This window comes from Apaloderma vittatum, unplaced genomic scaffold (genome assembly GCF_000703405.1).
Source record: "Apaloderma vittatum isolate BGI_N311 unplaced genomic scaffold, ASM70340v1 scaffold11703, whole genome shotgun sequence".
NCBI classification, from domain to species: domain Eukaryota; kingdom Metazoa; phylum Chordata; class Aves; order Trogoniformes; family Trogonidae; genus Apaloderma; species Apaloderma vittatum.
The window spans coordinates 20344-85564 of NW_009707529.1; the positions used below are offsets into that span (position 1 = coordinate 20344).

Genomic DNA, 65221 nt, shown 5'->3' on the forward strand with positions numbered 1-65221 from the left:
TGTTGCAGCCCTCCGAGCGTGAAGCAGCAGAGCAGACTCACCAGGATCCGCATGGCTACCTGCGCATGGGAAGGACACCTGGGCACTAGGCAACGTGGAGGGTTTCGCCTATTGTTTTATCCATTGACTGGTCACATCTTGTTAACTCCCTTTTGTTTTCAGCCGGACTGTGATCTTCCAGCCCTCGCTGAGTCCATCAGATAAAAAAGGATAGGCAGGGATTAAGGATGGGGACTTGAGTTATTTTCATGAAGGTGCTTATTGCTTCCTGGAACCGTACTGCCAGCATTTCTTCCCTCATGGAGCCCCATCAAAATAGCTTCCTCGGGCAATCTGTGGCTCTTGTGCAAGGAAGAAATAAACGTACTTTTGGCGGACCTACATTACAGGCAAGATAACTGTTATCTGACCAGGAATTAGCAATAATTTACTTCCTCATAGGGAACTGGTAAACTTAAAAACAGTTTCTTGTGCTAATGTCTTGTAAGCCTCCTAGACAAGAATACTAAAAATATATAGCGGTACTATTAAAAGGTTTTATTTTCTTTTTAAAGCTCCTAGTTTAAGCAATTATTGAAATGTTGGCAGTATTAATAAACTGGTATTAATAAACAATGAATAACCTAGTAAATACGCATGTATTTCAGTTTATATCAGGGCTAGTCCATGCCTGCAGGACTGAGCACTGTGCTCTGACTTGCTCATACAGCAAAGCCCAGTTGAGGGGCTGTTTTTGGGAGTGCCATCTGACGCAGAGCCATGGGACAGCTCCCAGAATTCTAACAAAACCTCAGCTCTGTTTTAAGGACAGCCCAGGACTGAGTGTCAAATTATTTTTGCCCACTCCCCTCAAAGACAGTTGTTTTCCATCTATTAGCAAAGGCAGTCATAGCTGCAAAGCTAATGGAGACTACTCATGTTTTCAGCAGTCATCTGACTCCAAAGAATATGAAACAAAAGTAGAGCTCAAATATGCACAAATATAAAGCTTAAGTAGCTGCTACTTGAGATGGAAATGGAATTCTATTCATACTAGCAAGAGTTTGTGGAGTCTCCTTCTCTGGAGACATTCAAAATCTGCCTGGACACATTCCTATGTGACCTACTCTAGGTGACCTTGCTTTGGCAGGGGGGTTGGACTAGATAATCTATCAAGGTTCCTTCCAACCTCTAACATTCTCTGATTCTGTGATCTCATGTTTATAAAGACTGCTATTTTTTGTTGAGCGTGAAAGTCTATAAATCATACCACAAATGTACAACACTGTATGGAAAGTAAAAAGCTTTGGAGAAACTGATAGATGATTACTTTTAACCTGATCAGATTGCTACTCCCTCACTCCTCAGCCACACAACGTTATAGCTTTGGTAGAAAAACTGATCTTTGCATCAGACACACAACAGAAAACACAAGTTAAAAGTTAACAGGAATGAGGAATAACTGGAGCTGAACATCTAATGACAAAGCACTAACCAAACACTACTCCTTCACAGAGGCTTTAGGAAAATATTCATTTTCCAGTTACGGAGCTCAGGAAAGCCTCAGTGCCCAGCAGTGACAGAGGAGAGTTCCAGATGCCTCACTCCAGCACAAAAATCTGAGCACCTCTACTAAAATCCTGGACCCTCTTAACTCAATAGGGACTCGGCCATCTGCTTCACCCAAAGAAGTGGGAGTGTGGGATTAGATGTGGCTGATGGAGGCAGAAACCACCCAGCATCCCATTTGTCCTTCAGCACCAGTCGCTTCCTAGCTTCTGGTTTTTTTACCTAAGCTCAGAGAAGAAGGGGAGAATAACCACAATCACAAAGTTTTCTCTAAAATTTAGTTTTTCTTGGATCTTAACTATAGTCATTTTCAGAAAATGTGCCCATCACAGTCTCTTCTGTGTTTAAATATGCTATTGCTCTTCTGTCCACCTCTTGTAGATAACTGTCAAAATTCAGATTTCCCTAGGAGAGAACTACTGCTCTGCACCTTTTTAAAAGTCTGGTTGTATCCACAGCTGCCCTTCTGCAGATGCATAGAAGAAACAAATCATATGAACCACCATAAAGCTAGGGAAGAAATATGAACAATCTAGTCCAAAACACATTTTTGAGGTTAGAAGAAAAGGGGTTTTTTAAAAAAAGAAAAGCACCACAGACCATTCAATGTGAAAAGCTTCCACTTGAGAGTGCTATGAAAGACACAAGTTTTGAAGAGCTGCTGTAGATGTTACTCCTCAAAACTCAGCCATCTCAGATCCCTAACAAAAGACACTCCAAGGTACCTGTCAAGCTGAACAGGATGTTCCAAAAGAAGCAGATCATGGGCAACTTGAATTGCCTGTTGCTGAAGATGCTTTCTTATCGTGTTGGCAACAGAGGGAATTAAGGGATCCCAGTTCCCCAGCTAAACTGGATGCATCCAGTGTAACTACCTTCATGTCTCCACAGCTTCCCTGCTTCCCCTGCTCCTCTGCCTGTGCGAGGAGGATCCCTACAGCACAAATGGGCTCCAGAGTTCACTCCCACTTCTACTTTCTAGCACTCCTCCCTGCTGTAGACTTGTTGATTTTCCTTTTCCTTTCAAATACGTAATCAAAAGTTATCAGTCGGAAGTGCAGCAATAGCATACCTATTCCTACATACAAACTGCCTGAAGGTTAATGAATATGTTAGAGCAACAGAATAAAGCATTGTTCCCAGCAAAGATTGCTTACCAGGATTTTTGGTGTATAGCTGTTTTCTTGCAGAATTCACCCTGTGTTCTTCAACTGAATGAAATTACACTGCAATTTTTCAATGATTCTCAGTAATGAACTCTCAGAGTTTCAGGGTAATCTAGATGTGGTTTGGGGCTAACTATTAAACAGACATTTTATGGTGCCATAGTTTCACATGAGCTTGTTTCACAAGTAACTTCAATAATTAATTAAGGCTTGTAGAAATCACTTACTGAGAGGATGGCCCAAAGGATTATTTTCCCCTATGCTATTTTCACATTCTACATTTATTGTATTTCAAAGAGAAATTCAAGTATCTCATTATTTATTTCTGAAGAGATGAGAACATGATGCAATGCTATTCATTAAATATCCATAGTTGTTCTTTCATCAACTTACATTAGGTCCCATTTCTAGATTTAATGATTTCTCAGTTCCCTTAATGATCTCCAAGCTAAGACCAAGCTCATCGGGGTTTTTAGCATACTCATTGGTCAACCTGTCTCGCTGCCCAGAGTCTGCCTCAGCTCAATACTTGCAACATTGACTCAAACATCTCTATCCCCACTGAAGTCAAATTCTACTTGAAAAGCAATTCAACATAATTAACCTCTTGTCTCTGTTTTTTTCAATGTATCTTATAAAGTGGTTTCCCACCATTGGAGCACTGGAATAATAAACTTGTAGAAAGTAGCCAGTAACTGTAACATAAGATTTGCTCTCATGAACCTCAATTTTGCCTAACAAATGAAACATCTAAGTTACAACTAAATGCTGAGAGCAGTAGAAGTAAACTTAATTTATAAAAACCAACAGCAATCAATAAAACATGCCTCAGCAGCTGCTAATGCTACGCACTTTGTCAAGAAAGTTGCTCTTTCATTTACGTGACAAATTCACTTCTGAATAAGAAAGAGAAAGACCTGGTGTTAGGCTAAGAGATTAATAAAACAAAATAAGCAAAAGTAGTAACATTAACATGTTTCTCACCTTGGAGTTTATCCACAAGTGTGTCAGAGACACACAGAAAAGAGAGGGAAAAAAGACCAGTCAGCTAATAATGCAGCTCTGTTTTATGAGTACTTAAAAGACTATATTCTTTTATAACCCTTCATTGGTACATCACCGCCAAGTGATGCAAATGATGAGTTGAGCATCAAGCCACAGATACACCCATGTTAGGCTTGATCTGAATGGTCAAGAGAGTGGAGCGGCCTCACCACGAGGCAAGTCAAAAACAACTTCATCAGGAGGTGAGGAAACCAGCTCTGGTGGGCTTTGGACATAAGGAGCTGGAGGAAGAGGAAAAGGAGGAAGGCCTTCATGCATAGGAAGCAGATATGTTCCCCTGGGTGCACAGGCTTCATGGATATAACAGATAGGAGCTGGCAGAAAAGAGCATCGGTAAAAAAAAGGCAATGAAATGAGATGCCTAACAACATGAGGGTAGATGCCAGTACTTGCACTTTAGAGACTACACGACAGGAACTGCAAGCCCATGAGAGGCAGCATCAGTGAGTGGGGCTGCAAGCAGATGCTGCTTCTGGTTACATTCATGCTTCCTCCCTAATTCAGGGAGGTCAATGAAATAAAACTGGAGGTGAAATCTGGCTACTGTGGTTCAACAGACCATGTATTCACTTTTACACATAGTTCTGGTTTGTCCTGAAGCACTTGTTTGCTTGTATTTTTAAGGCTTAAGCGTATTACCTCCCCCAGCTACTGAACAGTTATTCACACATTATGCTACTTAATTTAAAATGAACATTCATTAGCTAATTTCCTTGTAGGTGATATTTATATGAGACACTTTTTTAATCTGTGTCACTTTTTGCAAGTGCCAAACATACCAGTGCAAAGTAAAAACATTTTTTTCATGACAGTCAATTCCATTCCATAATGAAAATTGCCCTTCACTTCCACGGGCAAAATTCTGCACTCTAAATCATAAAAATAGCGCTCCTTGCTGCTTACTTAGGAAGTAAATAGTTTCTTCTCTGCACCAAGCTAAAAATATCAGCTGGAGAAAAAAACATATAAAGAAGCATCCAGCAAGTGTCATTCAGCAGAAGCATAAGAAATTGTTTTGCATTCTCTGAGAGTAGTCAGAACCCTTGTTTATTTTGTTTGGTTAAACAAGTACAAAGCAAATGATGTCAAAATCTACTGTCAGTGAAGCTGAGAACATTGCAATCTTTCCTAAGTGGGGTATAGTTTAGAGAAACTTTTTGGTTTGTTTTTAATAAGATTAAGTTAATTACTTGACATATAGTTTCCATTTTTTTCATGTATAGACTTTTAATCCAGAAATGTCTTGTCAGCATATTCTACTCAGGAGCTCAAGAGCAAAACTTGCGTGACAAACTCAGCATGCTCCACTAAGTCATTCATTTTTAATATGGCCACTGGAAAGAATTTACTTTTACTTCTTTTCCCCATACACATAGAGAAATATGGCAAAAAGCAAATAAACCAGCACATTTAATCATAAATGAAAGTCATAAAATACCTTATTATCATGATTTTGTCTGAAAGGGTTGATTAGCAGGCAACACAGGCCAGACAATAAATCAATTTCATTAGGTAAATGCATCTCCAAGAAGCTTCTGGCAGGGCACATCTTGTAAAGTGGAAAATCCTTCCCACTGAAGCTACTGAGAGCACGTTAATGCATTACGTCATTCTAAATTGGATCTTGCACTTAATGCTGATGAAGGCAGCTCCTCCAGACCTATAGGACTGAAGTCATTTATAGACCTCCATGTCCAATGGGAGAATGATCCCCTCAGTAACCAGTAAGGCAAGTTTGGCCCTGCAGTGGAGGAGGTGATGCTTCACCTGAAGGGAGGAGTGGGCAGGCCACCATAACCACAGCTTTCCCACTCTTCTCCAAAGGCCCCATAGGGACAGGTAAATGCCACTGAGGTCAAGTGCACAGGACCCCAAAGCAAAATTCTCTGGGATGAACTCTTTATAAGATCTTCTGCAAAGGGAAAACAGCAGATGAGCCCTTTCTTAACAGCTGTCTGCAAACCTGTCTTTGAACCTATTCATCTTGACCATTAATGAGAGAGTGAACTCGTGTTGACCACTAGATGGAAGGTGGAAGATGCTTCCAGCCATGAACAATAAATGCACAGAAAATATGTTCAATTCCATGTTAGTAAATGCTTTAACTACCATAAAAGTATCCACCAAGATAATTTCAAAAAAACCCAGAAATTTGAAAAACACAACTGAGTTGCACAGAGTGAATCTTTTTTAGGATACTGATGTTTCTGATGCTTTGCCACGCACACAAGACCTTTAAAGCTTAGAAGATGTATCATTCATACATACTATAGTTATCTATCAGCTTTCAGCTGTGCCAACTCCCTTGACATTACAGCTGGTAGTAGGGAGAGGAAGAAAAGGAGGGAAAAAAGCATTGCAGCAAAATTTCACTGCTGGAATGTATGGTTTACAAAGTGCTTACTATTTCACGTTTATACTGAAGCAATGCCCAGAAGCTCTAGTAAGGTGTCGGCACTCTAAAAAAATGACACCTGTATCTCTAATGAAGCACAGCCAAAGAAGACATGACACAAAGATTAAAACACATAAACAAATCAAGGGTAACATTGACTTGTACATATATATGTATATATATCTAGATTTAAAGCTTAAGCTACCATCAAGAGAAAAATTAATACATATGCTCTGCTAGCCATAAGCTCTTGGCTGGTTTCTGATCAGAATAGTAGCTAACGGGGAATTTACAAGTCCTCTAAAGGAGGAAAAAAATACTAGAATGGAGAATTCATAGAATCATAGAATGATTTAGGTTGGAAGAGACCTCAAAGATCATCTAGTTCCAAGCCCTGCCATGCACAGGGACATCTCTGTACACACATGCACACGTCAGTAGAGCTATCAAACATACAACTAGAATCACATAAACGTAATGTCGAGTAGCATCATTCTCAGAGAAAAATATTTTTTTTTCTGAGATGGCACAGCCATACACCAATCCACTGTAGTCCATTTTGATTGCTGGACATCTCATAATCTTATTTGAGATACGTATTTTAAATGGGTAAAACTTTTTTAGGTTCATATTCCTGGCCCATCTTCTGTGTTGTACCTTCATTCATAAAATCCAGCAAAGGTTCTACAGTTTAATAAAATCAGTTAAATTTGGGGTTAGCATCCTTAGCTGCATGACAGAGAGGGTCATGCAGTAATATTGCTGACTGCAACAATCTTTTCTGATTTGGACCTTAATAGTATTACCCTAAGCCCTGCAGAGTCACCTCTGCTTAGGAAACAGTGCCTGGTTTATTTTATTTCCTCAGGCATGCAAGAAGAATTAAACTTCCAGCACTCTCTGGCTCCTGGAAGCAGATGGAGCATAATGTTTTATACAGCAGCTCTGTCCTCTTTCCAGTCTGATAATCACCAGCTTTCCTGTTCTGATTTACCTGCCTACAGCCTCAAGATTTTGCAGGCCAAGTACATACCCTTGTGACAGTTCTAGTAAACCTTTTGGAAGCTGTAAGTCAAGTCTTACACACAGGGACCAAGAAAAATAGAAAAGCAGAAGGGAGAAAAGGTAGGAAGAAAGGGGAAAGGAAAGATTTTGCCCTGATACATTCTGTTTTCTTAATGTTATTTTTCTCAGAGCAATAAGCTCCTCTAAATCTAGTATCTTCAGTAATGCAATGCATGTATATATGTACACATGGATGTGCTGGGGTCATAATAGGAGAATTACATTGCCTATGCATTTACTTTACTTTTATTTTAATTCTGATTATTCTTGAACTAAATGCTTTATATAGTTTTTTCCCAAGTATCAGTATTTGTGAAATAAGATAGAGGGAGTTTGGGGAGGTAACAGCAGAAAAGAAGGGCATGTCTCAGGTAACCTCTCAGCCCTACAACTGTCCCACTGACCCACAGAAGGGCAAAAAGAAAAAGTGCTACATTTCGATCCTTCTGATTTGCTTTAGGTCCCATCCTTCCTTTGTTCAGCCCTTGAAGATATATAGCTGACCTAATTTTGATGACCTAACCTCACCAAGATAAGAATGAGAAAGAAACTTGGGAAGATGAGGGAAGCCAATGACGACCAGGAGCTTCCTCTAATCACTGACTTCTCTGCTCCATTTTCCTGCAGACACAGTAATACTAAATCCATGCACACCCACCTTCAGAGAAATTCAGTGTTTTTGAAAGGACCTTTGCAAGGGCAAAAGCAGTCCTATAGCCGCATTCAGACCAGAAGAAACATGGGGAAGGCTGATGCTCCAAGGGTAATAGCAGGAAGTAATACCTGTCCTGCAGCCTGCAACAAATGTATAACAGAATGAAGCCTTGGTGAGGGCTTTGCCTAAGGAATTCCCACTAAAGCGAAAGGGTTTGCAAGGTCCTTGGAAGGTCCTGTCATCCGGTAACGGTTTAATCATCATACTGGGCATTAAGCTTTGTTATCAATATATTGAAAAAAAAATATCAAGCTTCTCTTGTTTTCTTGACAACTTATTCCTCAGTGCCTGTATTTTAATCTCAACAATTCTAGGCATTTCCTTATTATGTAAATGCATCCATTAAAGATTTGAATTTACCATTTATATTTGCTTCAGTGTCTCATGTAAAGTATTTGGCAAGTTACTTCATTTCACTGGAGGAATATAAGCAAAACATTTTGATTCCTGTCTGGCAGGTTACCTGTGAAATACTTATGTAACGTATGGTTCATATATTTTGTCTGTCTGAAAAGCAGTTTCCTAATCAAGACTTCCACTTGGTTTGAGATTCTGCCTACCAGATTCTATTCAGGAATTGATTGAATTTTTGTTTCCTGTAAAAAGAAAAACATTACCAGGACTAAAGTAACTGAAAGCTGAATAAGAGAGCCTGGAATGATCATTTTGAAATGGCACATTATGAAAGCTCCTCTCCTCCTTCATTAGTTAGCTACAAAACAAAACAATAATTCCACAACATTCTCACATTAGAGATGACAAAAAGCAAAACCAAAGGCTTTGCCATCATGGTGATTAATTTCATTTTGTGAGATAACATAATGCAGTTTTTACAAATCTCCTTCCAGTCTATTATAAAAGCAAGTCAGCTTGAAGAAATTGCTTATTGCACTAAGCGCAAAGGATTGGATAACAGAAGCTAAAACAATTAGGCAATCTTTAAAAGAACATGAATGTTTATTTCATGGTAATGTGGAAAAAAAGCCCTGGTTTATTCAAAGGTGTGGTTTACAAATAGTTATGTTGATTTTCCCTAATGTGCACTAAAAAGTGCAGTTGGATAACACAACATGCCTTGATACATCTATTGTAAATAATGTATATTTTATCAAGTTTCCATAGGAGCCTTCAGGAGAAGAAAGAAGCCTAAAGAAGAGAGGAGGAGACAACTGTAGTTAACCTCAAGTTTCAAACTAAGTGAAAAGCCCCAAATCTTTTACATTCTGGTACAAATGATTGGACTACTCCTTAATACAGCCACATGAAAGGCAGACATCAGTCTGAAGTAGTCTCTGGGCTCTCTCAACAGTCAGTGAAGCGGAAGAAGTGTCTCCAGAACATGATTTGTCCTGCCCTAAGACAGGTGATGCTTGGGAACTGCCCATTCCCTCCAGTAACAGTAGAGAAATCCTGGCTTAGACTAGATAATAAGAACATTCAGGTTTCACATGGAAAAATTTAGATGTGATGAGTCTGTCTCAATGTAAACACATCTCATACCGAAATCAAGGAAAGCTATGCAGAGTACAGGCTTAAGTAATGTTTGTGAGGAAAGTATCAGCAGAAAATTTGTGGAAACCTCTACAGAGAGACACTGGTAAAAGATTGCCAAAACAAGCAAGATATACAATATCACAGCAACTGGAAAAATCAGGGGGTTTTGTCATACATGGCCTAGTTGTTAATTTACACACAAGGTCAGAAGCATGGACTCATTGAGGAACAGTTCAGAGAGAGTCCTGTTGCTTCTTTAAAAGGGCAATAGTAAACAGAAGGAGAGCTTGCATGCAAATCCTCTCTTAATACAACTAAAGCCCCTCTTGAAAGTAGAGTTTCTTTTGGGAACTCGATATTGGTCTTTGAACTGTCATTTCTGGGAGAGTTACTATTCTGCACACTGTGGGGCTGCCTCAACCCTGCAGGGCCAACTAAACAGTGTTAGGTGTATCTTATATTCTGTAGGATGGTCTTTTCCTCTGAAGTCCAGAAATATGCTGCTATTCAGCAGAGATATTATATTTCATTATATTGTGAATATGTATACGACCCTAAAATTAGTAGGCTAACAAAAAGCAAAACATATTATTTATAGGTGTCTAAAATGCATTTCGAGAGACAGGTAAGAAGAACAAGGCAACAATTATACATATTTGATAATGATCATGATTGGTGTATTCAGCAAAGACCAGTAAATCTAGGATGCTATTAATGTTCTAGTAACTTCGTTAGTTTTCCAGTCTGGATGAATATACATGTATTTATATACATTATCAATTTACTATGAATTAAGCTACCTGTCACAAAAGGGGTAGCTCAAACAGTAGAAGGGAAAGACAATGCTTCTCAGTTGCACAGCAAGTTTTAACTCTCTGGTGCCTGAGGTGTAGCAGTGTGCAGGAAAAGCCAGCCCCAGCACAGCCTGGTCCTGGGTGGCCACACAGTGCAGAGACCAGGCCACCACACAGGTGGGAGTGACTGTCTGGGCCCAGGCAGCATTGCATCCTTGTGTAGTCAAGCACAGGGTTAACATGTGACATTTGGGGAGGAAGATGAGAGACCTGCATCCTTTTTTGAAGGGATTTTCACCCAGCATAGCTCTGGCTCTGACTGAAGATGCCCCCCTGCTGTCTTATTTCCCACTGCATGTACAGCTCCTTCACTCTGACTCAGCATGTCCAAGAAGCTTTTCCTGGATATTATTTCTAACCTTGGTGCTCCGCATTTGCAAGTGAGTCTCTTTCTCTACCTTCCTCTACACAGGCAGTACTTCCAGCCCCTGGCCCCCAACCTGCCCACAGAGAGCAGAAATCCCGCTCCGGATCTCCTCACATACTCTCCATTAGACCCAGGGCTGCCATATTCCCTGCCTAAAAGTATGGCCACTGGCTCCTGTCTCCTCCAAGCCTCCTTGGCCATCCCCAGGCCTTCATCACTATTTCTTCCTCCAAACAGCTCTGGAGGCAGCTGCAGAGAAAATCAGATTGAGGAGTGTATTAGAGTGCCAGACTGTTGAGGAGAACCGTTATTACATGGCCCCAGACTTGTCTGAAGGGCTGACACCCATCCACAGGTGTCTCTGCAGGCTTTCCCCCTTCATCATCCCTCTTGTGGCCAATGTCAGGTGTATGTTTACAGTCTGGGGCGTATTCCCAATCATTGCTTCCAAATCCAAACAAATTTACACTACCGCAACTAGAAGGTCTCCAGACAACATGCTTTCTGTTTTCCTTTCCTTGATAAGAAACATTTCCCATGGGGACCAAGATTACCACTCATTTCTGTGCTATCAAACTGAAGTCCTGTGTGGCTGTATTCCCAGCCTGCTTCTGCTGAAAAGCTGCAGTCTGTCATTTAAAGGTGTTTTTCATTATAAAAACTCAAAGATGATTTGGCTAAACCTGAATCAGAAGAAAGGATTATGAAGTCAGAGGAATAATAAAACATCAATTTAGCAAAGTTCTTGCTGAATATAAAAAAGTATGTCAGTAATCTGCATTGATTGCATGGAAAAAATTCATAGTGCATGAGCACTGTTATCTTTCCACTGCACCTTTTTTGTTGTGCTTGTACCCACGCATATTTTACAAAGATTAATATGCTCCCATAAAATCCATACAATTTTACAAAATCCATGGGGACATCTGGCAAGAACCTATCAGATCTTTTTTCTCCATGTTCCTTACAAACAGATTAGCAACTGGTGAATTATTCTTAAGTGAGAGGGTAAAATTAAATGGATGTTTTATTGATGTAGAGAGGAGATCACTGGGAATTCAAAATATGATGTTCCCAGATAACATTAGGTTGAGTGAAAGACCTTTTCACCTGAATTTGGAAACAGCACATAGCTATTGAATGAGTGCATAAAGTAGAAAAAGACCACTAAAAACTTCATAACTTAAGGAGTTAATAAATGTCTGTGGCAAACTTGTTATCCTTTGCATGTTTTCATTGACTTCACAGGAATACATGATGTGAGGTTATGTCTCCCACAAAAAAAGAGGGCAAAGCTTTGTTTTACCAACTGGAAAAAGAACTATTACTAGTAGATCCTATCAAACTCAATAATTTACTCCCTGTTTACACCTCCTTTTTGCTTGGAAAAAAACCCTTTACAACTGAATTTAGCAGCCATATTGGACCATATATCATCTTATACTTTCCCAATGAGCTGTTAGAAATTCAGCTTAACATGGCATCACAAATAGATATTGAGAGCCTGATGCATGAAGTTTTTATTTATACCAATTGCACTTGATTCAGACACTGAATCGCCACTGGAAAGTTTACTTATGATTGACTTACGTCATTACGCTCAGCATTGATTAAGTAAATAAGGTTTAGACACAGAAATTAAGTTACCTGAAGGAAAACAGTCACCACGTTCACGATATTTGTTCTAATACAGATCTGCTAAATCTAGAGATGTTGGGCTAGTAGCCTACTTTCATGGACAAAACAGTTTTGGAAGGAGCAAAGTGTGCACCACAGACTTTAATATATGACACAGAAAATACCAGCAGTAGAACAGATTTGGGAGGTTTGCTTCTGAGCGAGGACCAAGTGCAGTGACAGGTAACCAAAAAGCACCTGACAGGCCTCACAAGGGTAATTCACGCAATACCCGTGTCTTTTATTTCTAGCCTAGAAGAGCTATGCAGCTTTATGTTGACAAGCATTACAATGAGCCATCTGTTTTCAAAACGATAACACTAAAAAGATTTACAGCACATTTACAAGATCTAGCACTAATTTTTTGCAAGAATACGCGATGGATCACTGTTAAAACACAGGCTTAGATCAGTTATTTGCCCTGCTAGGAGGCAGAGCTGTCACCTTCTTTGTCATCAAGACATGTAGGTGAGTGAAAAACAAACATAGCAATGGATTTATGTCGTGCAATGTAATTTTGCTCTGCTTAAACCAAACATCTGTAAAGCCTAACAAATATCAAGCCCTCCTGAATTCTACTTCAAAATCCAAGAGCATATCCATCAAAGCAATTACCTACATCAAAAACATCTGTAAATTGAATGCCAGAGATCACAAAACACAGCAAGATAGTTTCACAACAGCCTTGAAGCTCTTCTGGGCATCACAGCCTGTAAACACAGATTTCAGGAATACTGCAAAAAAATCCACCACTGTCTTCAACCAAGACACCTGACTGTAAATACATCTCCAGTGTGTAGTCAGGAAAACCTTGAAAAAGCTCTGGCTGCATCTGGAGTAATTTCACTCTGCCTGACATCTCGATCAGGTCAGCAGAGTGTGGGCCATGAGCAGGAGGAAACCAACATTGCTTCTGCTTCAGCAGTCTCTTTGCTCCCATTTCGCAGTAGGATTATGAGGATGAAGAAAGTTGAGTGTCAAAGTAGCAACTATCATGCTAGTAGCACATTGTTAAGGCATTGAGTGGATCTGTGGAAAAGTAGTAAGAAATGAGAAATGAAGTAAAGGAAACAAATGTTCTAAAAGGGTAAGATACCATTAAAGAAAACAACCCTTTCTAGTAGTTATCATAGTTATTTCTACTCTAAATGTAAGTTAAAAATTGAGAAGTATGGCTAAGTTGCTCACATTTAATGGACAGGCATTGGAATTTACATAAATAATAGCTGCATAGCTAAAAAAAGTACCATTTGTTTCACTTGGACTCTGAAAGCTGCTGAATTCCATTCTGCAGGATCCAGGCATTCAAATTCCCAGAGTTAACCAATCAGTAGTACAAGAAGTGAAAGGAAAATGTTTGACCCTGTGGGGAAATGACAGGGGCTCATTCATGCACATCTCGGATCCGTTGTGTGGTTTGCTCATGACGGGAAGTTGGCCACCAGGTAAGGAACTGGAAGGTGAGAAAGGTGCACCTTGCACATACTCCAGAGCCATACTGCACCAGGACCCTGTCCTCAAACATCTCCTAAAGGACAATAAAGTCATTCCTGTGAGCATTCAGCACTGGGCAACTCACATATATCCTTGTATGCCTCAAGCCCAAAATCAGTAATTTGTGTTTGCCTTTAATTGGGCTGTGCCAGTGTACACCTTAATTTAAGCCTCAGTTATGAAGAGGATGTACGTTAATATACAGAGCAGTAATTTCCAGAGAAATACCTTGGCCAGTTTCTTTAAAAAGCAGTGAGGGAAAGACCTTTATGCTGCAGAATCTCTTGGTTCATACTTTTCCCCTAATTACCAACTCAATGAGTGCCCCTTTGTTTTTCAGGTCACTCCCCAATTATATATTACATATTTCCTTCATTCCACAACCTTTAATTCTTTTCCAGTGTTGAAGCATTAACTGGACAGGGTTCTTAATCTTGTCTCTACAACAAAGAACTTGTTGTAATCGCAATGAATGCTTTCATTTTGCTGGTGTCTGAAATACGATTTGCAGGGGAAGGGGGAGCGCGGGTTGCTCCAAGTCCCATCGCTAATAACATTCTTGCAGGGATTGTAGGGGTGGGAGTAAAAACCCCAAAGCTTTTATATAATAATGAGCATGTGTCTGCACGTGAGCTGCTCCTTTAAGAAGCCTGGGGCTAGTGGAAGAAAGGGAATCCTGAGAAAAGGCAGCCCTACAGCTACAGCAGAGGGCAGAGGTTAAATCTGTTGGCGTTTTTATCGAAAGTATGGTCACTGCACACCCTCTCCCTGAAGGCTTCACTGAATTAGAGGTGTTTGCCATCGGCACTGCCCTGCTGGTAGAAGGTAAGCTCGGTGCGGGACCTCAGCAACGATAAGTTTTTTGCCCCTATTATTCCTGGTAGGAGCAGGAAGGGAAATTGAAGCAAAGAGCAGCATTTGTGGCACGCTGACCTAGACCCATCGTGGTTACTGTGGCTACATCACCAGTACTTCTGGTGAGAAGTACTGGAAATTGAAGCAAAGAGCAGCATTTGTGGCACGCTGACCTAGACCCATCGTGGTTACTGTGGCTACATCACCAGTACTTCTGGTGAGAAAATCAAGGTGAGCTGCAAGCTGTTTGCAGTGAAGATCTGCTCTGTATACACAGCTGCCCTATGGCGGGGAAGTACTTGCTACTTAGCTTTCTTACCAAGAATTCAGGATGCAAGACTTTGATGTTGAGTTTTAAAGATAATTTTATCTTCCTTGGGGGAAGGATGCTGAAATGAGTGATAATCTTTCAATAAAATTGGGCTGCTTGTTTTGCAGGCTGTGGTGAGTGTCTTATAATCAAAGATGGTAGGTCCTAATAGCTTGTTAACTGTTAGAATACATCCAGATCACTGCAGTTAGTGGCTGGGGGGGTGTGGGGGGGTTGGCCCTGGCGGCCAGAGGCCAGGCACTCACCAAAGCCGATCTATCATTCCCCTTTTAGATTGACAGGCGAGAGGGAAGATGTAAAAAGAGGCCCGTGGGTTAAGATGAAAAAGCAGTGGGTAAAAACAAACAGAAACATAGTTGCATGAGATTCAAATGTTCTCACAGTTTTAAGAAGCAAAATTTGAGGTAGGAGACTGTATTCATTTAATCTAGCCAATGTGGGCTTTTCTTAAGGCATGTGCCACTTTGTGGACAGACTGCACCAAAACCTATAAATTTGTATCTACCTGGAAGCTAGCAAAGGACAAGCTTGTAGCTAGGATTATTTTGGTATCAGCCACTGGTGTCTCTTCTGGGCTACATCCCAGTAAGGGCCTGGGACCTCATTATCGCATTGTGCTGCTTAGCTGGGTATGCAGGGATCATGGGGTTCAACAGTGGAGGAGGAGAAGAAGTAGCATCACAATGGGATAAACGCTCATCAGCTCACCCCATGGACATGGAGCATGGGAAACAGAAGGATGCTCACCATCTCCCTGAAGGTGCACTCAGCTGGAAGGCAGCATCATATTTGCCTGCAAACGGCAGCTGGAAAAGCTGTGTCAGAAACTCTTCCTTGGAAGAGAGGGAGAGAAGAAAAAGCTTCTACTCAGTAGATCAAATTAAGTAATTAAAGATTATTTCTCTTTCTCAAGGATCGTGGGAGAAAGGCAATGAAGACCTTTTTTGCTGCAGCTTCTAAATGCAGTTTGCAAAAAAGTTCTGGGGAAGTAGAAAACCTTGCGTTCACTTTATTAACTGGAAACATTTGTGTGTTCTGAAAATGAAACCTCAAAAATTTTATTATTATTTTTTAGTTTTAGTAAGCTCTCTAGTTATACACACATGCTGGCCTTCAAGAAAGTAGAGTGGGGTGAAGCCTGGAGCTTCCAAATACAAGAGAAAGATAAAAGTTGATATAGTAATAACTCTTCAGCTCTACTCTAAACATGGTCACAACTTACCTCTCCTAAAGGCTTCACTGCATTTGGGAGAGTTGGCAACAGTTTTACCTTGTGGGTGGGAGGTAAGCTGGCAGGGAGGAAATAAGAACAGCAGATCTCAAATGGCTCCAAACATTTTGTTATGCGTTGCGCAATGAAAGACGCGCATCAACTATTACTATGCTTATGACATCAGCCATGACATCAATTAAGGCAGGAGAAGGGTTTCTAACTAGACAAAATCATCCATCTTATGTAACTGCAGAATTAAGACAATGAGCATAAGTAACTACACTACAGAATCAGGGGATATGGATTTTTTCTGTGGTATGTTATTTCTCTTTCCAAGAACACAAAGAAAAAGACACACTGCCTCTCATCTAACTGAAGCTGAGAGGTGGGATGTTGAGTCAGAGCCTCATCAGAGCTAAAATAATTTAGGCAGTCTTGAAAAGAACTTCAGGGACAAAGCTTGAGTTTAAACCACTGAAGAATAGGTTTCAGGGTGGCACAGCTTTGTGCTGGGTGAATATCTAGGGTTTCTTGGATGGTCCTCTCTGAGGACCAACATTAACTTTGTTTTTTTAAATCTCTTAGATTTTTTAAAAAAAGCAGTGATTTAAAAAAAAAAAGCAGTGACTGCTCTTTATAATAAAATTATTCCTTTCCATGCATACAGAAGGGCAGTAATAAGATTGAGCTGGTGTGATTCAAGCACTGTCTAGGTTAACCTTAGACAGAAGCCCAAAGAGAGGCAGCCTGGTTGAAACATGGCTGAGGGATTTCTACGCTTAAACGCAAGACTGTTACTATTTATGTTAAATACAACTCATTTCTCTACCAAAGGCAGCCCTGGAGATATGTGCACAAGCAGCATGTGCCCCTCTGAAACTGCCTCCTCCTCATGTCCCTTGCTCTGACCCACATCTCCAGATAGGGGCTGACAATTGGGTTTCTCTATTAAAATAAAAGGCAGAATTACAAAAAAGATTAAACCAGTCCTGGCCTGCATGATTGGCCACATGCTTGATGCAGTTTGAAGCATTGCCTTCAGCTGTCACTTATGACTTCTCTCCTGAAAGGCTTTGTATCTTGTGTGCAGACTGTGACCACTACAGATATATTCCCTGTGCATCAGTTTCCACAGTGATTATTAAAGAATTATTAAAGAAAATTATTATTAAAGAAAACAGCAGTATTATGCAGATATTTTCCACTCCCAGTTGAATCACATGAAACAATTCTGTATTTCAGCCCTGCTTGGTTTCTGTCTGAATGGCTTGACAATTATTTCTTTCCGGAAAATCAAAGAACTCCGAACACCCAGCAACCTGCTGGTTCTCAGCATTGCACTAGCTGACTGTGGGATCTGCGTCAATGCATTCATCGCTGCCTTTTCCAGCTTCCTAAGGTATATCTTCTCTTTTCTAAAGCATGCTTAGAAGAACCACATGAAAATCAACAGCTTAAGGTCTAAAAGATCAAATTAATTAATTTACTCTCTTTCTAGCATACCATCTAACCATCTTCTCATTCTCTCAGTCTGAAACAGCGAGATGAGACTTTATAATAGGCAAATTAAAAAGATAGACTTGACTGCATATAATCATTGATATATTATAAAAGTGATTCTAGAAGACATTTAACCAGACAGCTTTACCAGCGATCATAGTACAAACTACTTGACTATCAGAATAGTAGTACATTTTCATCTGACTAAATGTCTAGATTGACCCCTGTAAAAATTTAAGTCTGGGCCAGCCACTAAACTTTGACAGACACTCTCTGTGATCCCCACCACCACCCTCCCAGGGGAGGATAACAGGGGAACCAGGCAGAGAGACTTTGAAGTTGAAAAAGAATAAAAAGCCTTAAACCAGTTAAATAGAAAAGTAATATTAACAATAATAATGATGTTAAACTACATAAAGATATTATACAAGTATACAAACATACTCAAAGATACAAGAGAATATTTTAATACAGAACCCCCACCTTCTGGATGGCAACTACGTCGCAAGTGGAAAAGGTTCTAGGCTGGACTCAGCAGCAGATGGGAATGCCTGAGTCCAGAGTCCTAATGATAGTCAAAAAAAAAAAAAAAGCAGGTGTGCCACTCCCACCCAGGGAGGTAGGGGAAAGTCAACCTGTTGAAACAAAAAGTGCTCCTCTGCAGCATGAAAACAGGAGGCAGGAATACCAGCAGCACAGGGAAAGCTAGTGAAGAGCCAATGGCAATGCTTCCAGCACAACAGGCACCAACATTCTCAGGGCTCTTCTCAGGGGCCCTTATATACTGAGCACCATGGGAAGGAACACCGTGATTGGTCCATTTGGGTCACCTGACTCAGCCTCTCCTCTCCCATAGGCACAGCTGCTCCCACTACCCCACTGTGATTGCCACGGGGTCTAGGCAGCCCCAGAAAGTTTTTATCCTTATGCTCTCAAACTAGGACAACCTCAAATGTACCTGCAAACCTTTCAATTTTTTTATGAACCTTTCCATTAAAGTACGTATATGAGCAGCTTGTAGAAAAGGAAAATGCAGATCTGTTAGCAGGGAGTTCACATCAGTTATGACATATTTGATCTTCCACATTTTCACACATCAATTGTTCAATCAGAGAACAGAAACAACATCAAGCATTTTGGTGAATAATTACAACAAATAAATCACAATCCTCAAAAATCTCCATCACCCTATAAAACAGCTGATGAATAATTCTACCGAAGTAGCATATTTTTAAACCCTGGGAATATCTTCAATAGAGAACAGAAATAAATTTCAAGCCAGAATATCACAATTTTATTCTCTCTTAAGGAATAAAAAAACTTTTTTTAAAAACAATAATGAGTCAATAATAAGCTCCAATGAGTCCTTACTCAACACTATTTTAACTCCTGTATAGGTCACTCTAGTTTCAGACACCTGTGTCTCACTGAAGTCTGTAACTTTACTGAATGAAAACTGAGAAGCTAAGGTCAATACATCAAAACGAGCTTGGTTTTAACATGTAGGACTTTTTCTTTTAAGTGGGAGCAGAAATTCCCCAGTGTCCCAAGCAACTAGCTATCTCCTGTTCAAAGGGACTTCCAGGGCTAGCCTCCTCAGGAATTGTACCAATGTAGAAACATGGTAAATGACATCGCTGGAGATTTCCATCTCACAGACAGACTTATGTGTGAACAGTCAGGTTAGATGAGCACAGAAAAAAGCCAAGACTCCCTGCCGTGAGTGACCAGGATATTGAAGGCACATGTCAGCTCATGTCTGCTACATGAGACCATCTCATGGTTCTTTTCATTCTATATCTCCAAAGTGATTTGGAGGCTTGGGCCTGCTGTCAGGGACGGTTTTATTTGTTGTGAGCTTTTGTACTGTGTTGTGTGGTGAACACTGACTTTCCAAAAGGTTATTACTCATTTGCCACTTTCACATGTTGACAAATTCGCTGCTCCCAGTGGGTGCAAATTTTGAAGATATAGAGAATTGGAGGAAATGCATATTTCAAATTAACATTCTCCAATACATAAGTGTAGGGTTATATTTTCTTTTTCATATTAAGTGTGAAAATAGCTGTTCTACTGTATCAGACACCTCAGCAAGATAAATGTTGGCAGATACCAAAAGGCAACCACAGTAACATCTTTCACAAGGTTTGTCAGACTTACAAAGCACAGACGCAGGCTATCATTTTACCTTCTCCGTTAATACAATTTCCAAACATGCCTTCACCTTTTTCTATCATTTTCTTAGCATATGCCTTGTTTGTTGACAGATACTGGCCTTACGGCTCTGATGGCTGCCAAATTCATGGATTCCAGGGCTTCTTGACAGCACTAGCCAGCATTAGCTCCAGCGCAGCAGTTGCCTGGGACCGGTATTATCACTACTGTACAAGTAAGAGCTACAATTTACATAGCAACCTTACCCAGATCCTGCTATAAGGCAGCTTGTTTAGATTTCAGAGAATTTATTATTGATGTATCTTATAGGTAAGTTCACTCATCTTAGACACTAGAGATAGAGCAAATATAAACAATCTCTCCAAAAGACCTCTTCCTATATAGGGGGCACTAAGCAACGACCTTCAGGAGCTATTTCCTCTTCCAGATCATATCCAAGTTGCAACCCTCTTGCCATGCTTTCATTTTCTCCATAAGTAACCCCAAACGAAACCCAACTCTTCATATTGAAGAAAAATCTATGCACCTTGGGCTTCCATCCAACACCCTGCTGCATACCAGATAGATCTTTATGCCCATGCAAAGCTTGCTAATTACAGATAAATTCAGTGTAGCTAGAGCTGCCTCTGCAGAGACAGCACCTGGAACAGAGCCCACAGCACAGTCCTTCTGCAGAAGTGCGATTGGGCAGACAGAGCTCAGCAGCCTCACTGTGTGACACAAGGAGCTCTGAGGTCCAAGAGCCATTTGTGGGGTTTGTGCTATGTTCCAGGCCCCTTTATGAACACTGGAACTTGGTACACTTGTTTTCATACAAGGAAAAAATTATCTGCAAGTTTCACTGAAAGTGGCAGAACTATTTTTAAGTACTGATGAGAGGACGGATGTGTTATTCTTCTTCTCTTAGTAAAGGCCAGTTTTTGGTGTGGGTTTGTTTTCCAATTTAGTTTTTAACTATCTCTGACACCTGAGCTGAATTCAATGAAAATCTAATATCAAACAGGGAGATCAACCCAGGAAAAATAAATTTTTCTTTTTTGTGGACTTATTTATGAAAGCATATTTTTGATTTAGGTGAGAAATAGAGGTTGACAGGGTCATCAAATACATGGATTTGTAGAGACAGATATGCTCTGTCTTTTATCACAAACTTCCTTCAAAACTTTACTGGTATTGCATTTGTGCATTCGTGTAACATGAGTGGAAATTTCTGCTGAATTTGGGTGCCAAGCTGGATTTGGCATCTGCAGACTGCTAGGATTTGTGCTAGGGCTCCAGCTGTGCTCCAGCCACCACTGCAGATGGGGAGAACAGGTGAATGACTGTACTCTCTTAGCAAAGAAATCAGGAAGCACAACAAGGGGCATTATCATCTGCTGTAAAACAGATTAGCAGCCTTACGAGCAGTGGAGCTGTCAAAACCTGCTTTCTTCTTAATAACATGCACAGGGGTGATGTTCCATTTTGTCTAATAAGATAGACTTGTGCTGACTTAGCTATGAGTGTTTTCACGGGGCCTCATCTCTCCCCAGACACCTGTTTTCATATTAAATGCAACAACTTAGTACCTGTCAGTCCCCATGTCCCCCTCCAGTTTACTTTTAAGTAGCCAATGCTTTCAAAAGTTACTAGGCAAGGACTGTGACAAACACAGGGTGTACAACCTCATAGCCCTCATTAGGAAAAGAGAAAGACACATGATGTGAAATACAAACTTATTCTGAAAGGACATCCTAGTATTCCGTAATGCTAGGAATGCCCAAATCCACAATTTGGCCATTTTAGCAGTCATGTGGGAGCTCTGCCACCTGGGAGAAACGGATGAGTTCCTCTTATGCATATCATGTTTCCTGATAAAGCCAGGCTCTTTCCAGAGGAGTGAGGAGTCCAGAGCACCTCATGCGACCACACCACTCCCCCAAAAAAGCGCCCTTTTGGCAACGCTAATAAACAATGCAGCCCTCCCTTTCTTGCACTAAGGCATAGGTTTCTCAGACTGCTTCATAAACTATTTTGTAAATGAAAGTGTAAGGGTTAGCTGGGGAAGAAACCACTGAGCTGCAGCACTTCAATCCCCTCCACTGATAGAATCCGCACAGTCTCTCAGGCACAGCCTCTGTATGATTAAAGCAGCAAGTGGTAAAACACACCCAGAGCACACAGCAAACATGTTCAATCTGATGATCCCGTTGAGGGTGGAAAAGTTGCCAACTTTTTGTTCTGCAACTTTTGTCAAGAATTCAGCTTGGGCAAGGAAATGTTTTTTTTCCTCTGCGTCCAGACATAGGCCCCAAATAGTACAGGCTGTAAGCTAAACTCATACTAACACCCTTTGGACACTGAATTGTGCTTGGAGCTAGAAGAGTAACATCTGTATTTTACAAGAGAGAGAGTCTGAAAGCAAGCATGTCTTTGGAAAGACATTTTCCTCTCTGCAACACTGACTTTAATGCTTTTGTGTCACGCACTCCTCCAGTCAAGAGCATACTACATTAAGAACACAAGCAGAGACACCCTAAGGGCACAAGCTTCTTTACTTTGCTCAAATTGTTACTTACTGATGGCCAAATGTTGCTGCGATTACTGGACATTTTGAACAACAAAACAAAAACAAAAGCCCAGAAGCATTTTAAAGCTCATGCTCTGGCTGTTTCAGTAAAACCAGCCACTTCTAGTTTCATCTTTCACATGCTGATTGCAAGGAAGATTAATTCATATTTCATAGATCTGATCTACCAAAGCCTACAGGCTATCCTGTGTTCTCAATCCATACATTAAACTTCTGTTGATACCGGTGCGAGTTGCGTGCCTGCACAGAAAGTACAGAATACCCTTGCCTCAAAAACAAAGCTATCAACCTTTTATCTTCATTCCACAGGAACTGGTAGTACTTTGAGACTCAACTACATCATCCCAAAAATTTTTATGTTCTAACAGCTACCTGAGAAAAACCTTTGTTGTGGCATTCCGTCAGCTTGATACTTGATTAGATGAGAGAATGTGAGAGATTACTATAATGATGAGGGGAAAAGGGGAGTTTTCAGACATTCTGGATGCTAATAACACAAACAGGACCAATGTCCTGAAAATTAACCAGGTTTATAGATTTGGAAGTCATCACAAGCCTCAGTGACAGACTGCTAGCCTTTAAACTGTATTCATAACTAGACACGTCACTCATCAGAGAGCAGCTTGGTATTGTTTGGCATACAGAAGAAAATAGCATGACCACCACACATGATAGAGAAGCTACAGTTTCAAGACATTCTGCTCTCCCCTTTCTTGCTTTTGTCGTCCCAGGCAACCATGCTGGGCAACTCTCTTTTCATCCCCTAAATACAAATTTGGGGCCTATGAGATGCTACTTCCACAGCAAGGAGGAGGGAGCTACAGTAGAATAAAGAATAAAACGTAAGGGAGCCTGAACAGCTCAATTACTAGCAAGATGGGAAAACAGATTACTGTATTTCAAAATTTGATTGTTGAGGGGAAAAGGAGAACACAGAAGCAGTCTTATGTTAGTGGCTGAGAGTGAAAGAGGAAAGGACAAACTCTGAGGAAGCTGTCTATCAATAGCCAAGTGTTCAGGACAGAGGATGACATTTTATATCAAGGAAGACATTGTTAGTTCTTCCGCCATTCAAATGAGGAAGACGTCCTGAATTATGTTCTTAACATAGCGAGGGAAGAAGGAAAAGCAGCAGCCTGAGAGGTCTCACTGGAACTGGGATCAGGCAGGCAGGGGGCAGCTGGTGGAGAGCCTGGGGGTCAGCGACCTGAAAGCAGGCAGCCACCTACCACAGAGACGACTTTGCTGAAGGCATTTCAATCTAACGTGCGGTTCATTTTGGTGAAGAGGTAGCAGCCATCAGCTGTTTGTGGAGAGGGGAAGGATCATAGTCAGTTTTTTTCATTATAAAATCTAAAAGATTTTACACGAGTCTTTAAGAATTAGAAGGAAATGGAAAACCTGAAGTGATTTATGTCAGTACTTTTCTCAATATTACAAGAGAAAAGACGAACAAAATCAGGAGGGATTTCACAGCAGCATTCAATTTCAAGAAGTAGAATTGCAGTGAGCTTCATCTAATCCTTAACATTCAAGGAAATCTAGGTTGTTTTAAAGTTTCAAATATTAGCAATCTACCATTTGCTCAAATCGCAGCTGTCAGCTCTGTCAAATTAGGAGCAAACCCTCACCTCCTGTCACACTGCAGCCACCCTGCCATGCCACACTTCCTTCATCTAGTCTTGCACATGCATCAGTTTCCCTTGACAAAATGCCACTGGTTGTCTAGAGACAGCTTAATGATTGTGGAAAAACACAGCAAAAAAAATTAATGGAGTAAAAAAATCCCTTTATTAGGTTAAAGAGCTTTTTCTAATGACGTGCACAAAAGAAGCTCTTATGCAATGCAGCTTTCTCATTCCTACAAAAATGAATACTTGTGAGCATCAGTAATTGGTGCTTTTTGCACTGCAGATGAAGTAGGTACCAACACCTATTTTACTTATGTCTAATATGTATTTTCCCTTATAAGACTTTCAGATAGTTTTGTCTTTGACAAATTTTGCCAATTTTAAGTGGTGCATGATGTGAAGTCTGTTACAAGCCATATAATTCTGGAAAGTATCAGCTATTACAACTTAACCATTTGCAAGAGTGAAGAAAAGGGACTTTTTCTTCCCCTGCATCCTAGAAAATCCTTTTGACCTTTTGTTTGAAAATTTCCTTTTGAACACCTGCCTAAAATCTAACTGAAAGGAAGCCATCATGTCAGAGATGCTTTTTTTGTTCTTTCTGTGAAAATCAGCTAATTGTTTGAGCAATTTATAAATCTTGAAACAAATCCAAACTTATAAATGCCCTCAGAAAGATGGATAAATAGTTTATGATTAAGTCATTAAAAACTGGCCAGTGTAATCAAAAGGATTAAGGTTCCACGCTTTATCTAGCACTTCCTAAAATTAAAGTTTTGATATCACAATTTTAGTAATCTTTAAACGATGAGGTTTTTTTGTTTATGAGAGTGACCTCTTTCTGTTACAAAGCAATTACAGAATCCATTTAAAATCATCTGTATTAATATTTCACAGTACGGAAAAGAGAAGCTTCCCTCTTGCTTTTCAAGGAGACAAAGCCAGGCACAGCAGTGATTAAACTTAACAGGACCAAATTGCCAGCACTGGGCTCTAATTAGGAATTATATCCTTAAGCATATGCTGAACTTCATACATACACATTTAGCTGAATTAGGACCTATATGGCTATTACATTAAATTTTACCCATCCAAAAAAGGCATTTAGGGTAAGGAAATTATCTGCTCTGCACTGAAAAACAACTGAACTGATCTCAATTTGCTCTCTTCAAGTTGACCCTCTGGGAGGAGAACATTTTTTGCCATGTGAACAAAGCATGATTCTTTCACTGTTCTTGTGCTGAAAGTATTTTTTCTAGGTAAAACTAAAATAACATCAAATTTGTTTAATTTTACATATATTTCTAGCTACTTCTGATATGTCATTAAATGTTTTCTGGAGGGTCAAGCAGAACCTGATTTCACCAGGACTATTTCACCATTAATATCATTTTGCCATCCAGAATAGGACTCCTTAAATGTGAGGAGAGAGAACATACGAACTCATCTCCAAAGATGAACTTTCCAAATGGAAGCTGTTGAGGCATGCCTGCTGTCAGACTCCATTATTGCATGGTCCTTTTATTCTACAGTTAATAAGAAAAAATGACGTTCTCTAACATCTATGGGAAAGTAACTAAACTAAACTTTTTCTTACAGTTTTTTTAGAAGAGGCACAAGCATTAAAGCAAAAAAATTAGGAAAATAAAGGAAAAAAGAAAGCTAATGCAAATTAAGAAGTGCTGTCTCGCATTGCTCCCCACAGCCCAGCCATGGCAGAGGGGGAACCGAGGCAGGGCACTGCCAGCCAAAAGTGTAGTGGAGGTTCCCCTAGAGGGTACTGTGAGCCACACTTTTCCTGTTAAAAAACTAAACATAGAAATCTTCATTAACAACACTCTTGATAAGACATATTTGAAAGCCGTTTCAGCCTCACAGCTTTCTTGTTGCCTGCATGCACAGCTGGGGCTGGTAGCACACAGGGCCAGAGGAAAGATGTGGCACCAAGAGACAGGGTGCCGTGAAAGACCCCAGAGGTAGTGGCAACCAGTGGAGCAAGAGCATCTCCTGCTGTTTCGAGCAAGCCAACAGCAGGGAAGGTGAGATTTCTACCAACTCCCCCACACACGCATGCAGGAGCTGGATCAGCCACCCTCTGTCACTATGGGTGCCAGGGGCGGCCTTCAGCATGCCTCCAACGCTGTCCAAGCAGTCAAGGGCAAAATTAGTCAATGCAAGGACCTTTTTCTTACATGCAAAGATGCAGAAGGTGTCAGCGTGTGGCTGGGAGCCAGTAGCACTGGGGTGCCTCCACCACGGCCCATCGGTTTTTGAGACCTTCACAATGTTGCAGTAGTCCTTGAAGTGAAAGGATGAGGTGGAAAGAGAGCAAAGTTTTTGTCTCAAGATACCATGAAAAATAATTGTTATTCACTATTTTATAGGAATCGCTGAGAAACAAAAAAACCCTAGCTATTTAGTTTGGGTTTTTGTCAGACTGTCAGGAAGGCTTACCACTTACAAAATCATATTCCCAAAGCAAAAAAGCTACTTTTGGCATGAGCTTGGTTTAAAAGAAACAAAATTCATATCCAGGTTTCAGTGCAGTTGCTTTTGATAATGCCTTTAAAATGTTGCTAGAATATGTAAAACACAAAACGAACCTGACAGCTTATGTAATAAGCTTTGTCCTGATTGAATTTCAAGTTACGGTTGTGTAAAGCCAAGCTACAAGAACCGCTATGTAGAACACAAATGGAAATGGAAACCTTGGATGAGTAACAACTCTAACATGCTTGTTTAAGCATGTACATAAATAGGATGCAGTTCTGAAAGACAATTTAGGCTACATTGCTTCTTTGGTCTTTATTTTCATCTATGTCATTCTAGAATCATGCCAGTACTACTAAGCAACACTTGAGCCCTTGCATCCAAAGTATCTCTTTTATACAAAAGACAAATATTAGTCATTATTAATAATTCTGCATTAGTAATTTCTAAAAAATAATGTTTTAAATTACTAAAAATAATCAATAAATTTTTTGTAAGTACCATATTAAAAGATGGATTATTTACTAAAAAGGATTTTCTTTACTTTTTTATTGGTATTTCACTGCAATGTGAACAACTGTCTTTTCCCATAACTAATTTTTGAACACCTGCACCAAACATTTTTTCCAAGTTGATTTTTAATGCAATTCAAACTCTATTCTTTTCCCTGAAGAACTTTTGGAAGATAAGGAAAAGGACAGAGGTAGAATCATCATTCTTGTAAAAGGGCGATTTCAAGAACATACCTACTTTGTTATCCGTCTTTAAAATATACAAGGATAGTACAACACAAAATAGCTACTTTAGAGTTTGCGGTCCTTCCTGCAGCTACTGCCTCATGGGGTCTCTAGCCCGTGAGGCCCCTACATGCCCTTCACCCACGAGTCAGACACGTCTGATCCCGTGGCAGGGTGTCACATTATGCATTTCACCTCCAGTCCTTCACCTTTCTGAGACGGGTCAGAATTGGCCTGAATCTTGCTGGCCTGCTGTCATGATGCTGCCATTAAAGGCAGATGAAAAGATCACTTCCCAGACTCAGTGAAAATTACATCATTACATCTCCCTAATGGGAGATTTGATTAGAAAGGAGTAGTGGGAGAAGTCACTATGCTCCTTGTTGGTGCAGCTGGCATCACAAGCTATTCAGCACCAGCAGGGTTACAGACATTAACCTCAATAACAAAATTATCCAGGTCTTTCTGCACGCAAGCGGGGAGGCTAACACAATGTGCTTCAGCAGTGGGGAAGCCTGTCTGCCTCCTCCATGAAGAAATACTTCCTGTGTCTTCTGAAGTTTCCAATCTTTCATTTAATTCATTGACTTATTCTTGTGGTATTTTATAGAACTGGATAAGATAGGTACAACTGATCATTTTTATTATAAAGTTAGAAAAAAATTGCTAACACCGAGATTCACATGTCCTGTTCCAGGCTCAGTAATGGTCTTTAGGGCAAAATAATTTGACTAGGAGTATTTTTAGAACAAGACCTGTTGTCAGCTTGCGTATATACATTCACATATATATTGATGAGCAGTGATTTTAGAAAAGCTTATATTTAAAATCCACACATGCCCTGCACTCCTGGCAGTGCCAGAAGGAAGTAGGCAGCAGCTGGGGAGTGTGCGTAGAGTCATATTTCTGATCTGACCCACACCTTGCAGTGGGGCTTTAGCTGATTAGCTTTGCACTGCCCTGTTCCTTCTACTCTCTGCCTGAGTATTTAAACACAATCTCAAAACACAAGAATATAATGTTTGTAACAGCAGCTTTATCTCCAGTGTGGTACCAAGCGGAGCAGTAATGCAGTATTTGTCTAAGTAAAGCATACAAAAGGGAAGTACAATTTGCTGTTTCACAAAGCCTAAAAGCTTCCTTCATATTTTATGCAAGGTTGATTCCTCCAGACTCAGGTCAGCTTCAGGCTACAAAACACAGACCATGGCTTGTTTCTGCCTGAGGCCCAGGGGCCAGGGAACTTGGCTCTGGCCCCACAGAGCCAGCCAGCTTTGTCCACTAATTTCACTCCAAGCACAGAAACCCTTTTTCTCTTCCCGCAGGGAGCAAGATGCAGTGGAGCACAGCCTTCTCCATGATGGTGTTTGTGTGGCTCTTTGCTGCTTTTTGGGCTGTAATGCCCTTGCTGGGCTGGGGGGAATACGATTACGAACCCCTCCGAACCTGCTGCACTCTGGACTACAGCAAAGGGGACAGGTGAGGGCAGGGGCCAGCTCCCATGTGAGGGGGGTGAAGCTGCGGGTGGCCCTAGCAGCACACCAAAACCCCCAGTTCCACCCCATCGTTGCTGCTGGGGCAGATCTCCCTTCCCAGTGGCTGGGGCAAGGCAGGCATGGCCTGAGCTGCCTTGACTCACGTGGCAGTACGTGGGAACAGTAACAGCTTTCTCTGTAGCAGAGCCTGGTGCTCATGTTTCTGCTACTCCCTTGCCCATCTTTTCTGGGTTTGGGACCTGAAACTCCTTCAGAATGGTTTTGGTTTTATACAGCCTAGCACAGATGTCTGAGTAGGGGTGCCTGGCTTTAGAAACCAAATACCTGTTGTAATTTTCTCCAGTATTATCCATCCCAATCCCACACACAACCAGCCTCCAGTAAATGTTGCACCTAAAGCACGTTGACAACTGGTTCTGGTGCTTTTAAAAATACAGGTTAATGAATACTTACAGCAAGCTTACAGAGGTGCCTTAGAGAGGAATTAACAACCTCTTTTTTTCCCTCCTCAACCTCTCCAGAAACTATATCACGTTCCTTTTTGCTCTGTCAATTTTCAATTTCATGATACCGGGCTTCATCATGCTGACAGCCTATCAGTCCATACACCAGAAGTTCAAGAAAAGTGGGCAGTATAAGGTAAGAAAGGTTCCTCAGCCCCTACAACTCCTTTGCCAAAATAGGGCAAAGTCCTCAAAAAGCCAATTTCTTTCACATAGGCTTTGGCTCAGCTCCCTCTGTGCTAGCTCCCCAGTGTTACTTGGATAGGAGGGTAGCACAACACAGGATGGGGCCAACCAGAAAGTTTGTGGAAACCTCATCCTTAAAGACTTCAAGACTTGACCAGACACATCTGCCCTGACCTAGTGCTGCAAACAGGTCCCCATCAAAGTGGGGGGCAGGCTAGTGACCCTGAGGATTCCCCTCCACCAGCACTGGTCTAACTCTAGCCAAACAAACAAAAACACAGCATGCAGAATATTTTCTAATAGCCTATCAACATTCATCCTGTGAAATTTTGCTCAGAAGAACCATTATTTCCTGCTTTGCTACTGGCTCTTAGCTTATCACAGAGGAAGTCAGTCAGAACGGCAGCACTGCAAGGAAATACACAGACACCCCATAGAGGGGGAAGGCTCTTCCTATATATGTGTTTACACTTGGCTGAGGAAATTCAGAAATCTTTATGAGCTGGAAACAAAGGAATTGCTCTGACTTGGCAGTTTTATGGGAATGTAATGTGGTGATGATGAGTTGTTTCCTCAGGTGCAGGCTATACAGTCTGGGGCACTATGCTTGGCTGGCAGGCACAGTCTGACCCCTGCACTCAGTAAAGACAGTCAGTTCTCAAGAGGGATGTTACATCAGTAAAAGGACAGTCAGGCAGACTCGTTTATATCTGTCTGGAATAAATACATGGGACCTTTACATATTTCTTGTACAAATCACACAGTGTTCTTTATTATCTTTTTTTTTTCCAGTGAGTTTATGCAATAGGGTGTGATTTCTTTCTTAAAATATTCTATAACTGTGCAGGGTAGTTCCAATGCAGGAAATTTAAGGATTAAATTTTCACTTCCTTGTTCATCAATATATTTATAAGATACCTGGGAACAGCTGGCCATGAACACCATGGGTAGCACTGCATCCATTTGCGGCACTGAAATAGTTGTAGTTTCACACAGATTATTTGTTGCGAGACCCTTTAAGAAGGCAACAAAATGTCATTCCTTTTCATTTGTTTTTGAATTTACACCTTTCCTTACCCCCTCAGCAGCAAGTGCTGGCCATGTCTTCTACATCTAGCAGACACACTGATTTAACTGATCTACCAAAAGGTGCTTTATCACCTCTGTCCAGGAGCAGCTGTCACTCCCCACCCAGTCCCTAGAACAGGGCTCCTGGGCTTGCTGCACAGGCAGCTCTCCATACAAAGGGAGCTGTTCTCACACACCTCCGGCATCGACAGCAAAGCAGCAGTGACACAGGGTACACTGCTCTTGAGCCCCTCCTGCCCCTGAACACAAACCACAGTCTCACAGGATTTGTCCCACCTGCTCGTTGCAGTGTTTGGTTGCGAAACACAAAGGAATTTACTGCTCTTCTTTTTCAGTTTAATACTGGTTTACCATTGAAGACACTGGTCATTTGCTGGGGTCCTTACTGCCTATTATGTTTCTACGCAGCAGTTGACAACGTGATGTTCATTTCACCCAAATACCGCATGGTATGTCTGCACCACCCGAGGGAATTCAAACAAGGCCATTCTCCTTACTCTCCTCTCTCTGTCACTCTTTTACAATTGGTTTTACTTGTTAAAATGCAGATAATGAGTAGATTGTAAGGCAAAACATCTAAACACAGTGATATAACAGGCATTACATTATTGCTTTGATCAAGAAACAATTTACAACGCCAGGTTTTTTTCTTCAGCTGTCAGTTAGGGGTCTATATCTCTTCATGGCTTGTAGGAACTTTTTATGCCCTCCCCAGAGTCCAGTACCAGCTCAAAATTGTCAATTTTGTAGAGACTGTTTGTCTCATTCATTTTTCAAATACTTCTCTCTCCTCAGGGAAGCTGCAATTGATCACTCAGCGTTATGCTGGGTTTTTTTCCCTTTTTTCTATAAGTTCTGGTTCCAAGACTACCTCTGGGACTCAGTAATATCACATCAAACCTTTCAACTTTCATTCAGTCTCCAAAAATCAGCCCAGTTTAAGGTCACCAAATGCGTTACTTAAGCATTCAGCATCTCCCATAAAACATGTTAGCAATATTAGCCCATGTATCCATCAGAGGGTGTCCATGGCACACCCTTCTCTCCTCCTAAATGTTTGTGTTCACTCTCAACTGAAATATTGCAGTTTCAGATAACGCTGATCTAAATTCTTTCTCTTGGAGACTATAATTTCCTGAGCAATGGCCTTCAACTGACCAAATTGCCTTTTCCTCTCATCTCTCTGGGGGTAGCAAGCCACTGCCACTGGAGACAGGCATTTGTTTGGTGAAAGGAAACTAGGGCTAGGCTGAAGTCAGCCCATTGGCTCCTCAGTGCATTTTCCTATTAATAAATATCATGTCTCCTGACAGATTCCTGCCATTATTGCCAAGACTGTGCCAACGGTGGATGCCTTTGTATACGCCCTGGGGAATGAAAACTACAGGGGAGGAATATGGCAGTTCCTCACAGGACAGAAGATTGAGAAAGCAGAGGTTGATAACAAAACTAAATAACCCGTTATGGCATTAAGCAAAATGAACGCAGGTACATCACTGAAACCAAAACACTAGAGGAAACTGTGTGCATTCTCATGCAAGGTGATTCCACATTGGAAAGGCCATGCATTTGCTACAAGTAATGAAGTACTGAAAGAAAGCCCTCCAGATAACTGTCCAAACCATCATGAGCTGCTTGTCAAACAAGCTGCCTTAAATCCATGTTGATTGACATCAGTCTCATTTTATATGTCACTGCAAATAAACTCTATGCTGAAAAGCATTTTTTTTCCTGATACACTAACACAAAAGCTCAGCTAGTTAACCGAAGCAGGGTATTTGTTTATCCAGTGAGGCATCCTCAAAATCAATCTGTGCAGTTTGTCCATATGGCAACGTCTGGATTATGAAAGGATTAAAGGAGTATCCAGTATTATACAACACGCCTGTATAAATAGCTTGTTCATCTGAACAATGCATTTTCAGTGCGCCCAAAATGGGAGTTCCGAAATTTCCATGATGAATCTACTATCCTAATTCCATCAAAACATTTTAGTGGGCATTGTAACCCAGTAAGGAATATTAGCTTGGCTCCTCTTCAAATGACTTAGTGCGTGACATTCAGCTCTGTCACACAGTAAACTGCATCAGATTTTGCAGCTGCTGCTCACCAGGACGATCAACAAGCTCATAGGCCATCATAAAATCATTCATCTTCTTACTGAACATTGAGCAAAAACTAGAAGGAGGTATGGGTCAGATTCTGTTCTAAAAATGTCATGAGAATAAAAACCAACGTCCCAACTGCCATTATGCTATACATGAGTGAGAACAACCACTGAATTTGTTATGACTAAAGAGTATGAGCAATTAAAAAGCCACTTATAATTCTCATAATTCATATATATTTTAAACTATTAAAAATATCCATTTAAATGTTTGTATGTGCTCATGTTGCTCACATTGCCTACAGGATGAACAGCTGTCAGTTGACGTTGCCTGTTCCTACGAGATGTGTCTCAGAGTGACCCATTTTCAAAAAAAAAATATGCGTATGACATACAGAATATGAGATATTGTGAGTACAAAAAGCCAAACCTAATCGATTTTTACAGGGATTATATGGTTCATTTTCAAGCACTGACAGTGAAAGAGCTTTTAAAGCTAGGCAAACGAAAAATTGATCTGTCCCTAGGATGCTTTCCAACATATTAAAAGGAAAACAGTTGTTTACATGTTACAAAAAGGTAAGCAAAAAGGGTTGCATATGGGTTACAAAAGGGTAGATGATGAAATCCTGGAAACTAAACAATCAGTGAGTAGAAGGGACATTCCCCTCATGGGTAAAGATAGGAAATAAATGTCATTTTGTCACAAATTAACCAGCAGGATCCTGTTCAGAGATGTGCTTTGGGAATTGTGAGGCTCAATCTACTCACAAACTATCTGACAGAGCAAATTACAAAATTACTCAGAATACCCACATCTGAAGCTTACAGCTAAGAATTACATCTTAGATACACATAATGTTAAATGAGCAGTTGACAAAATGCTTGCACTGATAAGTGAAAAATAATGTGTATGGGCACAAAATTACATTTAAGTATTTATCTACAGTGACAAGCTCTGAATCTGTAATTATCTCTTTCTCAGGAAAGAGACCTGGGCAGGTCTTGAAATTATCAGTTCACTTGTCAGCAGGGTCATCCTAACAAATCCCAACAGAATGCTAAAAAACACCCAAAAAAGGAATAGGAAACAAAAGAGGACACATTGTCACACAACTTGAAAGCCACTGTGCTCAGACTTATTGAATAGGGTGCACAGTTTGGGTCATTCTAACTCACAGAGGTTATAGATAAGCCAGAAAAAGGCAACAGGGATGATGAAACCTAAGGAGAAGCTTGAACACAGTAGGGATGAAATGAAGGAGAGTGCAAGCTCAGAAGAGGTAGCTGCTAAGGAGACCACAAAGAGCCTTATTGAACCAAAGGTTCAGGGTGTGTAAGATGGAATGATCATTTCCTGCTTCCAAGAGCACAAGAACAACAGAACATGCAGCAAAATTAAATTGAGCTGTATATTTTCTGAATTTTGTGGTTTGAGGAGTGTTCTTCTGGTTTGCCTGCTGAAACACATTATGGCTCACATAACAATACTATAATGGTGTAAAAATAACAGCTTAGGACACTTGGTTAGAGTGTGATTCCCTTTTGTCTTAAAGGCAACATACCTCAGTTAGGAACTCATCTCAAGCCTTGGCTCTTAGTCCATTTTCAGACTGATTTTTGAGTCGCTCTTACTGTAAACCTTCTACTGTGAGTAGAAAGCAGCAGAGCTGTCTCCTCATTCTGCTGGACAGCTACAAATATTAAAGCTCCTCTGCTTAAGTTTGGGTATTCTCTTTCTATTAATTACTGAAAGCTAGTGATGAGTAAAGCTGACTATTATTACTTAGTGAGCGTAAAGTTGCTAAGTGGTACTCAAGTCTTGAAAGGAACAGAGCCTCCGTCCTGAGCAACAACCGAAGCTGTCCTCTATGGTCACACTGAAGAAATGCAAGGTAACAAAATCACTGAAATCTTCCGGACCTGGGGATGGTACAAAACTTACAGACAAGCTTTGAAGAACATGGGACACATTCTCATAGCTCAGTGTAGCGCTAGAAATTGAGACCACAGCACAGACAGTACAGTGCATTACAGTGACATGAGAACAAACTGTCCCATGCAAGAAAGGCTTCCCACAGCTGTCTGGAACGAGACCTCACTTCAGCTGGTTCCCTTTGCACTGTGTTGCACTGAGTAGCTTTGAGCTCTGCTTGCTCCCATCCACTCAGAAGTCCCACCTGGTTTTGCTCTGCATCTCCAAACCCAAGGATGTACATAAAACCCGAATCATTTCTCCCATCATTCATCTACACCCTAAATACACCTTAAACGAATGTTTCTCAACCAGTCAGGCCCAGTTGTCCCAGCCCAGGCGTTCCTTCATACAAGTTACAAAGGCTCGTGACGGAGTAAAGAGAAGCAAACAAAGCTTTTGAACAAACTGGATGGACTTAAATGCCTCTTCAGTTCTGGTTCATAATACCTTGGCTGCTGATTTCCTACCAGAAAGTGGAGAAAATGAAGTTGCTCATGGCTCATTTATTGGATCACAGATAATCTCACTCTCTCTGGGAAAAGAAGAAAAAAAAAAAGGAAATGAAAAAAAAGTTTCCAGGAACTGGCTACCAAAATGAAAATACTCTTCCAGCTATAACTAGCTCTCACCATCAATTTACCCACATTTAGAAGAACTGGCTGATGACCACTAACAAGTGCACCAACAAGTGTGCTGTGTTTCCATCAGAAAAATGTCTGAAAGCAAACTGTAGTGCATCAAGAAGCCCAGCATACGTTTCCAGTTAATTACACAGTTTATTCAAGTCGCAGTTGGCATTCAGCACAATAGTGCTGGCCTGGTGCCCCCTGGCACTACTGGTTGTCTGGATCCTGCCAATGAGTATCTGCTACCATCCTGATAAAGCCTGTCACAACAAGGTCCTATATCTCAAGTACGTTATGCTGAAGCATGTAAAATCCCATTATGTTTTCATACTCTGGGGAATATCCAGAATTTATATTGCCTTAACCAAAGAACAGCCCCAAGGCTTACACAGGGGCTGCAAAACACTCCCATAGTATCCCACCTCCTATCCAAAATAAACAACAAAACCCCAAGCACAAAAAAGAAAAGAAGTATGACCTTTGGATGCATTCAGCAACTCAGCTTAAACTGCACAGCCAACTTGAATATCAGTGATTAATATCTGTCTTGTCATAAAGATGAGAGGAGTTACAACCTATCCACTTCTAAAAATAATTAGATAGTACTTCAGGCTACTTCACGTTAGCTATTGCAGCCCTTTGTTGGGGAAGGTTTGGACAATTGTTCAGGATCAAACTAGAAGAGGAAAGTGTGCCTCTTCTTAGGGTTCAATTACCTGATTCAGTATCCAGCTGCTCTTAACACAGTGATCTGCAGTATTATATCCAACATTACCAAACCATCTTATTATCACAAGCATTCTAATTCTGCTCATTTTGCTCATGTGTGTCAGAGTGAGAAACAGATGAGAAACAGACTTATAAAGAAGAAGTAGAAGGCAATTTTTCTTCCTTATCCCTAGACACAAACAGCATAAATTTCTTCAGGTTTTCTTGAGCAGACAGAAATGCCTCACACCTTAAATAGCATCTCTTGCAGTCCTATTTCCAAGGCTATTAAACGCCCACAACTCCAAATAAAATTACTGTGTCCTCAGTAATGCTGCAAATCAAAGTCTTGCTGACTCAGCTTTCCTGCACTGCCCACACTTAGAAGCAGCCTACAGTTCAATAAAAGGGAGGTGAGGTTTTCTGCAGTGCACATTATTCATGCGCTCCATAGACTTTCTGGTGTATTTATTCTAGTACCTCTCGAACACCTGATCAGGGCACTACAAACTGATTTACAAATAGAAGCAGGGGAAGAATTTGTACTGTTCCCAGTCTATCAACATGTCACTTTGAACTGTATTGCTGTAAACCAGTGAAGTGAGCTGGTTTTGTAACCACAGGGAAAAAAGGATTGTCACATTCCTAAATATGGGCCCAATTGCTAATGATTGGTTAGGTTCAACAAGTTGGGATACAGAGACTAAAAGTGTAATATAATACCATGACAGCAAGTGCTGCTCACAAGTAGAATCATAGAATGGCCTAGGCTGGAAGGGACCTCAGAGATCATTTTAATCCAGCCTCCCTGTCACCAGGGACGCCACCTCTTAACTAGATCAGGCAACACATGGGGACCAAACGGGTACTTATCCTTCCTATTATGTTTCACTTAAATTTCAGTTCATGCTTCACCTGTGCTACACCTCAGGCTATAATACTGAGAGCGTGTGTTTTGGAGTTAAAATGAAGAAAATATTTGGTACAATCTACCTTGTATACATATTCACACTTAGAGATTATTCATCAAAGGATTACAATCAACAGTCTGGATGAGCTACCCTAACAGGCTGACACAGTAAATACTCAGAAGCTGTTTTGTTATGAAAGCAGGCATTCCACTTTCTGCAGAGAACAACAGAGGATGGACCTGTTGCATTAAGATTGGGTAAAATAATAAAACTTGTTAAACATCACATGCCAACACATCTATTTTAGATGCTGTTTGGAAATTTGCTAATGTAAGGTAATCTCTTGTGTATCATTAAAAGACAAAAGGCTCCAACAATAACAGCAACAGAAAGCACACAAATTCTAAGATCTCAGTAAGGTGCAAGTTTTAATTACTATTAATATAATTAAAATTGTTCATGCAAGACTTAATAATTATTTTTTAACACTTTAAGACCCTTGAATTTCCACATGCAGGACTTTTTCTTCTCTTAGTCACGTACAAAATTTTCCAAAGCAGGTATTTTTCAGAACACAACATCAGGTCATAGAGCTGTCAGAATAGGAGAGAGAGAACTAAGTAAAGGTGCTGTGCTGGGCTACAGATTTTTCCTCATTTCAGAAGAAGCAGAAAACAAGCTCAGTGCTCAGGCCGCTGCACAATGGTTAGAGATGACTCCCCTGAACAATGCCAGAGAGACAAAGCAAAGGGAGTTGAAGTGAGCTGCTACTTCCTTTGAGACTCTGGCCCACATAGTCAACACAACTAAGAATTTGTACCTAAATGTTGAATTCATGTTGAGAAGTATTGCAGATGCAGGCTCAAATACCTGCTTTAAAGGAATCTGTTTTTAATTAACCCAGGTTTTAGATTAATGTAAACTAATTAAACACTGTTTAGAAATATATTTCAGAGGATAATAGTTAAGTCAGTAGGTCTCTAATGGTAGAAAATGTGCTTCCCTTTAATAATGATTTGTTCTTGGGAATCTGAAAACTAATTATGTAGCTATAAAGTAAGGTCTAATATCTTAATACAGTGCTATCGTAAGTCAAGTTTTAAAAATAATTATTTCTAACTGGTAGTACAAGAATGTGACTATAGGAAGATAAGTGTTTGTGGCCTACAAACATATTTTTAAAGAAATGACTGAAATGGTGACAGCAGTAGTTCACTTGCATATGAAAATCAACAACACAAATTGTATAATTGGAAGCAGAAAGCAAACTTTCAAGTCCTAGTAACAAGAGTTCTATATTTTCAATACTCTTTAGATCCTGATAGTGGAAACAAACTGTATGTTAGCAGACAACAGTTGGTTGGAGGCTGTAGTTGCTGGAGAAGTCAATATTTGAATTTTCTTGGTGAACGGTGAGATAATAGATTTTTTTCCCCTCATAGTGTTCAAAGATTTGTGTCAACTGCACCAAGATTTGCTCCACTGAACTACACAAGTAGGTGCTACAGCAGCATTCTTGATTTCTCTCTCCATAAACTGACCCTTCATCCAAACACAGGCAGTTTGCAAGCAACTTATATCACATTAAATGAGAGGTTGTGCTGAAAAGCAGTTGTACAAGCAGAAGCTTAAGGGGACTATTACCTACAGATGGGGCAGGGAGAATGCTGTTAAACAGAAGGAAGATAAACCCAATGCTTTGATAGCAATATTTTTCGGCCCTTTCGCTACTGAACTGGAGTCCCTTTGAACCTCAAAGCTGCCATGCTCTGTAGGTACGCTTCTGGCCTTGCAACACACTGTGTGGCAGCATGGCCTGAATACCACATGGAGTGGCACCTCTGATGCATGCATTTGGATTTCCCACAGCGCTCTGCAGCCTGGGAAAGTTTCAACTTTCTTGAAATAGCTAAAAAAGAACAATCTTAATGGAGACAAGACAGCGGGATGATTTACCATGATAGCCCTTTCCCTAAGACTATATATTGAGATACTTGGCATAGACATACAATATATCCAGCTCCTGGAGAGCAGACCCCAAGCCTGAGTGCCTAAGCTCTCTCCCAAAAGTGGAAACCACACATAAGATAAGCAAAATCATTTCAAACAGACTATAAATCTGAAAATAAGGGGTTTTTTTTTGTTTCATATCGTGCTGCTTGGCCTTCAGCACAACATTGAGCCACAGCCTATTTTCAGCAAGGATTCAAAACCTGGGACTAAGCTACTTAAAGCCTATCTTTTCATTTAACGAGCAAGAAATCACCATTATAGTCAAAAGAGAGCCTTTTATCCAATGGCACTCATCTGAGAGTGGAAGAATTCAAGTCCATTTGTCCTTAACCTGATAGGAGTCAAACACACATCTCTCACCCAGGTGAGCCACCAGGCTGTTGAAAAATTCTTCTATTTCCCTTATGTCACTACGCCCTTTGCAGAAAAAAAAATAATCATATGGTTTTTCTGACTGAAGGGGTAGAAATTGAGAACGAGTAATTTGGGATTGATACGACTTGCCTAGAAGGGAAGCAATTCGTATCATGATGTTTGCTTCCAGGACAACAATGCAAAGGCTTGTGTATTGTCAATGAGTGCTTGACTTTCTCCAAGATACTTGTGAGGATGAGTAAAATATGACAAATCACACCTCCTTTGGAATTAGCACATAATTTATACTACGAACTGAAAATTAGGCTACTGACAGATCTTAAAATACAATCAGCAGGCAGATACAACTGAATGGGGCGATATTTTTAAGCTCCCCCTCTTTTTTTTTTTTCTCTTTTTTTCTTGCTTCTCTATGTTATAGTAATATATTTAGACGGCATAAAAATTTGTGAGTAGTAACTAAGAGATAGAGGGCTTATCACTACAGGATGACCTGAGCCACCAGGGTAAATAATTGTAACTTATATTTTGGTAAGACCGAGTGGTTGAGATCCAAGAATGGCAGTTGCTTATATTTACAAGATGGAAGACTTTGCTTTTAAAAACAGAGCTCAGAAAAGGATTTAGGAGTCATTATAGATAATCGCCTCAATGTAAGCTGTCTGGGCAATGCTGTACAGCAAAAAGGACTAATGAGATTTTTGAATAAAGAGGGGGGGAAAAAGGGAAAAAAAGAGTATGAAGCAGAAATAATGAAGGATTTCAGCATCTCTGGGCAGCACCGCCAAGACCCCTACTATGTTATTGAATCCTCTCTTGTTGTCTGCATTTTAAAAAGGATTTGAAGACATTGGACAGAGTTCAAGTGAGTGTCACAAGTGAATTCTCTGGTTTTAGCAAAATGCCCAAGCTTTCTGATGTGATGGGTAAGGAGCTCAACATATTCAGCCCACTGAAGAGATAGCATAGACGTACCTTCGTCACATCGTGCAGGTAATTACGCTTGGAGAAGATATACGTGACAAGTTTTCCAATCTGGCTGAAAAAGATACAATGAATAAAAGTTGAAGCTAGATAAATTCAACCTTGAAATAAGGGAAAATTTCCCAGCAGTAATGAAAAAACAAGTTATCAGGAGAACTAGGGAAACGACCGTCTCTTGCAGCCTTTCAGACAAAGACAGATAGCTCTGAAGATACACCTTTAGCCTAGTTTCAGAGTTGATGATTATGGTCGTCCTTCCTAGCTTTGTAAGCTGTGAACCCTTAGCTCCCCTATGCATATTTTTATTTCCTCAGCCCTTGCTGAAACAGTACTGCCTACACTGTCCTCAACATGCTTGCAATGTTTCCATGATGGCTCAAATGATGCTACACGGGTTATGACTGGCAAGAATCCAGAATTAATGTTGTGGGGCCATATTGGCCTCACATTCAGGGACAAGGAGTCATAGAGAGAAATCGTTCCTGACTGATATGAATGAGACTGGAAGCAGGGAGAGGCATCAGGTGGATGAACTATTGCTCCTTCTCAACAAGAAAAAAATAATCTCTTTCTCTACACCTTGCTTGTTCTAACAGATGCATCTATGTTGCAGTCCCAGAAACAGTTATGTGTCATTACAGATATCCCACGGGAACTTTAAACAAATCACTCTGCCACACATACAAGGTCAGACTAAATGATGTTACAGTCCCTGAAGTTGTTTCTTTTTCTTGTATTACCCAAGTACGTTTCTTCTTCCTTTCACAGGTCATTGGAGAAGAAGTATAAGAAGAGAGAATAAAAAGTACTCACTTGGAATGAGGTTTTAACCTGGTGTCTCCTGAGAGTAACTGGGTGAATGCAGAGACGTCTAGGCTGCATGAAGGTAAGCAAGACAAGACGAAACCATGTCAGTTGAGCAAAATTTCTTGTATGTGAACTCCACCTTCCTCCCACTCTTATGTCCTCTTCTGATAGAGGCAGTCAGCCTTGACAATCAGCTAGCATTTTGATAGCAGGTGTTTGAGAGATTGTGATCCATTCCTAAGGTAGGAATGAGCAATTGCCACAGCAGCAGGGTAGCTATTAGCAACTCTATTTTAGCAGATAAGGAGAAAAAAAAAAAAAAGGTGGGGGGGGTAGGGAGGTTAGTGCAATATGTTTCTGGGACAGGACTTAAAAAAAGCACTCTGAGTGCAAAATTTTCTTCTTGAATAGCAGTGGAGAGTACTCAATCCTCATGAAGCTAAGAAAGCTTTCTCTTACTTGCAGCCCAAAACCAATTTGAAATGTTCCACTGCTCCCTCCAAGCTCACCAACAGAGCAGTTACAACGTGGAGGACATCACAGATGTGGTCAGATCTGACCACAGCGTACTTGCTGAAGGAAATCACACTAGCCAACTTCACTTGTTTAAAAAGTTAGGAGGCACAGGATCTTGTACGGGCCTTCTGCTCATTCAGAGGTGGGGTTCTCCAGAGGAAACTGCACACTGGAGGGCATTGCATATACACAGACACATGCTGCTCTCTCACAGCAGGTACCAGAATCTCTGCCACTGTCACCTAAAGATGGCATTCAGAATTGAAGGTATATAGCAGCCATACTTATAAAAGCAACACATGAAGCAGCAGTGAGTTTAGACCAAAAACATCAGTGGAAAAGACCCCAGGCTATTAAATTCAGTGAAAATCCACTCAGCAGCTGAAAGTAAAAACGTAATCCCATGGGATTGCCCAAAATTAACAGCCCCATCTATCAGTAAAAAGCTGTGTAACTACTGCTGGCTGAACATCAGTGCTCTGGAATGGGATTGGGATGAAATGAAAGGAAAAACGAGCATCAAATAATAATATGACTTTATTGGTGTCCTTTTGTAGTTCTTCTTTCTGAGAATTCATTACCAGCAGAAATTAGAGTATCACCAACAAAACAAAGGAATTTAGGGCTAGAAGAATGTCAGCATTATGTTAGCCAGTAGTCTATGCTTAGATCCTGCATTGACCATTTATTAACTTCTTCTTACAATAACATTTCAGAGGCCTGAACTTGCCACTAAAGACTCTTCCTTTGACTTGCCACCACAAGAGAACACTATGCATCAGCCAGGATATGCAAAAAAAGAATGATCCAAAGAGATGGTGATCTCTCCTTGGGTATCTTTAAATGGTGCATGTTGTTTTCCTGGCTGAAAATTATTTGTAAATATGGACAAATGACAGGATAGCAACAAGAAAGAGTCATCCTGTGGGGAAGGTGCCATATGGTACACAAATCCCATTAAGAGGGTTTAATTGTTATTTTAAAGCCTACAGACAAGCAGGAATAAAAGGGAGCCTAGTTCAGATTTTCTCCAGATCCCAATTTTGCTTACATTTTGGTCACACTGAGAATGCAAGATCCATTCCTTCTCCTACTGGTAGCCGTTAAGTATGACTGAAGGAAGGTGGAATAACCTCCAGTTACTGTAAGCAAAAACCAATAAGCCAGTGTTGCACATTACCTTTCCCTGAGTCACCAGGCTCCTGCAGTGTTTACGTGCCAGCAGCCAGTCCTTTCTCAATTGCACTGATAACTTAACTCGGAGAAGCTGGTTCATCTATAATGCAGTGATGGGATTTTCCCGGTTTAAAATTTGTTTGCATCTCTCGTCAGAAGTAACCCACCCTCCTGACAGAGCCATAAGGCCAGGACTGCAACTAGCATCACTATTCACATCTATTTCTTCTTTTGTTTTTTGGTTTGTTTTTTCTTCCAGGTGATGTAAAAGAAATTAACCGGGAGGTCTTTTCAGTCAAGGTGGCTGTACTGCAACCAAAGGGGCTGCAACTCACATTGGTTCCTTATGTCCCAGGCTGGGTTTTCTTGTCACTGCCATGTTGGAAATAAAAGAGAAGAGGAGATGGTTAAGTACTACCTTCAGCAATCAAAAATAATGGCATGCAGGTAGTTTGTCAAACTTCAAGCAGTGGAAAAAAATGACCTCTTAAGATGTATCTTGGCTGTTCCATGAAGAGTATAACTGAAGTATCTAGCTTCATTTTATTAAATTGGTATGTGGAAATATTACATAATTTAGAATCGCAGGCTTTGGTTAAAGCTCTGATTGCAAGATTTTAATTTTTTTAATTGGGCCTTAGACATGTTTAAGTCCACAAAATTTAATCCATCTTTACCTTTTTGCTTCAATGTGACTCTTGTTAGCTCCCTAAAATTAGATTTTTAATCTCAGATTGGCACCCCATTCTCTGCCACTCAAGTATCACAAACAGTGAGAAGATTATGGCCACTTATGTAGTATCTATTTTCCTATAATCCTTTTAGCACCATAAATGCTAAATATAGCACCCAGTTTAAATTAGCTTTAACCTCAAGTTGACTCCAGTTAACTACACAGGAACAGTCAATTTAAATACACTTCCCTCTCCCCCCTCAAAAAAAACCTAAAAATATTCTCACCTTTTTTTAAAAAAAAAAGGTAGTAAGCCGTTGAGTGCATATAATCAGATCATCTCAACAGGGGTGAATTCTTTAGCAGCTTTTTGGAAACACAGCTATTAGTCTGCCACACGCAGGTAGACTGGTTAAAGTACTCACATTTGCAAACAGCCATCCCAAAAAGAAACTGGGGCTGCTCATACAGCTCCTTTATGCTGGCTATATTTGCAAATGATTAACACTGAACATCAATCATTTTTGTGAATCAGACATCCACTACTTTTTCCAGGCAGCCCTTTGGAAGCTCCATGAGACTGTCACAAGGAAAACTGACATACCCTTTAACTAGGGGAGGACTGTCACTAGATCATCCTAAGTCACTAGTGAGAAGAGTTAAAACAGGCTCAAAACCCGGAACAGGAATGACTTGGTTAAACAGCTGCAGGGAACCACCGTCCTTTGCTTGGCAATTGCTTTGGGAAGAATTATGTCCTCAGTACCAAAGCAGGGGCTTCAGAAAGGCTGCGAGAGAGCAGAAGTCTCCCACAGTCGGACAGGGATACCTGTAAGTGACCCCAGGGAGTGAGTGGGTGCCAGCTCCTGCTCACTGCAGCCAGCTTTACAGTGGGCGTACACTCAGGCTGCCAGAGCTCACTCCTTGAATTTTAGTTTAGACTTTTACAGGTTACATACTTACTCATTAACCTGTATGTTCTATTTCCGCCTCCTCAAGAGAACTTATTTTGGATCAACTACGTTATTTCATCAGCCAGTTTGCCTGAGGAGTGTAACAGTAAATGACTCATGATAAACCAATCACCCTGAAGTAAACAATCATCAGGTGCAACACCCTTAAAGGTACAGCTGATCTCAAAATTTAGTACTGGATTTATTATGGCTGCAAGTTTCTCCATGTCTTACCTTTGCCTTCTTCAGGCACCACATGGAGAGAAGGGAAGTCCGCCCTCAGCAAGCCTGGCATTTTCTCACACTCCAGGAAGAGAATGACCACCAAGTCCTACCCTGGCATGAATGTCGCAGAAATGCAAATTTAAATATATCTGATTGAGTCTGCCCGTCCATTTTGCTTCAGCTTGTTAGGAACAATTAAACAGATGCCTAAAGCTGAGTAGTAAAATGAGTACCCAGGAGCTCTTCCCACAGAGTTTTCCTCCTTCACTTGGAGGACTGCCACACACACAGATTGTAATATTCTCAAATGTTCATTACTGAGATACAGTCATCTGTTAAATACAGACTGGAAGGAGAGGATAGATAGAGCTAGTCAAAGGAGAAATAATGAATCAGAAAATGTTCTTGTGAACTGCCATGACCACTACCAAAATATTTTGTGAGCTTCTGTTTAAAAAGCTGTGAAATGCTAGGAAAATAAACCCACACATTGAAAAGATGGTATTAGAGTTCTGCATCACAAGCAGAATCAAACTGACTGTAAGCATGAAATGCAGAGCCCATGGAAACAAACATGACCCTCATGCTGCTTCCGGAATGCTTTTCCTTCAGAAGCATCAAATTTATTTTCTTTTCTTGACAAGTTATACAGTGGAAGAGTGAACAAAATATTATCACCTACCTCTGGATACAAAACCAAGGAGTAATAAGATAGTAATCAAAATATCAGGAAATATCAGGAGGAAATATAAGCTCTGGGTATTTATGTTGAGCTTCCTGAAGCTAGACTGAGTACCTCATTGGCCTCAGCAGGAGTGTTGCTGCCTGAGGGGCACTTGGTCTCATTGAAACATGCGGAAAGAATCAGCACTGTAGGGAGGAGGGGGGATACAAAGAAGAAAGACAAGGACGCAATAGTTGAATCACATGTTTAGAGGAGAGATTTCTTCAGTTTCCTCATGTTACAATTTGCAAACATATTCAACTCATGACTTCAGCAACCTCTGACTAGGATCAAATTCCCTACTGCAGGTGGTGGACAAACATCCCAAGTACATTACACACTTTAGAAAAATAAGTCATCTGGGTTTTGATAAACAAGACACTTGCAAATAAAGTGCTTCTGTTTACTTTCATTCTGCAGAATTTTTAAAACTTGTCAATTCCTTCAAAGAGATTAGCAAGTTAAGCAATTATCTATGCTCTCATTTCCTCATGCAGTACCAATTAGTTTAATCTTCTTGGCCTCTGCGATGGTACCATAAGACATAGCTACAGTATGAAAAAACACATCACTCCAGATGAACAAGGCTGCAAAGGTTTTGCTCTCCTCTTTAATATTTTTTAAACAAAAAACACCCCCAAAAAATTAAATAAAATAACCACACCAGACTTCATCGTAACTACAGTTTTTGTAATTTGCTTGAAGAATATCTAAAGGCAATTCCTCTCACATACATAGAAAAAAAAAAAAAAAAAAAGGAAAGAAAGCCCAATCTTTGAAATCTTTGCAAGCAGACAAAAGAGATTAATGTTATGAAAGTGGAGACACACACTCCCTCTAATAGTGAAGAGTCAGTATGTATTTTTCCAGGTTAAGAAAAAATTACAGTCACTAAGTGTGTGACAGTGACAAGAACCGCTTGCTGTAGCAAGTGAGCCAGAGAGGTAAGGTGTTGCAGAGGGAAGTTGTGCTGACAGAGGCACAGCAGTGACATCCCATAAGCTGTGTCCCTGTCTACCCAGGGGAAGCCCTCAAGCTGTGCCAGTGGAATGGCAGACACTGCTCCATGCTGTCTCCATACTCTATTTTCTTGATATTACAGCCTCTGAGGAAAACAACTTGTTACTAGCTTATCAGAGTTCACTACCTGCACAGCCATTTGTGGGAAATGTAGAAATAATTAACACTGACCAAAATTGATGCGCAAAGGAAAGCTCTTCTGCCTCCCGACTCAAATTCTCTTCATTCAGTCCTGCATTATCATTACCAGAGAACATTGAACTGGCATATTTCCACTGTAGAGACAAAATAAATGCTTTTACACCAAATTCTACATCCACAGCCAGGAAAGCTTATCAGCTTGTGCACACCTGAGGTTGTTCTGTGGCATCTCCCATCACTGGAGCAGCCTTAGTCCTCTAAAAGGGAAGTGCAACAAGAAAAATATTTCTACAATACTGCTCTACAATGTTAGGCTTAGCCGGTGCTGCACATCCTCAGTTCTGCCAGTTCCCTGACCAAAGCACTAGACTTTTTTTTAACATGGAATAGAGATGGACCGATTTCATACAAGCTTTCTCTTCACACTCCCCTCAAGACAGCACTGAAATCAAACTCATAGCATATTGCTGTTATTTGTAATGAAACAACTGATCTATGCACCCAGGATGTAATGTCTAATTTCTGCAGGGGGCGTCCAAATCCTGCTGGGGGCTCACAGCCTCACGTCTCTTCAGGCTGTCTTTTCCAGAGGCCTGGGGCTAGCTGCTGGGAGAGCTGGAGAGGCGTGTTATCACTACGACCAAACATGCACAAAATGTAACCATATTAATCACATTCAACCCAATCTACTATCCCATAAGGGCTGCTGAGGGAAGAGTCAGTGGCAGGAGCACACATGCCAGGGGCCTAAGGACGTGTGGCCATTTGACCTGCTCAGCCTGACCAATGGCAGCGCTGTGCCCGTGTCACTGCTGAGAAATACAAACAAAACACTTGGCATCTCTCAGCTTTGCTTTTTCTGAAAAGCCAACGTTGCCACCATATTATTTTTTCTCTCTTGTTGCAGTAAGGAGCTTCACAGAGCCCACAACCTCTGTTCACCCCGCACGTGCATAGAGCACTCCGGGGTGCATATTCAGACATGAACTGCAAAGGCCTTTCCCACAGCCCACCAGGTTCTCTTGCTATTAGTTTTCCAGACTGTCCCTCACTCCAGAAGCACACTTATACAGAGACGTGAGCCAAAGACAGGGAACCGTACCCAGTCAGCTCTTCCCAACTGCCAGGGTACCTTCCTTCTCTAGAAGGACTACCCTTCCAGTCCTAGAGATATGATAAGTCTCCTAGAGGTCTCTAACCAGGGGAACCACTTACAAGCAGGGAAATTCATTCCCCCAGTAGACTGTTTCTTGTAAGATCAAAGTGCTGGAGAGAGAAAAGTCCCTGCTTCGCTTACTGAGGGGAAGTATCTGGTGTCCTGAGCATCCACTAGTTCATCTAATACAGTGACTTGTCTCCATTTACTGAATTGATTTGGCATATGAATGTTTACTCTACTGAGTGTATTTAAACTAATGGTTGCTAAAGCAGCTTATGTGACTTTTTAATCTAGCTTTTCCATACAATCATTTGTGGAATGACTGTTTGAAAGGGAAACAGGCAGGAAACTGGGGCAAAACATCCAGTGACAGACACTGAAAATAGTATGACGTGGCCACAGCACATGCAATTACGCAGGAGGATTTGTGATTCATTACATTTGGACTACTTTCCCTAGAGCTGAGCGTTTCTACAGGCCTCCTAACTCACTGCACATGCACACTCCCTGTGAGCGGATCTCAGAAAAGCCCTGAACAGGCTGCACTTTACAAAATTAGTTTCATCCTCTGAAGCAGAAAATACAAATTCCCCCACCAGCCGCTTTCCACAGGGAGAAAGGGGACATGTCCTGTTGGAGGCCCAGCCAGGTGCCTCACTCCCCTGTGCTCACTCTCAAAGCTTCTGACCATTATTAAGCGCTGAGGCAACAGGAGCATTGGTCACTGAAATACAGTTTCAAAGGCCTGCTGCAATGTGAAGAGCCTGGCTCTGATCACAGATTACCTGATTTACTGAGCACATGTAATATTCTGTCACTGTATGGTGGAAGCCTCTTTGTGCCAGTTTCCCTTAGAGAAAATAATGTTGATGTCTTACAAAATGCCAAGATCTGTTAATCTATTATTAAATATATCTGTGTCATACTACTTTTCTTTTCAAGGTCTTCCGTATGTTCTTACGGTAATTAGGCATGCCGCATCAAAAATCAAATCAGGGCAAAATCATATTACCCCAACATGTCACAAAAATCACATTTTTTCAGCATATGACAGAAAAAGCTAATCAAAGGACAGCAAACAATCTTTGCAAGAGTAATCATTAGATTTACTTTTAATGCATCACACATGACCTTCAGATGACTTCCCCAGCTCGTGCACTGCAGGCTCACCTACCCACCATGCTGAAGAACTGCAGACAACACAGGGACACTTCTAGGCATCATATGTAGCCCATAACACCTTCACGGATCCTTTTCTAGACATTGTCACTGTGCTCTTTTATGTTATGACTGATAAATTGACATAAAGCTCATTTTTAAAAATGAGAAATGTCTAAGCCTGCTGTTCTGATACTGAGTTTCTTACCAGCATTGGTACTGCTTCAAAACTAGAAATGAAAAACCCAGTCCAAGATAGTCTGAGGGGACTTGTGCTGCCCAACCCATCAAGCATCTCCACTTGTACATGCACCCACAGAACCAGGAGCCAAGGCTACTCTCACAGTCACAGCTTCCCAACAACTGTCCCATTGCATTCACAACAGCCAAGAAGCACAGCTTGAGAGCCTCTGCTCAGAGCAGGCAGTTGGTGATCCAAGATATAAATATAGTAAAAAAAGCCAGGAAGAGATACATAACACAAACACAATTACAGTTCCTGGGTATTAAACACCGTCTTCAGCTTCCTGAAGAAAACTCAGCTTGAAGAAAACATCAGCCTGTCTCCAAAGGTGAAGAGTCAGTTCCCATCATCTCTTACAGCAGGAAAAGAAAAAAAATCACCTTTGAGTAATCTCATCCAGGGGATAATCAAGTTAGCTCAGCCTGGCAGACACTGTAGATCTGAGAAGCAGGAGGAGCAGATGCACCGCAGCTCTTTATGAAAGCCACATTCATTCCCGGGTGGCTGGAGCCATGCTCCAGGCAGGGGAGTCCACTTTTCTGGCCATCCCACCTACTCACAGCAACACCTGACTGGTATGATTACTTAAACCACAACATCCACCTGGCAGTGGATTTCTGAGTGATTATCACATACCTCAGGTCGCCTCTGGACTTTAATCACCCGAGAAGTGTGATAATCTCCAAAATACACGCCCAGTTGTGGCTTATCAGTGGCAGAAAATGACAGTGATGCATAAACAACGAGCTGTGCTTCCCACGTGCTTGGATCTGGAATGGATCCTGGTAGCCAATTCATGCCCTCTGTTGGGTCCAGTGCAGAAAAGAGCTCCTTTTTTTGCCACTGCCAGCTCAAAGGCACACCACAAAGTCATCTCCAAATTCACCACATCAGATATTTGCTGAATAGATACTTGCATGCACAGCTGGGAGAAAGGTCATTCAGTGTTCTGCCTCTCAATTTTTATTATTGAAAAAAATAACGTTATATGGACAAAAGCTGCTGAATATAGACCATCAGTCCAAGACTGATGGCATGAAGTGGTAGAAAGCTGAGCAATGAGAAGGGAAAGCCACAGGTCTCTGATAACTATTTTTGGCTTTTAGAAATTGCTTTCATGAACTCTCAACAGGGGTAGATGACACTTCCTTCAGTCTCACAGGGACTTTAGCAGAGGCGTGGACTGTTTCTGTTGAATGTTGAATTAGTGAAGAGGTGGACTACAGGATCTCCTACAGAAATCAGGGTGCCCCCTCAGCACCCATCCAGACTGTATGAAAAGGAAGATTGGATAAGTAAGAACAGAACCAGAGGGGGTTTTAATTCCAAGATGACACCAGAAGTATGCCTGAAAACATAGAAAATATTCTTTGGAAGGAGGCCAAGATACGGAGGTGCATCTCAGACACTAGTTACAAAACAGCTGAAGCACCTAAAGCCCTGGCTGGCTCGTCCATTCAGCTACTTGTCTAAGGAGCCCAGACACAGCTCAGCTTCTGATTTATTTTAGTCTCACAGGACAGAGCTGACTATAACAAGTCAGAGGGAGGTTCATTGTCCGGTCTCCTCAGGCCAATGGCCACTGGCAGAGCACTTCACTGCAGCTTAATCTGCTCTAAGCAGCCCAGACAGAGCAGCTGCCGTTTGCTTTGTGCTCTCGCATAAATGCTGCGGATTTTACTGTGAAATCTGGATTTGACAAACTGGGAGCAAATAAAGACAGCTGATGATGATAACCAAGCATCTGAGCAGATTGCCCTTAATAGAAACAAACTCTGCCAGAAGATTTCTTTTTCCTGTAAGAAACTTATATTTTTAAGATTCATCTGTTTGTTTGCTGTTCACTAAATACATAATCTGAACAACATTCATCACCTGCACCTTCACTGACATCATCTTAATGCACTACTGATGTTACAACAGAAAGAAAAACCCCACAATGTCATAGTCAAATTAATATCTCCATTGATCATAAAACACAGCATACTTATCCTCAGAGAGAGGAAACCTTTACGATAGTCCTCATGAATGTTTGTAGAATACAGAACTAGGTTATCCTCGTACAAAAGACCTGCTGAAGCCAATAATTTTGAGGTAATTCCTATGTGAGGAAGAAGTTGCTAAATGTTCTACTAAGCACAAAGATACCAACATTTTGTCATAAGTAGTGCATTCCTTGACTAAACTCTGTCTTCTAACTCTTAATTCCTTTCATATAATTCTACCACTAAATAAATTCCATCACCTTACACAGAAACTAGTGAAGATATATAACATTTATTAATGAGCGTTCTAAACACACAACTGCCATTAGAGTATGAAATCAGAGAGTTAATGTTTCTGTGCAGAATTCAGTGTTAGCATGTACCAGCCAAAAACAATACTTGTTAAAGCAGCAAATTAGCGCTTATACTCTTAAGCAATGGAGAGTGAAGTTTACATATCAAACACTCTAAGATGCAAGAGGAAATATCAAATAAGTGAGTTCTGTCGACTTGAAGGTGGAATTAATTTATTGGTATGCCTCAATAACTTAAGTTCCTTCTCACTTCAGAAAAACAAGTCTTTTTTTACATGCAAAATGTGGTATCAGATCTTTGTGATAAGGAATGAAAAAGCAGCAGTTGCTCCATAGCTCAAATAGGAAAATAAAATATGTTTTCACACCAAAAAGACAGGCAGAAATGCTGTGCTGTCAGTAACAATAAAATACTATCTAGTAAATAGAAGTGAGTTACAGTAAACAGAATGAACCCCCATTCCCTGCCAGGCTGCATCTCCTATAGCAACTGGCATATGTGCAAAGTGAAATGAAATTCTATCAAATAATGCTTCTCCATCTGCTTACGTTCTGCTTTTTCTATGCTCTCTTTTGCCTTTGCTGTCAAAAGATTTCCCTAAATGCTAGGCACTAGATAATCAGATGTGGGGCCGAGATGAAAAAGGGCTTTTTCTTCCCCCAAAAAATACACGCTACCTTCGCACCCCCTGCTGGGCAAAGAGCAAAGCGTCCGGAGAGCTCCTGCCAAGGCCACCGCCCCCCCACCTCTGTCACCTGCATTCGACTACTGACCAGTGGTTTTCACGTTAAACATTTTATTTCTTTGAATTCCGTGGTATCAGTTCGATTCTAGTCATAATCTCTACTGGCTAGAATTGCAGTTAGTGAAAAATTTACACATAGGATTAAGGAAAGATGAGGGAACCCCATGAAAACTCATGAAAATTTTATTATCACATTCTTGCAAGGTCACTCAATTCTTCACTTTTGATAAGGAAGGAAACTTCTTGTGCCAGGCAGAAAGACCATTCTAATACCAAAAAAAACCCCAAAACCTCTTAAGTGGCAATGTATCATCAAATAACACATAGGGAGGACAAACATTTGCTAGTGACTGAAAACTGGCCTTTGCTTTTGACATGTGGGAATCACTGTGGCAGATTTTCTGTAGCGAGGATGGTGAGGCCTCTTCTGGAATCTTGACTCTCTTGCTTTAAGGTCAGCAGCAGTAAATCACAGCATGATGATTTTATTCGTATCAGTATGCTTTATTAATTTAAATAGTAATCCAAGGGGAAAAGTTCATGTTACTCAGCAGAAAATGTATTAAAATAAAAGTATTCAAGAAAGATACTAAAGAAATTTGATAAACTGAAATAAGTAAATACCTAAACAAAGATAGCAATAAAGCTATTTTTAAATAGCATAACTGCTGTTATGTCTATAACCAGAAGGTGGCATTAAATTGCCACAAATCTGCTCCAAGTGTCCTTAACTCCTGCCTGCCAGAGCCTAGCAGGGAATAGTCCTGCACACTTCACACAGCTACAAACCTGTCATTTAAGCTACAACTTGGGTTAAGTCCCTGGAATTAGAGCATTGTAAGCAATAACTAATTCGTGCTACATTGGCTACAAAAATGCTTTATTTCTTCCCTCCTGTCCCCACCATGCCACTGGCCTCTGGCATATCTGCCCTGGCTGTTCTGGAAGACCACTGAAACTACAGGACTCAGAAGGACCCCACATCCTTCAGTGTGTACAAAATACGCAATACTATCTCACATTAGCGGTGGAGCAGAACCTCAAAAACTCAGGGGAGGTTCAGAGGGACACGTTCGCATGATCCTTACAACTTACATCATCTCCAATGCAAAGGTCACACTACAGAAACCGAGGGTTTGGCTGGGTCCTTTGTTGGTTTATAGCAAGTCTGTGGGCCACACTGCCATCCTGCCTCTCCCACAGTGTTTCTGTGCAACTTCAGGGATATTTTTTCATTGCTTGCCCAGAGGCTTCCTAGGTTTTACTGAGAGAGAAGTTATCTCAGTAATTGGTCCACAGCCTGGAGCCCTACCCAAGTGCAATGGAAAGCATCCTGGGTGCATGGAGTCATAGAGAAAGTGCCTCGCAGATGGCTTAAGTTTTGGGAAGGAAAACGCACACATGCACAACCATGCACTGACACCAAAGAGAGCCTCAGAACCCTCAGAGTTTCCTCTGTGTTGTTTAGTTGAACAGGAGGCTTGCTTCCCTCCTGCACTGCTTTGGATTGGCACTGCTTCCCTCAGTCCCAAGGCCGACACGCACTCCTGAGCAGTGGCACACCCTGGGGCAGGCACTGCTCTGGCTGCACTACCAGCTGTCTGTCACAGATGCAGAAGAGCTCTCTCATGACATATAAAGAAGAAGTTAAAGGGATGCTGGGAATACCCTGGTAAATCTGCTGTTACAGAGCAGCACTCACGCCTGCACTGCACACGAAGCGAGTGGCAGGGTGCACGAGTAGCACTAGAGACACCTACTAACACAGTTCACCTGGCTCCAAGCTGCCCCTCGGTGTGATGGCAAGATTCCCAAGCAGATGAAGAGCAGAGCAGGCAGAGAAGAAAGAACAGGGTCCTGCTCCCCTTGGCCTGCCACATCCCCACACCAAGTCACAGCCACACCACCCCCTTTGAAGGAGAGGGCTTTGCTGCCAGGGGGCTAACTGCCAGTCAGACAGCCAACAGCATGCAAACGCACGGTGCTCTGCCCATGAACCGTTGCTATCTCAACACAGACTCTAGCATACTGTCAGAAGAGAACTATATAACAAAAAAAAAAAAAAACATATTTTTATAAGATAGTTCAACATGGGTTTTTTTTTCATTTTCCATTTTTAATGGTTCGTCATCATTCTTTTTAGTGAAGTCTTGTCCTGTTTTATTCTAGTGTTACTCCACCAAAAAGGACACATTTGGGAGAAGTTGCCATATACTAAAAAGTAAAACGGGAAAAAAAAAAAAAAAGTAAGCATCCTAAGCTGCAAAATGGAAGGATCAACATGCTGAATATTTCAACTCTAATGCAGAACGAGGTGACAGGGTGAACACTGGAGCTTCCTTCTTTCTGTGATCATTTCTGTGTAGATGTAAAAGAAGACTCCAGCAGTTCTCTCAGTGAGCTTTGTCCTTATCGGAGAACTTATTTGCAGATTTGCTTGGGAAATAAATAAAAAGAAGAATATATTATATTTATTCCTATCTTTCAGATAAATAATTATGAGATTTCTGAGTGTTTGAAGGTTTATTTGTTTTAAGGAGAAGGAAGAGGCTGCAGTGATGTCATGTGTAAAAGATCAGCTTTGCCAACAGTCCAGACAAGAATACCTGCATGCAGAGGGAAAGCAGAGAAATAAAATTCAGGGTTGGAAGAAGCCTCGCCATTTGGGTTATCAGTCCTCTGGATCAGCATAACATTCTGGCAGCCCACAAATCTACATTTCTTTTGCCTGATACTCAGTGGCAGAGGGACAGAAAGGACAGACTGAGACCAAGTCTCAGCATGACATGAGTTAGATGTGGTCAAAAGCCATACCTGGAACCACCACATAAACATGGTGGGGGTGGCAAGAAGTGTTTTTATGAGCCCTATTACTGCTGCCTGAGAAAAAGTAAGGCAGGGAAAGGTTTGGAGTGCACAGGTAACAGCAGGCAGCTCTCATCAAATGCACAGTGATGTTCAGTTTGTAGCACATGAAACTGTCAGAAGATTGAGTGCTCAGAGAGACTGAGGGAAATGCAAACGGAGCCCCCGGAGGGGAAATATTTTTCAGCAGGTCATGAGCAAGCCAATAATGATTTCCACTTCATTTGTATGTGTGCTAAACATACTTGGCATTACTTCAGAGACTGGGGTCAAAAGTTCGATGATTATAGATCTTTTCTAAAGGCATTGTGCTAGAAGATGCATCTGGATAGCTGCTAGGGGAGGGTCAGAGCCAGGTTTGCACTAACCCTTACCACTGCTCTGTCCTGGTAGGGTTTTCCAGCTAGATCCATTACATATGTAATCAGCACACTGAAAAACAGATACAAAGCTCATCCTGCATGCCACCTCACTGCCAGGATGCTTCAGAACACCAAACAGGAAGCAGAGCAGGTAGGGCCAGCATTCATTTTTCATCTCCCTGTAGGCTTTCCATGCTGCCAGTCTCCTGGGCGAGTAAGAGCCTTCCTTTGCTCCAGACTACCTTCAGCATGTCCTCTGAAAACATATCCAAGTATAGCACACACAAAAATTAAGTCATGCATATATGGGGGAAGGGGACGGATAGCCATCTCCCCTATCCACTGTCAGGGAAAGGTAGATAATTACAGAAAGGTAAACTAAGGCACATTCAGTTAGCCAGTGCCTAACACAGAGAATGCAATAAATCAACATACACACTACTCTTGCTTTCTCCAGAGTGGTGCCTGCACTGCACTTGAGGCCCTTGCACACATTTCAATAGCCACCGCTTTCTCACCACACAGCAGGATACCTATTTTCCAGGCACAAACATAGCAACTGGTCTTGAGAGTATCCTTACAAGGTTTAAAATGGGACCTAACTGTCTGCTAAAGGACCTTTTGGACCAGCCTCATTCCCCCGGCCAAGTAGTAGCAGATACCTCTTCCCAGCCACTGGACAGCTCTGTGGCCAGCCAGCATCCCTCTAAGGACCTCAGCCCCCTGAGCAGCACCAGCAGGCAGCTCCCTCACAGCCATTGCCATGGCCTTGCTGGAAACAAAGGACACTGCACCCTTAACTGCTTCACTGCTTGCCTCCCCATAGTGCAGCAGCATAAATCCCAGTACTACCTGATTTGCCTTGATTTGAGAGAACCAACAAACAAAGGGTCAGACAACTGCCAGTGTTTTAACCTCACCCTTTAGGCTTTTGTGGTTTGATGGACTCACATCAATGCTACACGCTCCGAGACACACGGTGGCGTCCTCCCCATGCCTCCTTAAGGTGGTTCTTACATTGCCCCTTATAGTGCCGGTGGCACTTGGCTGTTGCTGCTTGGGGATTAGCTGAAAAGAAAATGACCTTGTAAGCATGGGTTTCTCTGCCTGAGGAAGACAACAGAGCTGCAGCAAAAAAAAAGAGGAGCAGTACACAGCCACAAAGCTGGGCATGTCCCTTTGCACCAGCTCTTGATGTTGTGGCCCTTACCTTTTTCTGAAACATACATGTGTGACAGAGACTCTCACAATACACTGAATTTCAGCACACAGTTTGATTTTCTTTATTTTGAACTGGCAGGAAAGGGCAAGATTTCTGTTGTCCGCAAGTGCATTACACGGACCATGTTTTCCAGCTATGAGTAGCCTCCTGGAAAAGAAATCTTCCAGGGAAACCTCAAGCAGACTCAAAGGAAATAGAGGACCAGGTCAGTCAAAATGGATTCAGATAATGAATACTGGATGGGGAAGAGATGAGTTCATTTTTCAAGGACTCCTGGGCAATTGTCTTCAACTGTAGTAAGAGTATACCCTTAGAGCATGCATTGTAAAAGATTGACAGACAGACATTGTCAATTTGACTTTTCACAATTGGGGGAGGTAAAGCTAAAGAAAACAAACCAATTTTTTTAATTGAAATTTCCCCCTCCTCTTTTTTTTTTTTATTAAATTCACCATAGCGACTACTGCAAAATAAATCTAACAAGAAGCCTGAATTTCTGGTTTCCATTGGCAGCCATTTGCACTGCTTGATTTAGGTCACTCACTAAAGCATAAGAACAATATTGCAAGACAACCTGCTTGAGTTGGTGGGTAAGAAGAAAAGCTTATCTAGACAGTATTAAATCTCTAAAATTGATTGCACCCTATTGCTTATGCTCCAGTTCCAGTGGCAGGAAAGGTATGAGCTGCCTTATTTACACACAGACACACACTAGTGAACTCATTCACACACAGCTGCTTTCCACCTCGGAGCAATGAAAGTTAATAATAAAAATAATTAAACCTCATCAGCTTTCAAGCATTTTGAAGCCCCAGAGCCCCATCACCAGACCCTCTGAAAATGCGTCAGCATCTTCATGAGAGAGATTGGGGCTTGGTTCCCACAGGGACTGGCTGCCAGGACTGCCACAGCACCTGGTCGTCACACTCCAGCAACAGATTATGGTATCGACTGCCCTGCTTTGGGTTAATTCATTTAATTGTCTCGCCACATCTTTTCCCATTAGGCTGATGTAACTTGTTTAAGCATATACAGATTGATTTACGACAGCACCAGGGATGTTAATCAGATGCCTGCTCTCCAGTTAATGCATGCTCTGCAAGAGATGCAGGACAATAGTCTCCCATAGGGGAGCTCTAGTTTTTTGCTTTGAAATCAAAGGCAGCCTCACAGCGAGAGCAAAATTGCACCTCACTAAGAATAGGCAGCTTCCACTAGCATTGCGGGTAAGGCAAGGTCATTGCCTCCTGCTCTCAATTCTCAAGTGCCATCTTCTTTAAATAAAACTGCAATCAAGGAAATGGAAAATCTCTTTAAAAGTTCACTGTTAGGAAATTATTTGAGTCCATTGAAATCTTAAAACCTTGTCAGGAGGTAAAGAGTCCCTTTTAAATGCATCCTCATTTGTCTCCAGTTAAGGAGGCACTTTCCTTTACAGCGTATGTTCAACATCCTTTAGCTCTCTGCTGCCTGTTTCCTGAATTTGCACTTTACTGACGTACAGAAGCCTATACAGAACAGTCTTTTCCATACATGGAGTTTAAGTCACACAGCGCATAGAAGAAATAATGGTCAGATACTAAGGAGATAGTCGAAAAACAGAGTTCTCAACAGTACTAACAAAAATTTTAAAAGTCTTTAGAAAAAACAGAACACTGCAGATCCAAGGTACTTTTAATTCTATTGCTGTTAGATGTATTCAGTAAGAATTAAGTTCATCTGCAGATGCCACCATCTCACAGAAGGTCAAAGAAAACTTGCCTCCGAAGTTTGTGCTTCTAGAAAAAAATAAATAAAATCCAAAAAACTCTGACACGTCCACTTTACCAAACTGCTAAAGGAAACTGAAGTTCTGATTCTGACTCTAACCTACATAACCAGACACTCTTTGTGATTACAACTGGGACACCACTAGTCCCATCACATTTTGACAGCAAATCCCATGCATCTTCCCACCAGCAAGAGGGCTTAGAGTAGGAGCTTTCTAAGATGATTCTCTCAGGTATTCCACCTGCTACCCACCTGGTCCTGCCTTGGCTAGCAAATGGACTTCATCTCCTTGGATGTGCAAATCCCTCAAAGGGTTTTCAGTACAATTTCTAAACACAAAGTTATTGGATGTGCTGACAAATCTCAGTACTTCTTAAAAAATTCATTCCACTATGGTCTTGTCTGCTCAGATTCAAGGGGGAAGAGGGGCCAAACTTATGCAAAATTTTATTTAAAATTGAAGGTGTGAAATCTTGAGCTGAGTTCCAAGCCCATCCCAGACCCTTTTAAACACAGCAGAGGGTAAGCTGATTCGGACATAGCCTAGAAAAGAGAAGAGCAAATACAACAAAAACTAAAAGTGACCAGATTGATGGCAGCAACAGAGGCTTTGAGGAGGAGAAACATTCACACAGTCAAAGCAGGGACATACTTGCAGAAGTAAATAACAACAATAGACCTTCCCTTTCACAGTTTTCTTACCTCATCTGACTTTTTCTGCAGCCAGGCCACAGTCAACAATGTCCCTCCATCAGTGCTGTGCAGCCTGGAGCTGGCTAGCAGCAGCCTTTGCAGATCCTGAGCAGGAACCAGGACAGCACTGGGCAGGGAGCAGGATGTGCTCCCATGGCATCATCCAGGCCGAAACACTTGGCAACACTACCTGTGGCTCCGCTGTCAAGCCCAGTTCTCACCCAGCAAGGGTCTCGGGAAACACCAACACTAAGAAAGATTTCCCAAAGCCCAGCATTGTCATAGAAGTGCTAAGGATGAGGCACTGGGAAGGAATGGGGAAACTAGCACTGACTCCAGGCAGGGAGGCAGAGGGAGCTGCACGGCCCCTGAGAGCCAGTCAGCACAGTCCAGGTTTCTAATGTCAGGTATCTCACATTTATAGCCAGTTCCTGGAGAACAGCCCTCATGCTGAGAGCAACTCAGAACATCTATAAATAAAACAAGTGAGACAACTGTAAATGTTGAACAAAGACCAAAAATATCCTTATCTAAGGTATTATTAAGTATGGATTATAATTTAGCTCTATTCAAAAATACCAAAGCCTACTCTGGTAAATCTAAAAGCACGAGCAGGAACCACTGCCTTTTGTAGCTTCCTAAGAAGACCCCCGAGCTGACAAAGGCCACATGGACCATATACTGCTCTGAAGCAGCACTTGCAACAGAAATCTCAGCAACTACTCCAAATGACAAAAAACACGATGAAATCACTACCTTCAGTTCTTCTGTCTCCACCCCCAGTTTACCCCAGGTGCTCACTCTAAAAGCAAACCAACACTAGCTTGTCCTAACCCAAGACTGGCCTCACCTGTTTTCTAAGCCCATCCTCTCTGGCAGCCTAAGACTCAGACCTTCCTGAGGAATCAGCCACGATGCACACCTACTGTTCCTTCCTAAATTTGTGTGGATACTAATCCTAAACACCTGCAAGTACCTACAAGGTGGCTCCTGTCCCCACTGATTTTATCTTAACTGCAAAAAGGAGCATTTTCTCCCCTTGTTCTCAGGTGCTTTCAATACTTTGAAATGCCTCAGCCATTCAAAAAGATGGAAGCAACAGAAATGTAACTTCTTATGGACAAAAGAACACAATAAGGAGATGGGCAAGCCCACTGATAAATTTTGCCACAGCCGCTCCTAACATGCTTATAATGTATACATGTGAGTAAATATCTAAGGCACTGAGTAATTAGCTAGGTTTATTTTTTCTGACTTTAATAACTCACATGGAAAAGTAGGATCCACTACAGCATTACATTGCCTCCAGAGGCTAACCCCTGTTTCACACTTTAGTCAGAATTGTCTTCTTTGCAAAAATTTTGTAAAAAGGCTTTACAAAATTGTCAGATGCCAGAGCTTTTCTTGACAGTGAAATTCCACTTAAATAATAAGAAGAAAGAAGCTGACCCATATCCTGTCACTGTGATATGTCACATACAATACATCCTGCAAACACATTTTTAATTCTTTGCCAAGATACTTGCCTTCCCATTTGTGTTTTACCGTTCACATTCAATTCATTCTCCTTGGGATGATGTTGATCACTTTACAAATTACTAAACTAAAATACCTGACAGGTTATTCGAAATATCATTCTTCTGTAGCCAGCATGAGGAGAATGCCCAGCATGATGGAAACCTGCATTTAAACTGTCAGGAAATCAGATTGCCAATCCGATACCATTTTATAAGCCACAGAAACTATTTGTGAGTGTGTGGAAGATGTGTTTCCTGCTGTCTTAGTTCTGAGAGGCTGTTAAGCAATGAGGAGCTAATGAGGAATTTGATTTTGATGACAGCAAAGCCCCAAGAGGTGAACAGACATGAGTGGCTAGTGGAGAAGCATGTTAAGTATCAGTAACATTAAAACATTTCTTCAGCTCCTGATTCCTGTGAAACTGGATGGGAAATAAGTGCATGCATAAACCTCAGCATTTTGGGAGAAAGGGTAGATTCTGTATTTTCACAATTGAAAACTGAAAAACAGCGTAACTTTGCCAAAAAAAAAAAATGATTGATTGGAGAACGTTTTAACAGACTTCCTCAAAAGAACAAAGAAAGACATGATAGGACAAAAATTATGCTAAAGTCCTGGGAAAATAAGCAGTCATTGAGAGGAATAGGATCATTCCAGATCTTAGAGCTGCTTCTTGCAGCTCAGAGATGGACAGTAATTGTCATCCTCATCTAATCCGGGACTGAGAGCAACTCTTTGAAGGACGTAAAGATGAGACTAAGGCAGTTTAAGCTGACACACAGTGGACATAGGCATAGGAGGAACAAGAAAGGAAAAGGTATTTCATACAACATTAGGGGATTACTCAAGATGTGAATTTTATTAGATAACTAAGTATTCTCCAATGGGAGAAATGGAAACTCCATTCACTCAGTCATTTAGAAGTAGACATGACTTTATCACAGACAATACCCTGTACTTTTAGAGTTGGAGGACACACTCGAATTTAATAGCTCTCTCTTAATTCTAACTGAACAACTGTCTATTACAACTAACAAGAACATCAACTATTGCTAGTGCTAATATAAGTTTAGACACAAACTCCTGAATTACTTTCTCTTTTATCTCTCATCTATTTTTCTGTCTCTCTCTAAGCATTATTGCCAGAGTGAAGCAGCATGAAGTATGGATGCCACATTAAAAAAAACACAGATCATTTACCATTCCCCTCCAAAAAAAACCCACCCACATTATGACAACCATTTATAAAGAGCAACTTTGCTTATTGAGCACAGCTTTTAAAGAAATGGATGGGCACAATTTCACGTACCATCACCATCATTTGTCACACCTCTATCATGCATGAAATTTTGACAGAATTCCAACAGACACAGTGTCCCCGGCAGGCTGTGTCTGGTGGCTCTTCCTGTTAATGCCAAAAGCCCTGCTGGCTGAAGGGGCTAAGGCTTGTCCAGCCAGTACTGCCAGCCAGGCTCACCCTGTGGGAGCCTGAAGCAGGACCAGGAGCATCGAGCCCTGCCTGGCTGCCCCCCACCCAGTGCCACCAGCCATGGGGTTTGCCAGCCCTTGCCAAGTTTCCCTCTTTCCTCTGCTCTTCAGAGCTCCTGTATGTGACTTTGTATGCCCCTGCCTGCACCCACGTGTCTGCCTGCCTTGGGAACATAGATTTTAGTGCCCAACAGAAGGGGCAGGAGGCTCAATTACCATCGATATACAAGAATATATTAATGACTAAAGTAAAATACACAATGTTTTCTCAATAATTCCACTCATGGTAATAATTTATTGATTTCTGTTTGACAGCCCAGGCATTCTGTGCACAAAAATGTTTTTGAAATTAAGTTGTTGAAAATGGACTTTACCTTATATCCCTTCCTTTTTCCTCCATCAAACTTCTAAAGCTTATAACATATTTGTCAATCTAGGAGAGGCTCTCTTATTTGGCAGGATCAGATTAGCAGGTCTTTTAATCAGAAACTAAAATTACAAAAGAAACACGTAATTAGTTTATCACTAAGTGCTAAAATGTATTGCCATATCCTTAAGAGGACAAGTTCTCTATTGCAGACATTAAGTGCTCAGGCTATTAAGAAAATTAATATTTTGCAGGCATGAGGAATTCTAACTCTCTGACTCAGTGTTTGGACTCCTCATAGAAAGTTTTTTTTCCTGTGCAAAAGAGACTCCTAAGGATGCACAATTAACTTCAGTCCATATCTGACAGCAGAGTGCATCACAGCAGCTGTTGCTTCTCTCTCTCTGTAAAATCGCCCTGATATAGCATCAAAAAATGTCATTCGAAACTGCAAGGACTATAAGTCAGTAGCTAGCAGGACAAGCAAGTGCATATTGTACAAGTCATTTTTTTCTGTTTAACTATTCAGACATCAATTTTGATGTTTGTAGAGAAATCTTTCTCATTTTTACAAAATTCCCAATGTAGGTAGGTCTTTCTAATCTAAAGTGAGTGTTACAAGTGTGACCAGTGGGTCATACTAAACTCTGCTTTCCCCTCATCATCAACTTCAACTGAAACAATCATCAGACATGTAGGTTTATGTACTTAGATGTGTGTTATGTATTTTCTGTTGTTTCTGAGATCTTGAAGATCCTAAATGTAATTTCCCTTCCTGGGCCTTCGGCTTGTTTAGGATTCGAGAATAAATTCCTCCCTATGACAAAACAATCATCATAAACTGCATTTTCCTTCATCTACAGCCTCTAGAGCAAAAAAAGCGGTGCTCTGATGCAGTCAACTCTGTTCTTTATATAGACCTAAAATCTTCTCCATCTCCTTGACATTAACAGTGGCTTTCCAAAACCTCATGTTCTGCACTGGAGGACGAATGAAGTACATCACCTCCTCCACATTCCTCCTCTCAAACCAGTGTCATATCTTCTGGGTATTGGGACAAAAGTACAAAATTTTAAAAGTCATCTCATCTCACCCTGAAGCCCTTCCCAAATATAATTATGAATTTCTGAGACAAACACCAGGGAGACTTTTTTTTAATTTACTGTGGGTCCATCAACTTTGACCACATCTGAAGGTACATTTTCTCCCCATTATTTCTGTCTAGTCAAAGAAGCTCACGTAGCGATGACGCATCTCTTGCAGATAAGGGTATCTGCTGATTTGATTTACTAAGAAGGCTAAATTTATTATGCAACATTTTACAAGTATAATTCTGCTTTCCCTTGCTGGTAATAAATTTGATATCAGCTCCCCTGAGAAAAGAGAACCAGTCCCTTTATTATCCAGACATGACCCCCAGAGCCAGATTCCATTTTAGAGATGGGAAATGACCATATCTCTGATTAAAGGGGAAACTTTAATCAAATAAAGTGCCTCATCAAGCAAGAGCCAAGATTCCAATACTCCTGACTGCTGCACAGCAACGATCCAAAGTCATATCTGCCCCCAACCCATTACCGCTTACTGCAAACGTGATATCCATCCCAAACAGGAGGTACATCCTTCAGCAGTTTCCTTATCATCCTGGGAGCTGCTCCTCCTGTGCCCATAGGCCCTCACAGAAAACATGTTCTCAGGCTGATACTCCAGGGCCTGTTGGAGAAACCAGAGCAGAATGGGCTTTGTGGTGTTTCTGTTGTTTGTTTGTTTGTTTGTTTTCTCCAATTAAATCAGTCTCACAGGTGACAAGTAATCTGAATCAGGCAGCCAAGTGCAGCATCCACGGCCTTCATCTCAGTACCCTTCTAATAAGACTCTTCTTATTCTCTCGGACACTTTGCTTCTCTACATTCTGAAGTGATCTTTTGAAGCATCTAGGATACAAGCTTATTTAGAGTCCCAGATCAAGAGCTTTGTCCTTATCATCAGTGCTGTATTTCTGCAGTTTTACAGTGAGGGTAGTAAATGAATAACAATAATGTTACCAATAACAATACAGATGTCTAGGAGTATTATTATTTTAAGTGTCCTTTAAGACTCTACTTCTGCGTGAGCACAATCAGATCTGTATGCCACTCCTTGCAGGGATCTATCCTAAAGTCTTTCTGGCCATCTAGACAGTTTTCTTGCAACAAAGCAAGATACAGCAACTGACAGATAAATCATCTCCCTTTCAGCCACGGAAGCCTAGCTACGCAAGCTAATGAAGGCGCTAAACTCCACATCTACACAGGAACCGCTCGGCTGAGAGATCCAGCTATTTCCTACAGCCTTCTGCAGAGATCTTCGGTGCATCAGCCCACATGTCATTTCAGCTACGGGAGTAATGATAATTTACCTTCTTAATTTATCTTCCTAATATTAAAGCCTCTGCACCGAGTGAGGCCCCTCACTCCGCACGGCTTCCAGCTGCAGCACTGACCCGACCAAACGCAGGGAGTATGCAGCGGCACCGGCCTTGAAGATGATTTCCCTGGTGTTTGTCAGTGTTACGCACGCACGGAGGAAGATGCTTACTGTGTTGCTTTCTGCTTCCTTCCCAAAGCACCTTCGGAGTTCTCCTCGGTGGGAGCGCTGTCCCCCGGAGGGGACACACCCCCTGAGGAGGGGCAGAGCTCGGTCCAGCCCCATTCCCCATACTCGATCGTGCCCCCGGGCGCCCCTGCGCCCTGTCCCGGCCCGGTGCGGAGGCACCCCGGGCGGTGGAGCTGCGCTGGT

The 65221-nt window shown here is 41.2% G+C and overlaps 2 protein-coding genes across 2 annotated transcripts in view; one reads left to right on the forward strand and one right to left on the reverse strand.

The window, feature by feature from the left end:
- Nucleotides 1-53, reverse strand: part of LRIT1 (leucine-rich repeat, immunoglobulin-like and transmembrane domains 1) — a 9428-nt gene extending 9375 nt beyond the window's left edge. Inside the window, exon 1 of the mRNA XM_009866241.1 lies at nt 42-53. Coding sequence (XP_009864543.1) covers nt 42-53 — 12 coding nt within the window. The remainder of the gene's footprint in view (nt 1-41) is intronic.
- A 14437-nt stretch (nt 54-14490) lies between these two features.
- Nucleotides 14491-32261, forward strand: RGR (retinal G protein coupled receptor). The gene is made up of 7 exons (XM_009866240.1): nt 14491-14665; nt 17482-17638; nt 20007-20128; nt 28667-28820; nt 29359-29476; nt 30951-31064; nt 31929-32261. Exons 1-7 carry the CDS (start codon nt 14587-14589, stop codon nt 32070-32072), a joined length of 888 nt encoding a protein of 295 aa, XP_009864542.1. The 5' UTR covers nt 14491-14586; the 3' UTR covers nt 32073-32261.
- The last annotated feature ends 32960 nt before the right edge of the window (nt 32262-65221 follow it).

Excerpts from the sequence above, each read along its gene's own strand:
- RGR (XM_009866240.1), top strand. The coding sequence starts at position 14,587 with ATGGTCACTGCACACCCTCTCCCTGAAGGCTTCACTGAATTAGAGGTG. Across the intron at positions 20,129-28,666 it reads GTATTATCACTACTGTACAA|GGAGCAAGATGCAGTGGAGC; the intron begins GTAAGAGCTACA and ends CTCTTCCCGCAG. Across the intron at positions 31,065-31,928 it reads TTTCACCCAAATACCGCATG|ATTCCTGCCATTATTGCCAA; the intron begins GTATGTCTGCAC and ends GTCTCCTGACAG.